At 42.8% G+C, this 70,681-nt stretch overlaps 6 protein-coding genes and 1 non-coding gene across 12 annotated transcripts; 2 read left to right on the top strand and 5 right to left on the bottom strand.

Moving 5' to 3' along the window:
* The first annotated feature begins 30,156 nt into the window (after positions 1-30,156).
* LOC133886969 (transcription factor MYB60-like) lies at positions 30,157-31,878 on the top strand. The gene is made up of 3 exons (XM_062326882.1): positions 30,157-30,506; positions 30,666-30,795; positions 31,095-31,878. Exons 1-3 carry the CDS (start codon positions 30,371-30,373, stop codon positions 31,642-31,644), a joined length of 816 nt encoding a protein of 271 aa, XP_062182866.1. The 5' UTR covers positions 30,157-30,370; the 3' UTR covers positions 31,645-31,878.
* A 501-nt stretch (positions 31,879-32,379) lies between these two features.
* LOC133886970 (actin-related protein 2/3 complex subunit 5A-like) lies at positions 32,380-35,189 on the bottom strand. The gene is made up of 4 exons (XM_062326883.1): positions 34,657-35,189; positions 34,501-34,573; positions 34,311-34,411; positions 32,380-32,859 (listed from the first exon to the last, which is right to left on the bottom strand). Exons 1-4 carry the CDS (start codon positions 34,755-34,757, stop codon positions 32,724-32,726), a joined length of 411 nt encoding a protein of 136 aa, XP_062182867.1. The 5' UTR covers positions 34,758-35,189; the 3' UTR covers positions 32,380-32,723.
* Positions 35,190-35,806: 617 nt separating this feature from the next.
* On the bottom strand, positions 35,807-38,208 carry LOC133887497 (uncharacterized). Of its 6 annotated transcripts, none has more exons than XM_062327473.1 (8): positions 38,035-38,208; positions 37,824-37,920; positions 37,596-37,737; positions 37,413-37,474; positions 36,858-36,992; positions 36,594-36,660; positions 36,397-36,501; positions 35,807-36,191 (listed from the first exon to the last, which is right to left on the bottom strand). In XM_062327473.1, the coding sequence occupies exons 1-6, from the start codon at positions 38,094-38,096 to the stop codon at positions 36,637-36,639; spliced, it is 522 nt and encodes a 173-aa protein (XP_062183457.1). In that variant the 5' UTR covers positions 38,097-38,208; the 3' UTR covers positions 35,807-36,191; positions 36,397-36,501; positions 36,594-36,636. The 6 variants fall into 6 exon arrangements, with proteins under 6 accessions (XP_062183457.1, XP_062183458.1, XP_062183456.1 ...); XM_062327474.1 differs by having other exon boundaries at positions 36,597-36,660; XM_062327472.1 differs by having other exon boundaries at positions 36,397-36,660.
* Positions 38,209-38,265: 57 nt separating this feature from the next.
* Positions 38,266-38,339, bottom strand: TRNAE-UUC (transfer RNA glutamic acid (anticodon UUC)). The gene has a single exon. It is a non-coding gene; the product is annotated as a tRNA-Glu (tRNA).
* A 9,410-nt stretch (positions 38,340-47,749) lies between these two features.
* LOC133886170 (lysM domain receptor-like kinase 4) lies at positions 47,750-50,056 on the bottom strand. Its single transcript, XM_062325909.1, has one exon. It carries the CDS (start codon positions 49,958-49,960, stop codon positions 47,981-47,983), a length of 1,980 nt encoding a protein of 659 aa, XP_062181893.1. The 5' UTR covers positions 49,961-50,056; the 3' UTR covers positions 47,750-47,980.
* A 3,716-nt stretch (positions 50,057-53,772) lies between these two features.
* On the top strand, positions 53,773-57,398 carry LOC133887397 (uncharacterized). Its single transcript, XM_062327334.1, has 3 exons — positions 53,773-54,321; positions 54,407-54,594; positions 56,396-57,398. Exons 1-3 carry the CDS (start codon positions 53,880-53,882, stop codon positions 56,957-56,959), a joined length of 1,194 nt encoding a protein of 397 aa, XP_062183318.1. The 5' UTR covers positions 53,773-53,879; the 3' UTR covers positions 56,960-57,398.
* Positions 57,399-58,764: 1,366 nt separating this feature from the next.
* On the bottom strand, positions 58,765-59,587 carry LOC133886978 (phytosulfokines-like). The gene is made up of 2 exons (XM_062326890.1): positions 59,294-59,587; positions 58,765-59,130 (listed from the first exon to the last, which is right to left on the bottom strand). Exons 1-2 carry the CDS (start codon positions 59,444-59,446, stop codon positions 58,987-58,989), a joined length of 297 nt encoding a protein of 98 aa, XP_062182874.1. The 5' UTR covers positions 59,447-59,587; the 3' UTR covers positions 58,765-58,986.
* Positions 59,588-70,681: the final 11,094 nt, after the last annotated feature.

Here is a 70,681-nt window from a genome sequence, read left to right as displayed (position 1 = left end):
GAAAGAAATCACCAGAGGTGCGCAGGGGAGTAAAGAAAAGGAAAGCAGTGGAACCTCCAACATTCCCCCAAATGCAGCTGTTCGATTGTGTGAGAAGGGGTTGCTTGTGCGCGTGAAACCCATGGCTGGCGGCGCTCACCGGCCAAGACAGTTGAAGCACTTCGAAGAAATCATTGCAACCGCCAGCGCACTCTCCGTCCTCTCCGATGCCGTCCCCTGCTCAGGAGTCAACCTTCCTGCCCGCCAGCACCGGGGTTGAGGTCTGTGTCGACGATGATGGGTTCTACAGCTCTAGGTTTGAGGCCAAAGTCATCGACTTCACAACACAAAACCTCAAGTGTACCCAATCCGATGGGCCTGTTTGTTTACCAGCCAAATCTCGCAACGCCACACCTTAGGTGCACCACATTAGCTCAGACATGCATTTTGTTGAACATTCGCCATACTTTCTTAGCCCTTTACCCCAAATGTCATACATATATTTTTGCTACCATAATTAACCACAAGTGTGATGGCCATTTTGTTCAACACAATTTATGTAGCAGACACACATTACCAAGCATTAGTTATGCTAAAGTTAGTCTCAACCAAACAGGTTACCTCCGCTTCCTCGTGGCGTGCGCGGAAGAGCTCGGCGGTAGGGGGATGAGCTGGGAGGGAGGCTGCATGGGGTCCAAGTTGAGGTGGACTGCATTAGAACTGTTTGGGTGGGGATCTGATCTGGGAAGGAGGTGGCTGTGCCTGGGGCACACGCGGCTGAGGAAAAAAGAAGCCCCTGTGGTTAGGCTTGCGCTGCACCGAGGGAAAGAAGGAAGGAAAGGGTTGAATGGGCCGGCCAAACCTCGCAATGCCACAACTTAGGAATAACACATTGGCTCAGGCATGCGTTTTTTTAACATCACAATTGTGACTCACCATACTTTCTTAGCCCTTTACTCCAAATGTCATACACATATTTTGCTGCCATAATTAACCACAAGTGTGGTGGCCATATTGGTCACAACAATTTATGCAGCAGCCACACTTTACCTAACATTAGTTGTGGCAAAGTTAGTTATAAACCATCCAACTAAAAAACTACATTTTATTTGTGATGGTACACCAGCACCACAACAAGCAGGGTTTGATTTCTCCCCAAATTTTAGGGTTTGATTTTTTTGGGTTTTACTCTGAATCAGGTTGAATCAGTTTGATTATTTTGGATTCTCCATCCAATTTGAACAATCTGCATAAAATTTGTGGCCAAAATTTTTTATGAAAATTTAGTAAAAATATTATCTCAAAGTTTTCAGTAAAAACTTTGCCTCAGAGTTTTAGTCGAAAAAATTGTATCTAAGTTTTCAATCAAAAATTTGTCCCTAAGTTTTTAGTTAAATTTTTTTCTTAAAGCTTTTAGACAAAAGTTTATTTCAAAATTTATAGACAAATTTTCTCAACTAAATCGAAAGTGAAGCTTGATTTTAGTCCATAATCCACGTTTTTTATCTTCCTTACCTAAAAGGAAACATGAGAGGAAAAATCACCAAAGGTGTGCGGGGGAGTAAAAAAAAAGAAAGCAGCGGAACCTCCAACATTCCCCGATCTGCACCTGTTCGATCGTGCACGAGGGGGTTCCTCATGCTCGCGAAACCCATGGCCACCGATCGCTCGGCGGCACTAACCAGCCAGCGCGGCGGAAGCACTCCGAAGAAATTATGGCAACCGCTAGCGCGCTCCCCGTCCTCTCAGGCGCTGTGCCCCTCTCAGGAGTAAACTCTCCTGCTTGCCGGCACCGAGGTCGATGTCCGTGTCAACGACGATGGTTTCTACAGCTCTTGGTTCAAGGACACAGTTGTTGACTTCGCAACACAAGACCTCAGGTGTACCCAATCTGAAAGGCCTGTTTGGTTACTTAGCCAAAGCTCACAATGCCACACCTTAGGATCACCGCATTGTCTTAGCTATGCGTTTTGTTGAAGATCACAATTGTGAGTCACCAAACATTCTTAGCCCCATACCCCAAATGACATAGACATATTTTCTGCCATATTTAACCATAAGTGTGGTGGCTATTTTTGTGCTCCACAATTTATATAGCAGGCACACATTACTGAGCATTAGTTGTGCTAAAGATAGTCATCAACCAAATAGGTTACCTCCGCTTCCTCGCAGTGTGCACGGTAGAGCTCGGCGGCAGGGGATGGGCTGCAAGGGAGGTTGCGTGGGGTCCAAGTGGAGGTGGGCTGAGTTATAACTGTTTGTGTGGGGATCTTATTTGGGAAGGATGCGTCTGTGGCTGGGGCGAACGTGACTGAGGGAAGAAGAAGCCCATGTGTCTGGGCTTGTGCTGCACCGAAGGAAAGAGGGAAGGAAAGGGTCGAATGGGTCAGCCCAGGAGATGGTTGCGCTTGGGCCAAAAGGGAAGACTGTGTCGTGGGCTGGAAAAAGAGAATGGCAGCCCATTGCTTTCTATTTCTTTCTCTTTTTTTTTCTTTTCCCTCTCGATTTCGTCCCGGGGTCATTGGTCCGGAATCCTTAGGTCACGTACTATGTTGTGAATTATCATCCTGAAGAAATATACCCCCTTCATACTACACTTTTGACAGGTGTCGATCCATGTCACGCGACCCCGTTCTTGACCTAGTCGACCCAGATTTCTGGTGACTATGCGCTAGACCCATGGGAGAAAAATTGCATCTGATCCCGAACCATCGGATGCAGGACCCAAACCCAATCAGGAGTCGACCCTCGTGCCAACGATCAACGAGGTTGTGGTCCACATCGAAAACAATGGGTTCTATGGCCCCTTGTTCGAGGCAACGGTCGTCGACTTCACAACACCAGACCTCAGTTGTACCCAATCCGATGGGTTTGTTTGGTTACCAGCCAAACCTTGCAACGCCACACCTTAGGCTCGCCACATTTTGTCAGGCATTCTTTTGTTTCAACATCACAATTGTTACTTACAAAACTTTCTTAGCCCTTTACCCCAAATGTCATAAACATATTTTGTTTACATATTTAACCACAAGTGCAGTGGCCATTTTGTTCACCACAACTTATGTAACAGACACACTTTACCTAGCATTAGTTGTGCCAAAGTAAGTCATTAATTAAACAAGTTCTAAGACTTAACACGTACCATTGGGTACGCCACATCCTCTCCCCCCCCCCCCCCCCCCCCAAAAAAAGAATCAATTCTAAAAATTTAATGAGTGAGGTTGTGCATCTCTAGTCTTAAATGTTATTTCTATATGCTGTGACTAAAATTACATATTATATAGTACTAAAATTTTCAGTTACACAATATGCAATTTTCGATGAGCAAGTGACACCGAATTTTATGGCTATTGAAAATATCAAAGCAGACCCAATGTACAGGGATGCTAGCTTGTTGTCAGGGTAGAGGGGAGGGTGACTAGGGTTTCCCTAGCACCGTCGCCACCAGCGGCTGCGAATCCACGCCCCTGCACCACGCCGGTTGAGCAAGTCTCAATCCAGATCCTAATCTGCCCACACCGCAGACGCGCTGACACTGCCCATGTCGGATGGTGTGAGGAATAAAGCTACGCACCAAAGAGGGCAGCGGCCAATGCCTCACGGACTCAGGTGCAGTTGCGGCCTTCAGGAAGGGAGGCATCCGGGGCTCTGGTCCTCCGATCCTCCACCAATCATGGGTGGTGCGCAAGCGCCGCACCGTGCAGGGGGGCACAAGGGCGGAACCACACGCGCCACTCCAAATCCATCACCCTAACTTCATCTCGAGCCACTGAGGGCTAGGCCTGATGTCATCATCACCCAACACGCCCCCAATTCGCCGCCATTCGGATGCGCCACCAAACATAGTCCTGAGCCACCGCCACTATGGATCCATCGCCCCGACTTTGTCTTAAGTCACCCCAGTCATGGATCTGTGCAGACCCGAGGTGCTGCCGTCTCCAGATTTTGAGCGGCAATAGGGATGGATCTGGGAGTGCGACGTTGACAGGAGCCATGCGTGAGAGGAATAGGCTGCCCCATGCTGCCGTCGCCCAGATCTACTGAACCTGACACTGCCCCAAGGTGCTAATCTAAGGGTCCCGACCGCCACTACAGTTTCTCATGGCCTCCTCGGCATCCCTTGAGCCGTGAGCGGCTCCTCCACCTCCATCATTGTTTCCCCACCGTCGCCACCAATTCCTCCACCTCCACCTTCACCGGCACTACCCACAAACTCTGTCAAGGCACCCTAGGAGTTGGTCGGCTCGAAGGGTCACTGTAGAAATGACCCATCTCTGCGCCACACCTAGCAACCATCGCCAATGTCGCTCACTGCACAACCAAAGTGCAGCGTCACTTTCAAATGGTATATTCCTTGTTTCCAAACAAGAAAACTTTGTGAAAACAAAATAGGGAATAATCTCTCTAGCTAAAACTCACTCAAATTCCAGCATCTGTTACTAGTATACTACCAACACCAAACAAGAAAATAGTATCCTTGGACTAGTTAAGGTTTGTAGAGAAATTGGAGCAAAGTAGCCGCGCATCCTAGATTTATTTGGAGTTTGGATTAAATTAGTACAATTCCATTCCAGATAGGGAAGGGAGCACGCAAATATTGATTGATTGAAGCCAGAAAGAAAGAGGCATGAAGATAGACGAGTGAGTGGGTACCGGCAGCCTCTACGAAGGGGAAGGGGATGATGATGAAGATGTGGAGGAGGAACAGCAACACCCTCCTCACCGTCCTGGCCATGCTCCCAACCCTAGAACGTGAATCATCTCCACACGTCCACACCATCTCCCTTGTCCTCTCCATGATGGCTTGGAGGTCACACGCATCTTCTCAAGAGTGCCGAGGATGGAGGGAGCTGCACTGATGGCGAGGATGGAGGGAGCTGCACTGATGGCGAGGCCGAATGGGTCTTGATGGTGTTGCCGGCGAATCACAAATGGAAGAACCGGAGAACCAGAGTCGCAGCTAGGTTTCTTCACTTCTTTGTTGCGTTGTTGTTGAGCTGGGCCGCTACGGTACCGCTGTGCCTAGGTTGCCTGCGAGAGTAATGCTCGTGCAACCCGTGGGCACCCACGGACAAAACTGTAAACCTACTTATTTCGGGTACCCGACCAACCAAACCCATGGTCAAAAAATTGCTCCCGAACCCGGACCTGTTGAACGCAGGACCTGAACCCATTCTGGAGTTGACCCTCCTCCCTGCTGTCACTGAGGTCAACATCCGCATTGACGACAATGGGTTCTACGGCTCCTTGTTTGAGGTCATGTTTGTCGACTTCGCGAACCTTAGGTGTACCCAATCCGAGGGGCATGTTTGGTTACCAGCCAAACCACGCAAGGCCACACCTTAGGCACGCCACATTTTCTTACATATGCATTTAGTTCAACACTATAATTGTGACTCACCAAATTTCTTAACCTTTTACCCCAAATGTCATAGACATATTTTGCTACCATTTTTAACCACAAGTTTGCTGGCCATTTTGTTGACCACAATTTATGTAGCAGACACACTTTACCTAGCATTAGTTGTGCCAATGTTAGTCATAAACTAATCAGGTTCTAGAAATTTAACCAGTGAGGTTGCGCTTCTCTAGTTTGTTATCTTCTACAATCCCAGTAGTTGCCGTTACCTTTTTTTGAGAAGGAAGAGCGGGTGTGGTTCCATTTTCTGTGGACCCCATAAGTCATTTATTTATGACGCTACAAGCATTTGGTAGAAGCTAAGAAAACTAGCTTTGCCAGCCAGGCAAAGGAAACCGAAGCTGGGAAAGATTGCTTTGCCTTGCTTGGCAAGGTTTCCTTCTCATGCAGGCTGGCATGATTTGCTCCAAACATCCTACCTGTACTTGCTCGCCAGCAAGGTTAGGGTTCTTTTTTCCAGTAGCATGTCCTGTTAACAGCCCCCTATGTTAGCCACACATGGTGCTTCAAGATTCATGCAATACATTTAGTGGTATCAATTGGTCAGGTCGGATCTGTGTCGAGGGAAAACACACCTGTCACAAAACCCGGTAGCCTCATCCCGATCCAAACCCGAAATGTTAAACGGCAGAAACTGGCCACTGAACCTGCACCCATTGGGTTATTAGCCAACTAAGTATCAAATATTAATAAGTGTAGAGACAAAAATTGAGGAAGAAATGTATGGGGTTTAATTAAAGTCAGATAGTAGTACGGATTGCTAGCAGTATGTTCCCCATTTCCAAACAAGAAAACTTTGTGAAATCAAACTAGGGAATAATCTCCCAAGCTAAAGCTCACTCAAATGCCTGCAGCTGTAACTAGTATACTACCAGCACCAAACAAGAAAGTAGTATCCTTGGACTAGTTAATATTTGCAGAGAAATTGGAACAAACACTACTACAGAAAGGGTCATCTGCGCCCCTTCTTCACTGTCGGTTTAAATATAACCGACAATGATAAGATATCTCTGTTGGTTCACAAGATCCAACTGCCGATCAATCATTGAGCCGTTGAGAACCGGCCGTGATACCTATCACTGAGGGTTTTTATTAAAAACCGATAGCGATACAACATTGCCAATTCTTGTAATAGACCAGCAGTGATACTTGTGTTATCACTACCGATTGGTTACAAGAATTGGCAGTGTTGTATGACTGCCAGTTGATGTCATGGACCGGTAGTGATAAAGAAGTATCACTGCCGTTTGGTTTCTAAAACTAACAGTGATGTATCACAGTATATAATGGTTTTGTCTCCAAGCCCGAGCAAAACAGAGGAGCTCTGTTATGCTTGGCGAATCTGCTCAACGCGTGGTGGCTCTTTGTGGCAAGCTTGCGCTGTGAAGCTTCAAAATTTGGTGGAATCCACGTGACCTAGGTGCTCCAAGGTTAGTAAGTTTATCTACATTTCATTTGTACTTAGATTTACTTGCTATATTACACTAGATTTTGAAAATTGGTGCTTTGTTCCATGATGATGAATTTTAAAGGAGCTAGAGCTCCAATTGACTTAGTGAATTTAAGCTAATCGATTTTAGGTATACATTATCTAGGTAAGTAGGTTCATCTATATTTTATTTGTACTTAGATTTATTTGTTAGATTGCTTTAGATTTTGAAAATAGGTGCTTGTTAAATGACGATGCATTTTGAAGGAGCTAGAGCTCCAATTGACATAGTGAATTTAAGATAATTGATTTTAGGTTTTTATATTCTAGGTATGGATTTATTTATCTTTATTTAGTATTATATTCTATTTTGTTGATAATAAATAATTAATTTGATTTTGGTTTCATATTAATGCGATGGATTTATAATAATTGATAAAATTGTAGATAGGTCAAATATGGATGTACGATGCTGACTGTAGCGGTCCAGAGTTTTTTATGGAATGGAAGCTTTTTTTAGCCGTGGAATACAAGTCAATTAATTGTGATGACTATAAATGTTATACATGCAATAATTGCAATAATGAGAAGTAGTTTTCAAGCATAGAGCAGATCCGTGCACACTTGCTTCAGAGGGGTTTCAAGTCTGGCTATACACACGTTGGACCAAACATAGTGAAGATGAGGAGTTTGAACATGAAGGATAACCCACTGTCGAAGAAGACAGAGGCAACGATATGATGGCTGATGAAGACAACAATATACCGGTGTTCGAAGATACTTTGGTCCACGACGATGAAGATGGCATAGATCAAATGTTGCGCGATGGGGAGGGGGACTTCACTAGTGAGAAACAACATCAAAAGTTCTAGCATATGATACAAGACTCTAAGACACCCTTGTTCATAAATTGTAAGGATGAGCACACAAATGTGCATATGGTGCAGACACTACTACAATTGAAGGCTAGCGACGATTGGTCGGATAAGAGCTTCAACGAGTTGTTACATTTCTTGGGTGACTTGCTACCAGAGGGGAATGTGTTGCCTAAAACCACGTACCAGGCCAAGCAGGTTGTATGGCTGTTAGGTTTGGAAATATAGAAAATACATGCATGTCCAAATGACTGCCTACTGTATCGCAAAGATTTTGTAGAATTGGATGTATGTCTGGTGTGCGGAGCATCACGATACAAGTGGTGCAACAATGATGACGAAGTGGGGGTGAACCGTAAGAAGAAAAGACCTCCCGCTAAGGTGGTGTGGTATTTCCCTATAATCCCCTGTTTGAAGCGATTGTTTGCGAACAAAAGGTATGCCCAGTTGATGCAATGGCACATCGAAGAGCGCATGAAAGACATAATACTCAAACACCTTGCTGATGGCATACAATGGAGGAACATCGATAGAAAATACAAGAAGATATTTGTATATGATGTGAGGAATATAAGGTTCTGGTTGAGTACAGATGAGATGAATCCTTTCGGCAACATGAGCAGTAGTCATAGCACTTGTTCCGTGACTCCATATATCTACATCCTTTTACCTTATATGTGTATAAAGAGGAAGTACCTTATGATGCCATTGTTGATCGAAGGGCCAAGCCAACATAGAAACGATATCGATGTGTACTTGAAACCATTGGTTGAAGATCTTCTTATAATGTAGGATGATGGTGTACGGGTATGGGATGAGTACAAACGTGAGAACTTCACTCTACGCGCAATGTTGTTCCCAACAATCCAAGATTTGCCTACTCTTGATAACCTATCAAGAAAATTAGTTAAAGGATACAATGGATGTGTCCAGTGCTTGGAAGATATAATGGGCTGATGGCTGAACAACTCTCAAGAAAAGGTTTACATGCATCACCGTAGGTTTCTTCGCCCAAATCACCCATACCGCATCAAGGCAAGAGCTTTTGATGGGACAAAGGAGACTAGTCAAGCTTCGAGGATTCACACAGGAAAAATGTATTTGAGATGGTAAAGAATATTAGAGTTATCCTTGGAAAGGGGCGAGGTAGTACAAAATTCCCGAGTGAAAAAGCAGCTCCTATGTGGAAAAAGAGATCAATATTTTAGAGCCTACCTTATTGGAAGGACCTGGAGGTTCAACATGCACTTGACGTCATGGACGTCGAGATGAACTTTTTTGACAGCTTGATTGGTACCTTACTAGATATACTAGGAAAGACAAAAGATACACTTCAAGCATGGATGGACCTAAAATATATGAAACTCAGGAAGGACCTACATCATGAAGAACTGGACAACAGGAGAAAGCGGCTTCCTACGGCTTGCTACACTATTGGTGTGCATGTATCTCAAACCGATTGGTGTGCATGTATCTTTCCATGATGGGAGGCTACAGGGGATAGGGATGATAGGTGTGAAATCGTTCTATACAACCAATCATGTTTCCTCAACTCAAACACATTTCACAGTTCTGCAACAATCAGTTGTAGTGGGCCTATATTTCAATATGCATATGAAGATGCTACGCACAAAAAACCCAACAAAGTCAAAGGATTGGATCGCGAGAGAGCACAGAGATCATTTTGGTGGTTGGTTATGTAGACACATGATGGGGAAGAATATAGAAGATGCTCAGTTTAAACTGCTTGCTCATGGACCTTTAACTACAATTCTAACATTCCAAAGATATGACATCAATGGATATACATTTTATACAAGAGCACAGGATGGCAAGAGGACCAACCAAAATAGTGGTGTGCGTATCGATGCCTACGACAGCAATAGAAATAGGGAGACCTACTATGAATTCATAGAGGATATTTGGGATCTCTAGTATGAACCATTGAATGTCTCTCTTTTTCGGTGCCAATGGGTCAGACTCCCAGGAGGAGTGAACATCAACAAGTACGGTATGATTACCGTGGACTTCAAACTCATTGGTTATAGAGAAGAACCTTTTATATTTGCCAATGATGTTACACAAGTCTTCTATATAAAGGACCCGGCTGACAAGTAGCGCCACATGGTTCTTCAAAGAAAAAGAAGGATTGTCGTAGTTGAAAAAGTCGTCGAGGAGGAAGACTACAATAAATTCGACGACCTCCCTCCTTTTGGAGAGAACATCGACCTAACACAAATAGAAGACACTGAGGAAGCTACTTACATATGTCATGATCATAGTGAAGGTTTAATCATTAACTGAAAAAACTTTGATGTATTCATTAAGGATTTGCTTTAATTTTTATTAATTAATGACATGTTATTTCATATTAATTAATAATTAAGGATATATATGCTTTAATGTAAATACTATTTTAATAAGCTATATGAATACTATAAAAAATACAACCCCAAAAATTTAGAACATGCTTTAATATAAATACTATGATTTAATAAACTACATGAATAAGCTTTAAAAAAATGCTTCTAAATTATCACTCCATTTACAGTATACAACCGGTAGTGATATTAGGGTATCACTACCGGTTCTATACTACAACCAGTAGTGATACTTTCAAGTATAAATTCGGTGCCCCCAACCCCTAGCCGCAACACCCAAAATTTCCAATTCCCACCACCACCGCGATGGTCACTACAGTAGCCCGACGCTGACACCCGCGTTGCCCCGGTGCCCTGACACCCGCCGTCATGGTGCCCCGATGCTTTCCTCCCCGGTGCTCTACCACCTTGGTGCCCTGATGCCCGCCGCTTCATTGCCCTGGCGCTTGCACCGATGCCCCGACACCCGCCATCACGGTGATTCCGAGTTTGGCCTATTCTCTTTGTGGGCTTAGCCATATTGTCCCGCCTTCACGTGGGAAGATGTGAAAAAACATGTAGCCTGTAGTCTGAAAAAAACATGTATGCAACATTTGGCATTTGTCAAGATGTGTAAAAAACATGTAATCTTGACGCTTATGAATGAATCATGTAGTCTAAAAAACATCCTAATATGAAAAATGTGTGCATTAACAATACATAACATGACAATGAAAAATGGATAGTTACCATATCCGGGTACCCCAGGGTTTCCCGTAACTCTCAAGGCATATCTTTATCTCTGGGAATGGAATCCTCAGAAGAATGAAAACTACCCGCAGATACCCAAGGCGTCCCATAACCAGGAAGATCTATCTCCAAGAATAGGAAGGAGGGGTCCAGAGGACGTACGACACCCCTATATATATACGGAGCCAAAGGACCCTGTGGAGAAGGGAGAGAGAAACAATACAAGTCCAAACAAGCTAAGGAGGAAATCAGCGACTAGGTTTAGATCAATCTAGGCTAGCTACACCCTTTTTGTAATAGGTTTAGATCAATACAAGACAAACATGACGTAGGGTTATTATCCTCTGGGAGGCCCGAACCTGTCTAAAAACTCTTGTGTGTTCCCCTTTTGATTCGTCTACTCAAAGCATCCCCTAATTCTTCAACAAGTTCATTAGATCGGCAGTTCACTAATCATTGACATAACATATCTGTCTTTTGAAGTTCTATTATGAATGATGCATCAAAATTGTCTTCAAATGTGGTACTTAGTTTATACAAGTCACAATAGGAAAAGAAAATGCTTAGTTTCATATTTGCAACTTAGGTTCACATTTAACACAATGGCATGCATATATCAAGTGAAACTAACTGTGGACACTGTGGTGTTAATCCTTGGTGTTTGTTTACATAAATGTATTTTTTCTATAATGAAGAAGTCCATCACTGGAAATTAATTTGTATGTAGGAATGGAACCTCCAAAATAAAATTGCCCCTCCTCGGACCAGGGTGCAACCTCGGATGGAGATGGGCACGCGAACATGGAACATATGAGAAACGAGAGCCAAAGAAGTGGCAGAAGCCCGAGTGAGCACCTAAACTTGGATCACCCAGATGATCTAGAGGATCAGACCGAGGTTCATACCTTGACTGATGGTACAGATGGTCAGACGTCCCAAGTATAGACAATGTGTGGCCGAGATCCCAACAAGTTGCCTACATGACACTTTGTCATCACAGAGATTGACAGAGTCGAGGAGCCTTTGAAGCCTTTGCATGTATTGGGGCCATACAAGACAACATGCGGGGTTCTCGTCAGAGATCGTGTTCCAATCATCTATAGAAGTTGGATAGGCCACTGAGATGACCAGTGGGTCATTCCCAATGACATCAAGAACCTTATGTGGGCTCATCATTAAGGAACCCCGATGCCCCTTGCCCAGCCAGCTTGTGTCTATGGACCTTGGGTCCCCGAAGGCTTTTCGGATCTCGGAGCTTTAGTGGAGCCCCAGTCTCCCGAAGATCCAGCCTCCTGAAGCCTGGGTAGTCTCCGCGAAGCTCGAGGAGTGAGTCATCGAGATTGGAGAAAAATCAGCTAGAGGGGGCCTGCCAGCCGTCCTCCTCCTGCAAGGAAATGACCGTCATTTAATACCGATGTAAGTGGTAGCCATCCTAACATTGCAGGGCAAGTAGGAATTGGCCTGACACCTTGGCAGTGTGGCGCCGCAATAGGTTGAGCACAACGTCTTCCGAGCCACTTGCACCTCTGTATTTTCCATAGTAGATAATATCTTCTGATTAGGGGTAAATTCATCCTACCTAGACCCATGTCTTGTGATTCGACCAATCTTGGGTCTATGTTGGATAGCGATGGTTTATATCACTATCTCTATAAGGGTATACTTGTATATTTACACCCTGGATGACACTATAAATACAGACCCTTGGCCATCAATCCAAAGGATGAATCTTTTGACGATCAATACATTTGGTATTCCTTCCTCTCCACTTCTTCTCCAAGCTTGAGCCATTTGTGTGAGTGTGATCTCGTCGTACTTGTTCGTGGAAGACATTTTCTTCCACAAACAACGCGCCGTCCATGGGGACTCGAGCACAGAAATACTAAGAGAGATAGGATGCCACCCAAGAAGAAGACCACCAGGGCTGCAGCACCGGCGGCCAACCCCCCCAGCCACGCCGGTGATAGCCTCCTAATTAGGGGGAGCAAGGGCCTTGCGGTGACCACCGGACTAGCCACGACCATAGCTGTGGTTGACGTTGGGGGGGGGGGGGGGCTTGTCACGGAGGCCTGGCAGCAACGGCATGGCGTGGGCTCTATAGCATCCCTAGGGGCTACAGCCGGCCCTACAGATCGAGTAGCAAACTGCCTGTGTGACCACCACCGCTCCCTTAGCAGCCAGCACCATCCCGCCTTGGGCTTTAGGGGCCGACGAGGGCTTTGTTGACACAACCCATCACCACCAGGCACCCCTACGGCTGTCACGCGGGCTCCGGAGCCTGAGGCTCCAGAGCCTCGGGCCTATCATCGTGAGGCCCCGTTACAAGACCACGATTCCCCCCTGCAGAGAGACCTACAGGTCGTGCCTTTCCAGAAGGGATTCTAGACCCCGAAACTACCTAAATTCAAGAGCGACTCAGACCCTAACGAATTCGTCCGTTCTTATGCCCTCGCTATAGAGGCCAGTGGAAGCGGACCAAACGCCATGGCTAAGTGCTTCCCCCTCGCCCTGGAGGGGGTAGCCATCCGATGGTTCTGGGCACTAGAGTCTGGGACTGTTTACAACTGGGCCTAACTCTGAGACCTCTTTTGCAACAATTTTCAGGGCACCTTCATCGAGCCAGTAACTTTCGGAAGCCTGTTCACAATCAGGCAACAACCAGACGAAACCCTTCGGGATTATTTTCGGAGGTTTTCCCAAACCAAGGCCGCAGGGCTCCGAACCCAACCTGTCCTAGGGGCCGTGGCTGAGGGCGCCCTGAAGACCTTCCAGAGTGACACCACACCCTGGGCTGGTACCCTGAAGGGGGGTACTGGTGCACTCTACATGGGGCAGGACATGGGCGCAGCACCGAAGACTGTCGAACCCTCATAACCTTCCGAGAGGAATACCTCGGGAGTGATAAGCCCATGGCTCCTTCGGATAATATCAGTACGCCAATAATCCTCAAATCATACAAGGTCTAATTATAAGAGCACGTGCACGACAATTAGATCACCAGGTGAACTCGTTCCTTGTTGTTCATGCTTCCTTGGATGGATTACTACTAAATTCTTGTGATGTTTTATTGCTTAAGAACGTGGGAGAAGCACCACAACCTTACCCAGATATCACCCCTCAAAGGCCAAGTCTACTCGGACTCGAGGTTAAGCTCTAGTTGTGGTCGTGATCGAGTCCCAGGACAGCACGTCAGTAAAACGGGCATAACTCTCTCATACAAAGGCCATTTTAGGCAATCTTGGATACTCTGGAAAGCTTACAACAAGCTCTTTCCAGTGGATATGATCTCAACCAAATATTTCTTATAGTTTAGTTAAAATAAAATAAATAAGGTGATGTGCCACTGTATCGAACCCTGTTGGGTCTTGTAATCGTGTCAGGGTCGGAGTCCAAGTTGTGCACATATCTTTCCACGGCTACACAACTCTAGGTCAACCTCCTCAAGTTCCTCCGATATATACACAGTAGCTATCATAGTTTAGGCTTGGGTTTAGCTTAGATTATTCTAAATTAGATAGTTTTGTCATTTATCGGTTTGTTGAACCCCAACTCGAGTACTTCATTGGTAATTAGCAATATTTAGATTGCATCTACCTGTTCTTGCTTGTGTTCTCAATTCACTTGCAGGAAAAGCCTTCTTGGTGAGGTCAACCACGTCTTAGCACGGTTGATAACCACGGAGTAGTGATATAGTGGTTGCGAGGGTTCTCGATCTGTTGTGTTCGAAGCCTTTGGATCATCAATGTCGAAGCTCCACCAATCGACTTATCATATTACCTTTCGGAAGATCGGGTAAATGTGCATCAAGTGGTATCAGAGCCTCAGTTGCCAGTTAGGTAATCTCAGTTATCTCCCTTTTTTTGTCGTTTTCCATTACCTAGAGTCCAGAAAATTGCCCAAAAAATATTTAGATCTTAGTTTTTTCTACTGTCCAAACCACTTTGAGCCTTTGCAATTTTGTTTTCAGTATTCGCATTGTTGAGTTTGAGTCCATCTTGGTGTCTTTGTTGCTGGTCGAGTCATCGTGATCTAGTCTCTAGTATTGAGTCTTGCTATTTAGTCATCGTATATCTCGGTCTGGCCTTATTTGCTATAGTCGAGATTGTGTATCTACTCGAGTTCGACCACTAGTTGAGTCGACCATCAAGTCGTGTTCGACCACTAGTCGCTTGAACCATCTACTCGAGTTCCACCACTAGTCGAGTCGACCGTCAAGTCGTGTTCAACCACTAGTCGCTTTAACCATCTACTCGAGTTCGACCACTAGTCGAGTCGACCATCTACTCGGGTTTGACCACTAGTCGCTCCGACCACCCACTCGGGGTCCCGACCAGTTATTCCGACCACCCACTCGGGGTCCGATCGACCACTCCGACCACCCACTCAGGGTCCCGACCAGTCATTCTAACCACCTAGTGGAAATCGCCCACCTTCTCGAATCCGACCATCCTTTCGGGTTCGACCACCTAGTCGGATTCAACTATCCACTCGTTTTCGCCTCCACAACCTAGTTGGAGTCTATCTGTTTCTTGCTGCTCTCATACACCCTACGAACTCATCATATCGAGCATTGTCCGACAAAGTTTGAGTATCACTCGACAGCCCAAACAGAGGTAGCCAAAGTTCATAGAGAGAGAGAGTATCTTTTTATTACCTTTATACCCCTGCTCTCAGGAAAACGTTTGTGGCCCACATACCTCATTGGTCTTAGAAAAGGTAGTAGAAGAGTTCTTGAGTTTGTGTCACATTCAAAAAAAAAGAGAAAAGAAAAGCAAGCAAAAAGCAAAGAGTGGCAAAAAAAGAAGCAAAGAGTGCAAAAAAGAAGAAGCAAAGAGTGCAAAAAAAAGAAGAGAGAGAATTCAAAAAAAGAGAATCAGTTTGCATTGCGATTTTTGTTCCATTGTGCTTGTGTCTGTTATAGTTTTCGGCTTGCTTGAGCTAGTTCGAGGAATGTGTTCGGGCTAGCAACTGTGGCGAGTATTGTGGATTTTTATTCAGCTTAGCTAATCTGATTTCAAATATTGCCATTCCTTGGTACTAAATATTGCATGTCCAAGCTACAACTTCTCTCGATCAGAATGATTTCTCCCCTTGTAATTACCTCACTCGGACCCGATAAGGTATCACGAACCAGCCACCGATTGTGCCAACTGCAGTAATTGGTAAGAACACTTGTAAGAGCATGGTAAGATGCTTGAGAGTGTGTGACTCCACCTCCACCACCTAGTAGTCGATAGGGATAATTTATCTTTCGTTGTTTTCTATCTTCGACTAACCATGGCAGGAGAAGCATCGGATGCGAAAGAGTGTGTTTTGAGGGAAGAACTCACAATGTGGTTGGATGATCATCAACAAACTATTAATGATGACTTCGACAAGAAGCTTGCGGGAACCAATACCACACTGTAATGACTCAATGAAAGTATTGCAATGCTCAATACACGCTTTGATTGATTGGTTAATCTGCCACTAAACAATGGTCGAGTGGATCCTTATGGTGCAGCCTATGAACAAGAGGAGTCCGTCACGGGTAATGAAATTTTGAGACAAGAACGTGACGCCTTTGATGAACGACAAAGGAACCGATTGAACTTCAATCGTTAAGGTATGAGAGGTAATAATTTTCAGCAACACAATCCACGTATTAATGATGATCCATTTGCTAAGGTTAAGTTTACTATACAATTTTTTGAGGATGCTTATGATGCTGAAAGGTATTTAGATTGGGAGATGACAGTAGAATAGAAGTTTAATGCTCATTTAGTTCCTGAAGTGCATAGAGTTAGGCACACCACTAATTAATTTAAAAATTTTGCAATCATCTGGTGGAATAGGGTATGCATCGACGGATTAGCTCCTACTACTTGGAATGCTTTATGCGTAACAGATTTATTCCACCTTCTTTCAAATGTGATTTGTATAAAAAATTGTAGCGCTTAAACCAAGGTGATAGATCCGTAAAAGAATATTACCAGGAGCTACAAATTAGTATGTTGCGTTGTGATATTATTAAGGATGAAGAGGCTGCAATGGCACGCTTTTATGGAGGGTTAAGACGTGAAATTCAGGACATAGTTGATTACAAAGAATACGATAGTGTTCTGAGATTGTTCCAACTTGCGTGTTTGGTAGAAAAAGAATTGCAGGGATGACAATAGAGACCAAGGAGCAATTTTGGAAGCACAACTACTTCAAAATCAACACCGGAGCAAGTCAAAATAGCCCCACGTTCAGCTACACGGTCTACTGCCCCCTTCTCAAGTAGGGCGCGTTCAGCAATACCTTCAACACATCGCACGCTCCCGAGGTAAGCAAATACATAAGTGTGCAGGGTTCATCCAAGAACTCTTCTTCGGTTGTTTCTACAGGCTGATCAACCAGAATTGTATACCACCGATGCAAGGGAATGGGCCACATCATGAAGGATTTCCTAAGTCAGCGAGCGTACATTGCAATTGAAGACGGTGAATATGTAAGTGCTAGTGATGTTAAGGATGAATATGCTTGTGCAGCTAACCATGCAAGTGATAAGGATGGTCGTGAGACGGATATCAACCATGAGGAAGTGTTCGATGCCACTGCCACGGAGGATTATCAGACCATCATTGTGCAGTGAGTGTTAAGCACTCAAATGGAGCAAGTAGAACAATTACAATACCATAATTTATTTCAGATGTTCCTCATAGTCAAGGATTATCGTGTTCGAGTCATTATTGATGGAGGAAGCTACGACAACTTGGTAAGTTCAGATATAATCAAGAAACTTGCCTTGCCGATAAGAAACCATCCTCACCCGTATCATATTCAATGGTTAAACAACAGTGGTAAGTTGAAAGTAATGCAAAGAGCTCGGGTGCATTTTTCTATTGGTTCATACCATGATTGTGTTGATTTCAATGTAGTTCCCATGCAAGCATGCTCTCTTTTGTTAGGACGACCATGCGAGTTTGATACTGATGCAACACATCATGGTAGAAGTAATAAGTACACCCTTATGCTTAAAGGAAAGAAAATAACTTTTCTACCTTTAACCCTTGCTGAAATTGTGAAATGTGAACAAGAGATAGCTGAAAATAAGATAAAAGAGCTTGATAAAGAATCTGAAAATCAGCAAGCCTGTGTTATGTTTACCACTAAATCTGATCTCGCTGAAATTATTAATAATGAGCTACCATGCTATGCTTTGAAATGCGAAAAATCCTTAGTTGCAATGGAGGTTATTTCTAGTTCTTTGTCTCCTGCTATCACTAACCTTTTTGCAGGATAGCAAAATCAGCAAAGCAATGGATGAAGAGAAGAAGAAGTTGCTTGAGAGCCCCACCACCACCACTACATCTTCTCCTACAGGTTGTAATATCCTTTTCTCACCTCCTTCTTATGATGGTTTTGGTGCCGAGGAGTACATTGATTGGGAAATAGTGATAGATAAAATGTTTGCCCAATGCCGAATGTGTGAAAAGAGGAAGAATAGGAATGCCGCTTGTGTTTTAACTAGTTGTGCATCCATTTGGTGGAAGAATTTTTGTGCATCTAAAAAGGTTCCACGAACTAGGAAAGAGATGAAAATTCTTATGAGAGAAAGATTTATTACTCAATCTCATGCATTTATTTGTAAAGAAGAAGTGCATCTTTCAGACGAGGAAACCCTTGTTGCCCCTCCACCTGTGACTAATATTTTGCAGGAAAAAGCAAACAAATAAGAAAAGGAAAATGAGAAGAAAAACAAGGAGAATGAGGAGACATCTGCTGCACCATGTATGTTAATTCCTAATGAGAAAATAAGCTAACACATTTGCTTAAATGCACTTTTCATCATCTTAATGTGTACGCACCTAAGTATGTAGACTTAGGCGACTCAACTGACATGACCCTATTGTTTCCCAAATCCTACCCATATCTTAATGAGTAACCTTAACTCGGTGATCAACCTGGAGGGATCGCATCAAACTTTCCCTTTTCACACTCATCCCCAATGAGCATGACCATCATCTCAAGACCATTATGTGACTCTACAATGAAATGTCAGGACAACAAGAGATGGGAGTATGCCTGTTCTTCCGAAGGTAATATGATAAGTTGATTGGTGGAGTTTAGACATTGCTGATCCAAATGCTCCGATCAGAACAGATCGAGAACCCTTGCTACTATCATACCACTACTCCGTGGTTATCAACTATGCCAAGATGCAGTTGACCTCACCAAGAAGATTTTTCCTGCAAGCGAATCGAGAACACAACCAAGACTAGGTAGATGCAATCTAAATATTGCTAATTACCAATGAATTACTCGAGTTCAAGTTCCACAAACTGAACAAGCGGTGAAATTGTTTAAACAGAATAATCTAAGCAAAACTTAAGCCTAAACTACAATGGCTATTGTATATATAGGGGGGTGTGAGGGATTCACCTATGGTTGTGTAGCCCTGGGAAGAGACGTACACATCCTGGACTTCGACATCGACACGCTTACAATACATGACAAGGCCCACAATAGTGATGCAGCACTTTATTTTAACGATTCTAATTAATTCCTAATGAATCTAAGAGTGTGACAAGATCTATTGGAAATCTATCTTCATCAGCTTTCCAGAAAGTCCAAGAACGCCTCAATTGGACTCTGTATGTGAAAGTTATGCCCGTTTTACTGACGTGTTGTCCTAAGATTCCTAACCGAATTTGGAGTTCAACTTGAGCTCGACTTTGAGTTCAAGTAGATTTGGCCTTCGAGTGATGACATTGACCTTCGAGTGATGACGTCCTGGTAAGCTTGTGATGCTTTTTTCATATTCCTAAGCAATAAAACATCACAAGAATTTAATAGTGATCCATTCAAGAAAGTATGAACAGCGTGGAACGAGGTCACCTGGTGGTTTAATTGTTGTGCACGTGATCTTGTAATTGATTCTTGTATCTCTTGAGGAGTAGTGTTGCACGTATCTGAAGGAGTGATGTCCTCATCATCCTCCCCCCTCATGAATTGGAGTCGTCCTCGACTCGAGCTCATCTTCTTCTCCCAAGTATGCCTTCAAATCTGAAATGTTAAATATGGGATTAACCCCAAAATCTACAGGTATATCCAATTTGTATGCATTGTCATTTATTTTCTAAATTATCTTAAATGGACCATTGGCTATAGGCATCAACTTGGATTTTCTTAATTCAGGAAACCTATCCTTCCTCAAATACAACCAAACTAAATGATTCGGTTCAAATTTTATTTCTTTCCTATCTATACTTTCAGCAATCCTATACTTTTTAGTCATGCTCTTTATATTCATTTTAGTTGTTTCATGCAACTTATGAATAAATTCAGCATATTTCTTAGCATCCAAATTAAATCTTTCAGAAGTAGGCGAAGACTGTAAATCAATAGGGGTACGGGGATTAACTCCATACACTACCTGAAATGGACTTACCTTGATGGTGGAGTGTACTGACCTGTTGTAAGCAAATTTAACATGCGGTAAACACTCTTCCCACATCCTCAAATTTTTCTTTAGAACAGCTCGCAACATGGTGGATAATGTGCAATTGACGACCTCTGTCTGACCACCAATTTGGGGGTGACATGTAGTAGAAAACATCAGCTTTGTCCCCAATTTGTTCCAAAGTGATCTCCAAAAGTAGCTCAAAAACTTTGCGTCACGATCTGAGATGATAGTATTAGGCACTCCATGTAGTCGAATAATTTTCCTGAAAAACAAATCAGCTATGTTTGTAGCATCATCGCTCTTGTGGCAATGTATAAAATGCATCATTTTAGAAAATCAATCCACAACCACCTCACTCTCACCCGATAAGGTATCATGAACTAGCCACCAGTTGTCCCACCTGTTGTGATTTGTAAGAACACTTGCAAGAACGTGGTAATATGTTTGAGAGTGTGTGACTCCACCTCCATCTCCACCACCTAATAGTTCGTAGGGATAATAAGTTTTTGTTGTCTCCTGTTTGCTACTAACCATGGCAGGTGAAGCGTCGGATGCACAAGAGTGTGTTTTGAGGGAAGAACTCGTGATAAGGTTGGATGAGCACTGCTATGCTCTTAATGATGATATTGAAAAGAAGTTTGCAGAAATAAATACTACATTGCAATGCTCAATGCACGCTTTGATCGATTGGTCAATTAGCCACAGAACGAAAGGCATTTGGATCCTCATGGTGCAGCCCATGAACATGAGGAGTTTGTCATGGATGATAAAATTTTGAGGCAAGAATGCAACGCCAATGCTGCTTTTGCTGCCCAAGATGCACACCAAAGGAATCGTCTTAACTTCAACCATCAATGTATGAGAGGTAATAACTTTTAGCAACATAATGCATGAGTTAATAATGATCCATTTACTAAATTAAGTTTACCATAGCATATTTTGTAGGTGTTCACGATGCTGAAATGTATTTAGATTGGGAGATGACGGTAGAACAAAAATTTAATGCTCATTTAATTCCTGGAATACATAGAGTTAGGCATGTCACTAGTGAATTTAAAGATTCTGTCATCATCTGGTAGAATGGCACGCTTTTATGGAGGGTTAAGACGTGAAATTCAGGACATAGTTGATTACAAATAATATGATAGTGTTCCTAGATTGTTCCAACTTGCATGTTTGGTAGAAAAAGAATTGCAGGGAGAACAACAGAGTCCAAGGATGAATTTTGGAAGCACGACTACACCAAGATCAACGTTGGGACAAGTCCAAACAACCCCACCTGCTGCTACATGGACTAATGCCCCCTTCTCGAGTAGGGTGTATTCAGCAGCACCTCTGACACCATCACATGCACCCAAGGTAAGCAAATCTACTAGTGTGCATACTCCAAGCAAGAGTTTTTCTTCGGTTGCTTCTAATATACGGGTCAAACAACAGGGATTGTGTGTTGTCGTTGCAAGGGAATGGGCCATGTCATGAAAGATTGTCGAAGTTAGTGAGCATACATTGCAACAGAAGAAGGTGGATATGTAAGTGATAGTGATATTGAAGATGGATATGCTCTTGTAGCTAACCATGCAGGTGATGAGGACGAACATGAGATGGATATCGACAACGAGGAAGCATTTGGTACCGCGGCCACGGAAAATTATAGGACCCTCATTGTGCAGTGAGTATTAAGCACTCAAATGGAGCAAGCGGAATAGCTACAATATCACAATTTATTTTAGATGTTCCTCATAGTCAAGGATTTCCGTTCGTGTCATTATTGATGGAGGAAGCTACAACAATTTGGTAAATTCAGAATTGATCAAGAAGCATAACTTGCCGACAAGAACACTTCTTCACCTATATCACATTTACTGGTTCAACAATAGCAATAAGGTGTGAAGGTAATGCAAACAGCTAAGGTGCATTTTTCTATTGGCTCATACCATAATTTTGTTGATTTTGATGTAGTGCCCATGCAAGCATGCTCACTTTTGTTAGGACGACCATGGGAGTTTAATACTGATGCAACACGTCATGGTAGAGGTAATAAGTACACCCTTATGCATAAAGGAAAGAAAATAAATTTCTACCTTTAACCCCTGATGAAATTGTGAAATGTGAAAAAGAAATAGCTGAAAATGAGAGAAAAGAGCGTGAGCATGAATCTAAAAATCAGCAAGTAGCAAAATATGTTTTTCCACCCAAAAAGTAGATAGCGACACTAAATTCTAAGTCCGATGGAATTAAATTGAAAGGGTGTGTTATGTTTACCACTAAATCTGATCTTGCTGAAATTTATGATAATGAGCTATCATGCTATGCTTTGAAATGCAAAAATGCCTTAGATTCAAGTGATGATATATCTAGCTCTTTGCCTCCGGCTGTTGCTAACCTTTTGCAGGATAACAAAATCAACAAAGCAATGGATGAATAGAAGAACAAGGAGAAAGCAGAGATACTTGCTGCCCCATGCATGTTTCAAAAAGGTACAAATGCTAATGCACCTATATCAGCCGAGGAAGAGAACAAGGGTAATGAAAAAGTTTCTACAATCACTCAAGGTGAGAATTGTTTTGATCTGCACAAATTTTCCATCAATGATGCTAATGTAGACAAGTGTTAGTGGAATCAATTCTTTATTTGTCTTTGTCGAAAGATGATTTGCTTGTTGTTCCTTCTGACAAAAAAGAGTTGTGTGGCTTCACTTATATCACAACGACAACTTGTGCATGAATGTGTTAATTCTATTTTACAAATGAATGGTTTGTTCTGAAATTTAACATGATCAATGCATTGCGAGTGAACAAGAAGAGCCGAAATTACAATCTTCTCTAAATACTTAAGGTTATGTTGAATTTGATGTCCTTTGTGGTCTGACTAGTTTAAAGGAGAATTTAAAACTTAATTCTGACTTGCTATGCTTGTCACAAAATACGTTTTATGTTATTGGCAAATACAATGATAAATTAGAATATATGGTGCATCGAGTTTATATTTGTTCAAATCTGAAACCTTCTATTATTTTACCACAAAGTGATTATTTAGTGGATAGCAGTAGCACTATTAATGTCATGTTAAGTTTTTCTAGTTCTATCTGCAACCCACCAAATAGTTCATAAGAATGGGAGCATTGTTGGATGCTACCATACACCACAACCATTGCTTCACCTTTCATTGTACAGAAGATGCAACTTGATAGCATGATGCCATGCAATATCACTTCTTTTAAAGAAGTGGAGCAAGAAATGACACATGCATACATTGTACCAGTGTTGCCTACTATGACCAATTATAATCAAGTACAATCGTTTCAAAGAGAATTACAATTATTTGATACAGAACATATGATATTACATAACGAGAGTTCCTTATGCATTTTGCTTTGTGTAGAAGTTTATGGGAAAGATAATGGTATACGCAAACCAAGGACGGTTTGTTGTAAAGAAGGAAAGGATGATAGGGACATCACTTCTTCGGATATGCTCAAGGTCAACTCGTTCCTCGTTGTTTATGATTTCTTGGTAAAGGATGGGATTTTACTAAATTATTGTGATGTTTTGTTGCTTACGAATATGAGAGAGGCATCACAAGCTCACTTGGACATCATCCCTCAAAGGCCAAATCTACTCGGACTCAAAGTCGAGCCCTAGTCATGACAATATGTCAATAAAATAGGCATAACTTTCACATACAGAGTCCAATGGAGGTGTTCTTGGACTTGATGGGAAGATTATGATGAGCTCTTTCCAATAGATCTGGTCTCACTATTAGATACCTTATAGATTAATTAGAGTCAATGAAATAAGGTGATGCGTCACCGTTGTGGGCCTTGTTGGGTCTTGTAAGCGTGTCAGGGTCGAAGGCCAGGTTGTGTATACCTCTAACCACGGTTGCACAACCCTAGGTTGATCTCTTCACATCCCCCCATATATATAGTAGCCATCATAGTTTAGGCTTAGGTTTTGCTTAGATTATTCTATTTTAGACAGTTTCACTATATATTGGTTTGTGGAATCCCAACTTTGAGTTTTTCATTGGTAATTAGTAATATTCAGATTGCATCTACTGTGTTCATGCTTATGTTCTCGATTCACTTGCAGGAAAAGCCTTCTTGGTGAGATCAACTGCATTTTGGCACGGTTGATAACAACGGAGTAGCGGTGTAGTGGTTGCGATAGTTCTCATTCTGTTCTAGTCGGAGCCTTTGGATCATCAACATCAAAACTCCACCATATCGACTTATCACAATTACCTTTTAGAAGATCGGGCAACACCCCAATCATGGAAGACATTGTGAACAATCGAGAGAGATGGTGGCAAATCTAGCTGATAAGCCACATTCCCATATCTTGCAAGGATTTGAAAAGGGCCAACATAACGAGGTGCTAGCTTGAATCTCTTTGTACCCCTTTTTGTCATCCCTAAACTCAACGTCTAGCACCCGTAAGATGGGTACACTGGCAGTAAGGCACAATCCAGGTACCTCTACCTATTGTGTGCACTTAGATAAGCTTGGACAAGGTCACACAGGAATTGACTTTAGGCAACAAGAGTTTCTACGACTAAAGGGAAAATATGAGCATTCAATACTTTTCTCTGACCTTGGCCGACTAATTAATACAGATCGGTCAATAATTTTATCTTATTATCTCTAAGCTTTCTTCCCAGATAACCAGTCGGGGGCTGGATGAATATAGTATGCTAAGAGCTAACGACAACATACTGTGCGTGTGCCAAAGAGACTTCCTTTGCATGAGGATAATGTTCTAAGTTGCGACCTCGTGGGATGTGACAAAGGTTCCCTATCGCATCCTCGAGTGCCTGGGGGCTACGGTGCCTCACACTCACGTCAGACCTAGAGCTGACCCAATTAAGCTCCTCGATTAGTAACGATGTCATCCTGCCCTAGCCAGAGGAGGAAACGAGTAGCACTGAGTATGTTAGGTTGTCAGTATCTTCTCGGTATCGAATTCCCAAGAAGTCCCGCCATTTTCATTTATATTCTTATTTTGTTTTTACTAACAAAAGAATAAGTTTCTATTTTTGAGCACAAGAAACAGAAGAAAGCCTAAGTGGACTCGACGATTCTCCAACTAGTCATCGTGGTTCTGAGTGCTACTTGGAGCTATGATTTTCTGTGATAGGGTCCCATCGCATTTTTTGTTCGGGATCTCTTCCGGTGCATGCAGGGGCTGTTCATACAAAAGACCAAGAGAGTTGGTGCACTACACTGACAAAGGCGCTCAGTTTCCAAACGTCATCCTGATCTTTTGCCAGAAAAGGAAAGAGAATCTCTTCACCACCACATAAAACTTCCACTGCAACGGTTCAACTTTTGAGCCTGGCCAGCGATGAGTCTTATCCCCCATGTCTTTTTGGGGGATGGGATGATATTTATGGGCTAATCAAAAACCCTACTCGAATGGGACACCTTCTCAAGAGCTCACTTGAGAACTCAGAGGCATTCAAAACCCCGAGTAGATGATATGATGACCCAGAGAACCCAGTTTGACGCATCATCCTAATTGGGAACCTGAGTATTACTCGATGATACAGTCAGGCAGAATGCTTATCGTTGTTGGCCAAGCACTTGACCTGCCGAAGCCTCAATTTACATACTGTTAGGGGGCTTGACTATGACTACTGGATAACTACCATATCCGAATACCCTAGGGTTTCCTGCAATTCTCAGGGCATATCTATATCTCTGGGAGAGGGATCCTTGGATAAAAGGAAACTACCCATTGGTACCTAGGGCATCCTATAAATAGGGAAGTTTATCTCCAAAAACAGGAAGGAAGACTCTAGAGGATGTACGACGCCCCCCTATATAAACGAAACCTAGGGATCCAGTGGAGGAAAAGTCATTACATGCCCAAAAGAAGAAACAAGTTGAATTCAAGCCAACAGAAGCCGAGCAAGGAAGTCGCCGACTAGGTTTAGATCCATCTAGCCTAGCCACATATCCCCTTTAACAGGCTCAATCAATACAAGATAAATATGACGTAGGGTTATTATACTCTTGGAGGCCTGAACCTGTATAAAAAAACCCCTGTGTGTTCCCTCGTGATTCGTCTTCTCAAAGAATCCCCAATTTCTTCAACAAGTTCATTAGATCGGCGGTTCACAAATCATCAACATATTTGATTCACTAGCTCGGTCTATCCTCCAATCTGAGGATGGTAAGCAGTGCTTTGAAAGAGCTTGATTCCCATAGCTTTATGGGGACTCTTCTGGAAATGAGAGGTAAATTGAGAGCCTTGATCAAAAAAAAATCTTTTTGGGAGTACCATGGAGGCAAAAAAAATTCAAGAGAGCTATAGCTCTGCATATCACTTGATAGGAAATCTGGTCTTGATAGGAAGGTAATTCCTATTTTGTCGACCGGTCCACAATTACCCAAATAGAGTCAAAACCTTGAGAAGTCTTAGGAAGTCCTTTGATAAAATCCATGCCGATTTCTTCACACTTCCATGAGGGAATAGGCAAGGATTGGAGTGTACCGGCCAGTTTGAGATGTTTGTCCTTCACCCTTTGACAGATATCACACTCGGCTATGTAGTGAGCAATTTCGCACTTCATACGTGTCCACCAGAACTTCTGCCTAAGATCTTGATACATTTTTGTGCTTCCAGGATGGATGGATAGCAATGAGTCACGAGGTCGGTGACAGCTCGAGAGATGGGGAAGATGAGTCAGGCTCGAGAGACAAGGAAGGCGAGCCTGAGGGGTAGAGACGATCGAAGTGGTGACAGTGACTCTAACACCACTTCGACCGCCACTACCTCTCAGGATCGATTTTTGGAGATGGGGGAGCAAAGTGAGGGAGACAGGCTCGGGATTTATAGAAGTATTATCACTACCGGTTTATAGCGGCTCAATTATTGCTCTGTCGGTGAAGTAATGAACCGGCAGTGATAAGGATAATCATTATCGATTTGTATTGGCTCAATTATTTCTCTGTCGGCGAGCTTATAAACCTTATCATTGCTTATTCGTAGCTAGAATCGGCGGTGATACTATTATTACTGGTTCTTAATAGCTCAAGGATAGATCTATCAGTTTAGCTTATGAACCGACAGTGATATTTTATCACTACCGGTTATTCCTGCAGTAGTATCTGTTGCATATGCATGCATGTATGATCGTACATGCCACTTTAAAGCTGCGTGTGCACATGGAGAGAGATGAGACAGGAGAAGGGGCTTTCCAAGGCGACTGAAATCATCTTATGTTTCAATCTTTTTTCTTCTTTTGAACCTTCGATTACAGTTTCCACCTTCATTTGTCTTGTATCAGGCTGGCTTTGAAAGATGTGAGTGCGTGTATGATTCTGATCCTGGTTCCACGGTTCAAAATTTTGGCTTATGTTTGGTAGTAAAAATTATATTTTTAGCTTAATTTTCTACAGCTAGTTCTCTATACAAAGATAGAAAGCTCACAGTACTACATAAACCTTTGCACAAACGGTTCGGAATTTCCGTGCGGGATGCTTTTTTGAACCATCTGTAGTAAAGAGTTTATACAAATCAGATTTGTATAAACATTTTAGATAGCGACCCACTTGTACTATTGATAATAAAGACCACTGTAATTTCGAGCCGTCTATATTAATGCCCCATATATAGAGAGAGAGAAACAAAAACTAGTCTATACTCCCGGGAGTATGTCATCTATAATTGATCTCATTATAACTAAGTATATACTACTTTCTGAAATATATATATTACTTTTGATATGTATATATCATTTGTTGAGATGTATATACTACTTTATAAGTGAAATATATATTTTTGCTAAGATGTATATACTACTTTTTAAGATGTATATACTCTTTTTTCTGAACACTCATTAGAGGGGGGTATGTACTCCTTCTACAGAAAATGCTTTATATATATAGGCCAGTGCCTCCTCTATTGTGTAAGTATGATCGGTTGTCGGTTGAGCTTATGTCTGTTGTCGGTTCAGTCGGTTTAGGTTGCCTAGCATTTAAAAGACATATAAATAGTTCGACCATGGTAATAGAATCATGGCAAACAACTCCTAAACATGATCGTAGGAAAATTAAACATTTCACCTTTTTTACAAGACTTGCTACGCTTAAAGAAACTACTAATGGCTCAGGTCCTTTTCCATGAATCGAACACATCAAATATTAACCAGAATTCACTAAAGTACATGAAGCAATGATATTGTTCCAAGCACGTTATGATTATTCGGTAAATCAAACAAGAAGAGATCCAATAAACATTCCAATATTTTCACATTCTAACATTACTAATTAGGATAGTATAACATTCAAATTTAAAGGATCACAGACTTCGATCCTAGTTACAAAACCATATCCTAGTAACATAACTACTACCCTAGCCTAGGACGCTTCGGCTTCTGGACATCATTGGACAAAGACAAACAACTCTTGTCATCTTCAACGTCGCTGAAGATGTAGATGGGGTTGTCCTTGGTTCCTGCCGCCACGTCCAGCTCCACTTCCTCAGAGGTTGAGTTCTCAAGCTGCTTGTAGTCGAAGTTGTCATCGTCCTCTTCATCAGAGTAGACGAGGACGTCTTCTTCCTGCTCATCCTCCTTGCCATTGTCCGCTTTGTCTTCTTCCTGCTCCTCTTGCTCGCCGTCGTCACCTTCCTCATCTTCATCCTCCTCACCGTCGCTATCGTCCTTGCAGTCACAGCCGAGTGCCATCACCGTGTCACTATCACCAGAGCTCGCTGGCAAAATGGGATTTTTGGGCAATGGACCCGTTCCCAAGAAGTTCCCCCAATCGCACGAGTACGGCGATGAAGACCGGTCACCCAGGAATGAGTGGCCAGACCGGCGAATGGAGGTTGTGGTTTCGGCTCCTCATCCAAAGAGTAAACACTGCCCATCAGGGAAGTCATTGAAAGAGATGGGGGAGATGGAGGAAGCTCGGCCATGGTTGATTCTAAGCGAAGGTACAACAATCGGCCGGGATCAGTGAATTTTAAATGATCGAATGGAAGGCAAAGGGGTGGCAATGGAGGGAGTTCAAAGGCACAAAACACGAAGAGCCACGCGCCCATTGATCTGCTACTCAGAGCCGTCTGTATTATTAATTGTACATATGGCTCCAATAATAAGCCATCTGCAAAATTGGACCCCTGAAGGGTAGGATGGGCATGCTATTATTGCAGATGGCTCAAACTATGAGTTGTCTGCAATAATATTGATAGTACATATGGTTCTAAATAAGAACCATCTATACTATTAATACATATAGTTTCGATTGGGAGCCGTCTGTATTATTGGTTTTAATAGAGACGACTCATAATTAGAGATGTATATATCAATAGTACATACGGTTTTTATTTAGAGTCATCTGTATTAAAGCGTCCCACCATCTTGGGGTTGCTTCTCGTTATTTTCCCAGATGGATCTAGTTTGGAGTTGTCCGTGATAATCTTTTCACATACAGCTTTGAAAAACTGTTTGTACAGTGTCCCACTAATTAAATTATTTATGTAGTAGTAACATGCATCGAAGCCGCACCAACGTGTGCATGCCAGGTGCACACGGTCCTCATCATCAATGCCCAAGAAATCAGGAGGAACAAGCAAGCGCATGCAATTACTCCCTTCATGTGCGCCACTGCAGAAAAGAAGTCCTCAAGCAGTACGTCAACCTTTCCCAGACAAAAGCAAAGCAAAGATCACCGGAGCTAGAGATGATCATAATTCACGTGATCACCAGAGGATCGGAGAGAGAAAAGGACGATGGTTCAAGGTTCATGCAAGAGTCTTCATGCACCTGGCTGACTTTTGCATTGGAAAGCAACAGTGTGGCAAGCAAAGCAACTCGAAGCACAGAGAGGAGTGGCTCACAGGGGCTTATGAGGTCATGCAGTATATAAGCACTCACATGCAGCTAGGGCACGCGCCTGTGAGGGGACAGGTAGGAGATAAAGCAGGTGTGCTGGTGTCCTAGGATAAAAGGAGGCCGTGTCGTATCAGTACTCAGTAGATGGTTCCAGGGAGAAGGCCAGAAAGCTTTCAGAGGCCATGGCTGTGTAGGCAGCAGCCATAGCTATCTTGCTCTTCAACTTGCCTAGCTACTAGCTCTAGGCCTAGTTAGGTAGGCCTGTATCTGAGTTAGGAGACAGGCATGGGGAGGCCTCCTTGCTGCGACAACGGCGTCGGCGTCAAGAAAGGGCCGTGGACGCCGGAGGAGGACATCGTCCTCGTCTCCTACATCCAGCAGCACGGCCCCGGGAACTGGCGGTCCGTGCCCGAGAACACCGGTTAGTAACATGTGCGCCTGATTTGTGCCCTCGATTGATCGATCGATGAGATTGTTGGCATGTAGATGTCCGGTTTCCTTGGTATGGTTTTTGCTGAATTGCCTGATGAGAAGTGTACGTGTGTTTGATTGTTTGGTGTTTGCGTGCATGTCTCACTAGGGTTGATGAGGTGCAGCAAGAGCTGCAGGCTGCGGTGGACGAATTACCTCAGGCCCGGGATTAAGCGCGGGAACTTCACCCCACATGAGGAAGGGATCATCATCCACCTTCAGGCTTTACTTGGCAACAAGTAATCACCACGCACATATAAATCTCCTCTGAATTTGCTGTGCACTATGTATATAAGCATCAAATAAAAGGATTATTTAATCCATCATAGATTATTTGAAACTGCCTTGGACTTGTAAATCCATGCATCTGCTTAAAATTCAATTCTGTTTCGTTTCGATGATGAGTTTGAGCTTGAACTAGGTAAAGCAAACCATATAACTAACTTTGAAATGGCATCGTACCTTCGAACAATCTTTTTTTTTCTTATGCTTGGCATACTTCTAACTTGATGTATATTTACCTTGCCCATGCATGCAGGTGGGCAGCCATAGCCTCCTACCTACCTCAAAGAACAGACAATGACATCAAGAACTACTGGAACACACACCTCAAGAAGAAGGTGAAGAGGCTGCAAACACAACCAGCTGAATACTTCCAAACCACCCCCTCCAATGCGGTAACCAGCTCAAACTACTACAGCCCTGGCAGCACCCACCACAAACTTCAAGCCATGCAAGCCATGAACAACTACCCCACATGTAGCAGTGCACCAAGCAGTGAGGCTACTACCGTCTCGAATCCCTTTCAGACATGGATGACGCCATCACCAGCAACAACAGCTACTTGCAAGATCAACATGCAAGAGTTCCACGGCGAAGGGGCAGCTTCCATTGTTTGCAAGGATCAAACTGTGGGCGGTGACGATAAGTCATCGCCGTTGGAGATGGTGGCACCGGTAATCATGGGTTCGAGCACCGCAACCTTCTCTCTGCTTGAGGACTGGCTGCTCGACGACATGCCGGGGCAGGCCATTGATGGACTCATGGGGATCTCTGCTGGCTGCTGTGCAGATCCCATCATGTTCTAGTTGTATCGTCTTGGCTATCTTAGGTTCCTAATTTTCAATGGGTGTGCGCCTGTACTGTTGATTGATCGAATGATAGATCAGGTCGATCCTGTGTTTCCGGTAATAAGCCGTTTGTTTCCTCGGGAAAAAAAAATCTGGAGATGATCTAGTTAATTTGGAGAAAATATTAGTACTGGAGGACATAATAAAAGGGTTTAAACTTCAGTAACCTAGCTAGTTTGGTTGTTTACTTGATGCAGTGGTCTCTATTTCTGTCATTCAGCTTTTTAAGTCCTTGTAAGGATTTTCGCTATAAAATTTATGTAGTTCGTGTGCTTGGTTGCCTATGATTTTTTGAAAGATTCTTAAATACATGCTCTATCGCTCTCCGATGCAAACATGCATTTCGTTGAGTGAACCTCAAATTTTTAGATGAATCTGACTGAAACTTTGGTTATATAATCTCCATGGTTACTGAATGCATGATGATTTTTTTTATTCATAAATATATTCTAGCTATTGTACAGGTCATGAAAACATTGGAGCATATGAAAATACTCTGTATTTATCACATGTAAGATTGTCTAAAACTTTGTCCTTTTCTTTTTGCAAATATGACAATACATTTGGGAAAAAAAGATGAACTGCCATTCTAAGCACAAAGAACATCAAGAGTCAGTATAAGAAATCAGGCATAGGGGAGGCACATTTAGCAAAAAAAATAGTTCTAGTTGTCAGATAGTACACATTTGGATCAAGAACAAAACCATAAATTGGGAAGCCTAACAGCAATTGAAGCAATTGTTCCAGACTTCTAGTTAGTTCTAATGGTACAGAAATCCCCTTCAAATTTAACTGGAGTCAAAAAAACCAACGGTCTGGTACAAAGAGTTTAAAACAACTTCATTCTACATAACTTCAGCCATTCTAGTAAAGTACAATGATGCTCTATTTAAAACTGCCAGATGGCAAAGAGAAAGAGAGCAACTAAAACATTTAGTTAACAATTTTCCATACAACTAATTTGTCTTGATGTTATTTTTTCACAGCATAGAGCAGGGAGCAAACTTTGTGCTGTCCACCCTCCGCGGCGATGAAGCTCATACAGTGTTTACAGTATCAGCAAGTGACCGCAATATACATCCTAAGCCTGCCTTCTCAGTCAGTTTTTCATGAATTTTGAGGCACTGGTCACATGTTGGCCTGTCCCCCGTAGATAAACCTCTATAAAGGTACCTATATTGCATCAGTGTTTAGAGACAAATAATCTTCAGATTATATGTTCATAAACCGCTTTCCACAAAAATCATAAGCAGACAAGCGCATAAGGAAATATTGATGCTTCAAGCTCCAAAATGATTCACTGCTCACAGAGCGACTACTATAAAAGGTGCCAAAAATCATATGTGGGAAACAATTCAGAGATACAAAGAAAGTGAAGCATGTGAGTAAAATGGTGTATAGCAACTTAATTTGACCATAATCGAAGGCAAATGGCAATGCAACTTACAAGCAAATACTAGAAAAATGGAGATAAGGATGACATGGTAAAGTGGATAAGGGTAGGTATATCCATAGGCATATCTTGTTTATTTGTAAAGCTTGATTGTGCAGCAAGCACTATCAAGCAAGAAATACAAACATCCAAATGTAGTGCTTTGGTAGAACCTAAGTACAATGCTTGCTTAGCTATTGAAGTCATTGTCAATATATACACTGTTGTTTGTAGAACAGATTTCCTAAAATTGTGCATCATCCAGTCCAGCATAACTTTGATCAGCAATTCCTATTGTAATATATTTGTAAAACATAATGAAATTATAATAATTTTTTGAGATAAATCTACTCATCATATGGCCGATCCAAACATGTATAAAGATATCGTAACCAAAGTTAAAACAGATTGACTGAACGCATTCTAAAATATTCTTATTCTTTTACTGGATGGAGTAACAATCTCCTAAAACAAATTGAAATACTCCATTGTATGCTCCAACAGAATCATTATGGGATGTCATTTCCAAATATTTACACGATCAAGCAACTACCAGACCCCAACAGCAAAATAATTTTGAAATTTCCCAAATCCCAACCAGGACACGCTCATGTCCAATTTTTTTGCCAAATCGGGCACCCCGAATCCGAGTCGGATTCCGAGTTGTATTTCGAGTGTCCAAATTTTCTTTACTGAATCAGACATCCAAATCCGAGTCGGATTCCGACACCCGTGTCTAATTCCAAATTTCCAAATTGTATTTCGCATGTCCAAATTTTCTTTACCGAATCAAACATCCAAATCCGAGTCGGATTCCGACACCCGTGTCTAATTCCAAATTGTATTTCGCATGTCCAAATTTTCTTTACCGAATCAAACACCTAAATCCGAGTCGGATTCCGACACCCGTGTCTGTGTCCAGATAACACTGATCGTAAGACATGGCAGGATCAAAAGCACCCAAGGTTCCACTTCCACGCTAGTTAGCTAGCTACAGCTTCGAGTGTTCTCAATCATCAATGGATGATGTCATGAAAAAAACTTCCAAAGAATGTTTGTAGCAACACTATGACGCGATCAAGGAGGAATCTAAACTAGAAAACTGGTAATTGCCAAACCACTGCCCTGCTCTGCCCAATAAAATTGGATCATGGAAGCGAGGGAAAGGGAAGAGAGGAGAGGTGTGTCTTACTTCATGAGGATGTCGTAGTACTCTGGATCCAGGGAGTTGAACATTCCGTCGACGTCCCTGATCGCCATCATCGCGCGGTGCACCACAATCCAGTTCGCCGACTGCGCCCAACCAACGCCGCAGATCAAGAAACCCAGATCGAATACATGCAAGTAACAAGACCAAGCATCGAAAAGAATCAAGACCGAACCTTGCATCGCTCGTCGCGGGTCTTGAGGGGCGAGCCCTCGAGCGCCGTCTTCAGGGCCTCCACCGGCTTCGACCTGCCCGCGCGGCGCAGAAAAGTTGGGTCGACCACCTTCCTGACCGGGTGAATCAAGAAGCAGGGGAGGAGAGGAGGGCTTACTGCTTGAGGAGGGTCTCGATCTTGCGGGACTTCTGCTCGATGCGGGTGATGATGGCCTCCAGGTTCTCGTCGGCGGCGGGGTACTCCGCCGACGAAGCCATCTCACCGGCGACGGGGACGGCGGGGCGGCGCCGGTCTGTGGGGCGGGCTGGCTTCTGTGCTGCGTGCTCTGTTCTTGGTGTTCTGTGGGGCGGGTTGGCTCTGCAACTTCGTACTTAGCGACATGTTAAAAAGTGAGTGTATTCTAGATTTTGCATGTCATTTTAACCATCGTTTTATTCACCGCTAGCTCCGTTTTGAGGTAAGATGTTGTTCTTCCAGCTAGAATACATGAAGTTAAATTTTTAAAACTTCGAACAGACGAATTTAGATTAGTCACACAAAAATGTGCTGGTACGTCCGCTAAGTATCTGCAATATGTTTGTATTAACGTATTACCACACAAAATTAGCCGATGGATTCTGTAAATGGCTGGGGTGACAGTAAATTCTGAAATAAAAACAAAGGATCCGTCTGTTTTCTTAGTTCTAAATCATGCGAATTTTGATCTATTCAATTGGCATCCAATGGTTTAGATCTCTCTTTTCGTTATATAAAACAATACAATCCTAAATCACACCCACCCCACCCTACCCCACCCCACCCTACCCCACCCCAGCCACCTCCCGACTCCGCCTCCGCATCCACCTCGCGCTCCACCTCCTGATTGCCTCGTTGTGGCTGTCCCTGGCGTAGCGCCCCTGCCACCACCCCGAGTAGTTCTAACGGCACCATTATCGCTGGAGCCAAAGCCATTGATCTCTGCCCTTCGCTAACCACTAAAAGCATGACCCCCTCACCACCATCACTACCCACCATCAATCCTCCACCCATGAGCCGACCTCCCCAACCATCCTAAAGTCCGGTGCTCTTCAAATCCTAAACTCTAACCTCGTTGAAGAATACGACCACTCACCGGTGAGAATGAATCTCCTAACAAATCATGTGGCTACAAATTCGACTGATTCTTCCCCAATTTTCATTCGCATGACATGTAGCATTTCCGAGAAAAATAGGTAAGTGTGTTAAATTAACTATTGAATAGAAAGTTTTTCGAAAATTCAACTGGTATTCTCATTTGTGGATTCCAAGCATTATTCTAACAGCAAAATAATGCACAAGAATTTTCTTTCCATAATTACGAAACAATGGATTTGGGAAAGAAAGTTAGAATGTTAACAATGGGAACAAAGATATGTTCCAGCCAATTCAGATTGTACAGAGATCCCTAGCCTGGACTATTACAGCATTGCACAACATGGCCCACAGCTGAATCTATCCTACACCACACATATTACAAACATTACTGCAGGATCACCCTCTTGATGCGTTAGCTCCCAGATTGGCATAGCTGCTTGTCAACTTGCCAACTACAGTTCATCAACGTTTGTGCGGAATATATAATCCTCACTTTCGAGCTCTTCATGAAACATGTAAATTTTCGAAGTAGCAGTTAATGTATCTTGGTAATTATTGGACTCCAGTGATCTTTTACCCTGGAGATTACGAAAAGGAAAATAATTAAGAACATAGCGTTTTGATAGGAGGGCAAAGTTTATTCACTAGGTAGAGCAGATATGTGATTTTGGTAAAGCAGAAAACTTCCTTAATGGAAACATTACATCTAGGAAGCAAATCTTTTGAGTTTCGAAAGAAACTGATGATCTCGAGTGAAATCAAAGCAATGAACCACAATTAAACCTTATTAAGGGTGTAGAAGAAATAGTGGAAGTCATCGCCAAAGGTGCTGTATTCAACAGACCATGTAAACCCGGGAGCTTCAAAAAATCAATGTCGAAAGTGTGGCTGCCATATGCAAAGTTAAACTTTACTGAGAAGAGAAGATTATTAGATAAAAGAAAAGAATAAGGCATAATTTCAGGTCAGTTTCACTTTACAACTTTGCTTATATAATCCTCTGAAAGACAATCTTTAACTATATCATCTTCCAAAAGTGATGGTGTCCTAGTTCAAATAAAGAAAAAAGATAGTTCATTCAGAAAGAAATATTGTATAACGCACAAATATTGTACTGGCAAACCAAGAAATGCAACATCCAAAGACCATATCAAAAGAAAAGAATAAAATATGTATGGAATTAATAAAATGTTCATAATTGAATATCATGAAAGAGAAATTCAGACAGTGATAATCTCCTTAACCTGTCCAAAGGTGATTGATACAAATACGCCTGCTGGCTTCAAAACCCTGTGGATACCTTCAAGCATTTTCATCACATTAGTTACTGTCGCAGGGTTGGGGTTCCATGGATCACCACTGTCCACAAACAGTACATCCTGTCAAAAGGATGTTTCTTTATTAAGTCCAATAGACAACATCGAATAAGAACATCGGATCTTGTGAGATTAAGTCAGTCCCATTCTGGTAGTTGAAATGACTTCCAAGTTTAAGAAGTGATTCAGTGAGGCTTGTCCGTACATTTGATGCTCAATACCCTACTATAATCCTTCAAGTTCTAAGTTCAATGCTCATCTTTTTCGTCATTCATAAAAACTCGACCCACTGGGAGAGACAACCCCAAGGTATTTACTAAGGTCGAGAACCCCCCCCCCCCCCAAAGTGTCGCACAACATCGTGCTCGACCGTGCAGGGAGCACGAGCAACCAGCAGCGCGAGGGGGGATTTTTTTTGTTTCGTCATTCATGTTTGTGTAGACATCACTAATAAGCAAAGATCAAACTCAGGAACACGCATACCATGGTTCCCTTCTCGATCACGAAGGGCAGGTCAAGCATGTCTGCCGCCACCACCTCCACTCCTGCAAGATGCAAAGGACATCCCAGCCCAAAATGGTTCCCGTTGCTAATGACGAAGCAGAAAGCACATTCTTTTTTCATCGGCATGGAATGAAGCCGACCAACTCAAATCGGTACATCTACCGTCGGTGCCCTGAGCCGCCAGGCGGTCGCGCATCCGCTGGACGGCGATGGGGGAGAGGTCGACGCAGGTGATGCCGCCGGCGACGCCCTCCCGCAGGAGCTCCTCCCCGAGCCGCGAGTTGCCGCACCCGACCTCGAGAACCTACACGCAGCAAGTCGCAGAGCTCCTCACTGATGGTACGCAACAAGATTGGGGGAAAGGAGGGGAGGGGGCGGTGGAGGACGCACCGAGACGGAGGGGGAGAGGAGTGGGGCGAGGAGGTGGCGGAAGTGGGAGAAGTCCTTGAACCACTCGTAGTGCTCCTCCTTCCCGAACCGTTGGTCCCTGCGCGCGGCCGCCGGCCATCCATTGCCGTGTCAGATTGCTGCTACCTGCTTGCTCCGTCTAAGGGGAAGCGAGGGGAGAAGCAGAGAAGGAGAGGAGAATCAGGGAACGAACCAGTAGGTGGGGTCCAGGTAGGCGGAGGCGGCGCGGGGGGCGACGTCGTCGGCGGCGGCCATCGCCGCCGGTGCAGGTGGTCGTCGGAAGCGCCGGAACGGACTGCGTTGTTGGGGGCACAGGGGGAGGGGAGGTTGGTCCGTTGAACCTACGACGGGCGGGACGGCCGTCCGATCGAATATTGGACGGGTGAGGTTTACAAAAAACTTTGGCCGTCGCAAAAAAGATACATTCCATTGCCGGGATTTGAACCCGGGTCGCCTGGGTGAAAGCCAGGTATCCTAACCGGGCTGGACGACAATGGAGTCGTGACTACCTGCCTTTTCTACTCTTCTTATATTTGTTTTAATAGCGTTGCGAACCCTGTACCTCACGATCCTTCTCGTGTGTTCAATCCTTTGGATTAATACGGAATTTAAACTGACTTCCGTCATTTGGAGATAATCATGACTAATCCTTGTATGTTTTTACAAGTTCAAGTTAAATAGACAGTGGTAGGGAACCGGTTTTTCGTGTGGGTAAATGCTAGGGTATATCTCTACTCATGAGAGTTTAAATATATAGATGCAACGATTTATATATGCAAGTGCTTTCAAAAGTTTTATTTGTAAGCGTGTGACAATAGATCCACTTGCAGTATATAAGTGTCATTTATCTACGTGGCTATGTGTGTGCACTTTTGCTTCACGTAGCTACATTTTGCGCATTACAATGTACTAGAAGTCTAGAACTAGTAGTTTCTTTTTTTACAAGAACTAGTTCTTAATCTCACTTCAACGTGCATGATTACACTTTGGTAGCTTCACCATGCTATATAGTCTGTCAATAAGCACGAAAATGTTGACTCCTGTAAGTGTAATAAATAATGCCATCCTCTGTAGCCTGTCTATCCCTTCAGGCTTTTTTTACCCAAACAGGAGGGGAGGTTTTTACTGTAATTTTCTATTAAAAAAGAGTTTATGTACAAGCAAAAGAGAATAGAATTAACAAAAGAGTTAATTAGCTTCAAGAACGGTGTAGCTCTATGGATAACTAAAGAGAAAACTGTCATGAACTCTTGTTTCCACCGAGGGAAGGAAAAAATGCCTCCATTGAAGATGATGTTGTTCCTATGTATCCATATCGTCCATACTGCAATGATAATAACCTCCATAAAGCAGTGATATGTGTTATATCTTTGTTCTTTCAACATCTCAACCAAAAGCAGTGAGAAATCCCATGAGATTTGTATAGATAATCAGCATATTTGTGAGAATGAACGGCCAAGAAAAGATGTTTCACTGTCTCTTCAACACCACCTTGACAGAGAACACAATGCACCGAAGGGAGCTAGAAATTCTTCCTCCGAAGAAGATTTCTAGTATTTATTCGATCATTAAGTAGCAACCATAAGAAGATCTTATGTTTACTTTGGCAGCGGCACTTCCAAATCTAGTGACAGGGGGTGACGTAGTGATCTTACCAATGATAAGATTATACATTCTTTGTGAAGAGAATTCTCTCGTGCTCCATATATATTTCTAACACACCTTTTGATCTGAATCATGTGGCCAAGCTGCTAGCATAGAAGCCGAGTTCGTTAGTTGTTGGGAAGCAGGAATGGAAAAGGGGCAACTGAAAAAGCCTGTTATAATCAGGCCATATCAACAAAAAACGGTGAACAGTGTAGTTTGGCTCCCGAGCATATGAAAAGAGTGGTGGAAAGGTTATCTCCAGAAATCCTATGTCTCATGTATCTTTCCAGAACATGATAGTGCCACCCCTTCCAACTTGACAAGAAGCAAAACCTCAGAATAATTCAAAATACTTGCACAAATCTTGCCACCAGAATGATCCTCTTGGGCTCTTGGCCTCATTGCTTGCGGTGCCTAAGAACCAGAGTAATGTGCTTGCCAAATTAAACTTACTCATGGCACATCGTGTTTATTGTAGAACTTATGTAAATGTTTGAGGAGCAAAGCTTTATTCTGTGTTGCAATGGAGATAACGCCTAGGCCTCCTTGTTTCTTGGGATGACAAACTTTCTTCCAAGCAGCGAGGTAGTTTCTTTTCTTATTAATATCCAAATACCTCCATAAACAATATTTTCTGTACTTGTCGATCTGTGTAATGACTGTTGCTAGAAGCTTGATGGCACACATGTAATAAGTTGGTAGTGCCGAAAGCACAAAGTTTGTCAGTAATAGCCATCCACCATAGTTAGCATGTGTGATTATACCTATAAGTTTTCTTTTAATCCTATTTAACAAAGGCATGAATTTATCCACTAGAGGCCTAGTAGTGCCAAGGGGTAAACCCAAATAGGTAAAGTGCATGGCAGCCACTTCACATCCTAATGTAGCAGCTAGGTGCTGAGCTTTTTCATCAGAGAGGTTAATGGGAACCAAAAATGATTTATGAAAGGGCATGCTGACTAGGGTGTCGTCTGTGTATTGCACAATAGGGTAGGCTCATCCATAAGAAGATTCCATCGGCAGTGATAACATCCTCTTGTGGTGGGTATCATTAATTAACGATTGTAGCAGATCCGTTGCCATCAAAAAAAGGAGTGGGATAAAAGGTCCCCCTGCCGAACACCTCTTCAACAATGAATGGTTTTCCCTAGAACACCATTGAGCAGAACTTGTGATGTGCTAGAAAAGAGGATTTCTTTGATCCATATCAGGCATTTAGCAGAAAATCCTTTTCTCTCCAACATGCTAAGGATAACATGATGCTCCACCTTGTCAAAGGCTTTCTCAAAGTCAAGCTTAAGAATCACGATCTCTCTTTTTGGTTTGTGACACATGTACAAATATTTAAATGTCCAAGATAGACAATCTTGGATTGTTTTGTGTTTGATAAAGCTATATTGATTCTCATGAATCAATTTCATGATTACCAACTACAGATAATTCGCCAAAATTTTGTAATGATTTTAAGAGGACCATTCAATAGGGAAATAGGCCTATAGTCATTGACAGTTTGTGGATAGGAGTTTTTTGGCACTGAAGTGATAAATGATGATATGCAAGTTTAAGTGACCATCTTAAAAATCAGCAGACAACTTATAAAAATCCTGACATATAATATGCCAACATTCTTAATAAAATTTCCATTAAATCCATTTGGTTTAGGTGCTTTGTCCCTTCAGGCTTCAGCTGATAGGATCGATTTGTTAGCAACCACTTCCATTAATCCCACAACAGTAGGTTCAAGTGGAAACAAACCGGATCGAGCAACCTCGGGAGGTCTCGAATTAGCAAAGCAATCGGGATTGAGAGATAGAGAAACATAGTTTGGGGAAGGAAGAGAAGTTCTAGACCTAAAGAGGAGGCTAGAGGAGGAAGAAGAGGGACAAGAGGAGTTTGGTTTCCAGTTCAATTGATTGATGCCTTGGTTGCTTGCTAGGAAGGGAAATTTCCACAAGGGCATATTGACACAATGTTTATTAGGATTGTACATTTGCGTTGAGATTTGTGTTAGAGAAGTAGGTGAAAAAAATCATAAGGTACGTGAGGGACTCAATGGATGGATTAGTATTTTGAGGGAAAGATAAACGACCAAGATAGACCATACGTGCGCAACATATTATGGAGTTGTATTTCCGTTACTTGTATGATTCTCCTTTGGTAATGCTCCTCGTGTGATTCCATGGACGGTAACTCGGGCCAGTAGGCAGCTCGGCCCATGACGCAATTCCAGCCCATACCTTGGATGATCCCAAACACAATTGCAAATAGGCAAATAGAGATAGCATGGACACCGTGATTGAACAATGAAAACTGATAAAAGCAAAAATTTCCCCAGCCATCAGTCATAAGCTCCATGGACCTGATTCACAACGATTACAGTGCACATTTCTTCTCTACTTCACATGCACCGGCCTAGTAAAACTTACCAGGAATGAAGCTGCAGAAGGGCATGGGCATTCACCACACGCTGAATTACAGCATAGTTGACTACCAATCAAGTGCCATGCTACTTCTACCGTGGCCACAATTTGGCAAAAGCGAAGAGAAGTCACAGGTACAAGCAGTTGCAGTGAAAGAAAACTGCTAATGAAGACATTAGTCGCAGGCAGGCAGTTGCACTAGACAAGTCACAAGTATTGTCATCAAAAGGAGAAATAACAAGCCTTCCAAGCATTTCAATCTCTAATCAATGGTCAAATAGGGTGTAATTAGTTGCCAATATAGACCGTATATGCAGGTTGAGTGAAAGAAGGCTGAGTAAAATCATATTTGTTGAAGAGAAGAGTGTTTTGTTAGTTGTATCTGTCTGGACAGACTGTGCTGAGTTTTTGTTTGATTAACCGAATCTGAGGTTGCATGAGCGGATACAAGAGTTGATATTATGATTGGTTGCTCATATAAGGATGATTTTGTGACACTGATAAGTGTGTCCACCTGCATAAGAAGATGCGACCTAGGCTATAGACGTATATTTACATCCATAGGACCAGGCTGGAACAGTACATGCGAAGAACTAAACACGCTTATTTCTAAGATTATACGCATCCGCAGGACCAGAATACTCCTATATGGACAACCAATCAACCCCATAGCTACCCAGTCACCAAATCCAGATCACCTACAACAACATAAATGATGTTTGTCAATTACCACGATAACATAATAGCTGACTCAATTTGAGACATCCAAGGTGTAGTTTCAAGATTTTGTATGCGTGCATGGTGAATTTAGAGAAACTTACCATCATGAATGGGCTTGGTTTTGATTTCAGGGGGAGGGCTAAGATGGGCTGATAAGATGGGCATAATAATTTGGGCTCTTTTATCGCTATGTGGGCAGTAGATTTTAATTTTTCTAAGCTTTTCACAACTGAACGTTGTTGTTATTTCTTTGCATGGAGGATCTATTTCTGCATCAGCATTTGGAAACCTCACATGGTTATCATAGTCATCAGGTCCACTCTGATAAGATGAAGAAAGAAACCATTAAACTCGATTCATAAGCAAAAACAGCATTGCGGAAGAAGGAGAGGGGTATATCTTGCCTTGTCAAGTTGCAGGGCAAGTTTTTCTATGTCAGGCGAGTGCCGAAGTAAGTATATTAGTGGAGAGCATCCACCACTCAAAAAAAGGGATAGGTGTGCAACATCAATGGATATCCGTGAATCTCTAGTATAACTTAATTAACTAACTAGTCATTTTAATCTAGTCAAAATAATTAGTTTGTTGATTAAATTGAACTAAAATAGATTCACGGATTGCTCCACGCCCATCCCAACTCAAAATCCACTCACCAAGGTGTAACTTTTAAGCTGCTAAATGTCTCACATCTTGGAAGATCAGGGACATGAGGAACAAAAATATGAGGATTTGAGCGAGGAAGACCCGAAGATCCAATCTCCTGCCAAGTTTTCCCCCAATCACCCCTCTGAATACCTTCAAGGGAAGATGTACGACCACATCCGTGACAATAACGGCCCATTCCAAAACTCTCTGTCACACCCTGATTTTTAGACTTCTCAAATTTTTAAAATTTTCCAAGATTAGATTATAGGTTGAATAATTAGAATAAGAGAAAGTCCTATTTTATAAATTCAAACCCAAATTTGAATTAAGGTTATAATTGTTTGCATGCATTCATGCTGGAAATAGGCATTTAGATTTTATTTTGAGTTGTTGAATTTTTCTGGTTTTGCTTGGATTTTGTTTGACCTCCTTGGGATTTATTTGAATTCATTTGTGTTATATTTTATTTTCCAAAATCTCAAAATGTTTTTATAAGCTCAAAATATTTTATTTGGATTCTAAATATTTTTAAAAGCTTTTTGGAAATTATATAGAATTTTTTAGATTTTAATTGGTATTTTATTTAGATTTTACTTGCTACCTCTTTTTTTGAAATTCCCAAACAAAATAAAAACCCTAATCTGGCCCAGCTTCTCTCACCTCCAACCCATCCTCCCCTCCCTCTCACTCTCTGAATCTGACCCGATCTCCCTCTTTCTTTCGGCCTGGCCAAGACCAAGCTAGCCTCCTCTCCTTCCTCCACCCTTTCTCTCCACCTAGGCCTGGCCACCCTGGCCCGTTCCAGCGCACCTGCTACCCCATCTCTCTCTGGGTCGCGCTCGCCAGCACCCCGGCCCACTCCCGTGCCAGTCGCCCGTGTCCTAGCCTCTATCGTCTCCGTCTCTAAATCGAATCCACCGCTCGCCGCTGGGAGTCCAAGCCAAATACGCCACCGCCCTTGAGTACCGCTCCACCTCGAGTCCTATTTCTCCCCTCCTATATATTCAATTGTTGCCTCCCTGTGCCAATGTTGCCAAGATGCCCTAACTCTAGCCACACCCAAGCCTCCCTCCATTTGTCGTCATTGCCGAAGCTTGAAGCTCGCCAACCTGCCGTTCCCATACCGCGTTACTGTCGCAGACTAGTTCTTGGACTTCACCAACGATCGTTGAGCACGTGTGTGCTCTCATCTATGCTCCCCGTCCACCAGAGCATCGTGGCCGACGAATCCCGAACTCCGTTGCCGCTTTCTCTCGTTGTCGGTTCATCTCGTCGCCTCTTTGAACCTCCTATCACTCTAGGTGGGTTTGCCACCCTCTTGTTGTGTGTCTCCATCGCTCACCGTCGAAAAACAACATCAGCGATGAGCCTCTACCCCCTCTTCACAACCGTCCGATCTAAAACCAAGGGCCTAGATCTCGTACCCCTTCACCCTGTGTAATCGGTCCACCGTGGACCCATAAACCCAATTCACCCCTTTGGTCCACAGATCCATATGCCACGTTAGCCTGCCATATCATCCTAGCACATCAGCGTATTTGCTGACTTGTTGTCCCAGTCAGCTAGCCATGTAATCAAATTCAACCCAGTCATTCTCCTTTTTCCAGTAAAAAATAATTTTAGTAAATGGCTCTTTTGCAGTTAAGTCCCTAAAACTTCAAAGTCTCATATCTTTTTTTTTAGCTCCGACTTGAGTGATGCTTGCGCTCAAATTTTTCTAAAAATATGATCTATCCAACCATGTTCATTTTAGGTATAAATTTGCATATCTTTATAGTAGTTATCTCTCATTAACATCTAGATCCTAATAACATGAGGATATTATTTTGATTAGTAAATTTATGTTTATTGCATTGCCATTTAGGTGCTGGCCAGATCTATATGCCATTGTATCACAAATATGATTTTATGATATTAAAATAAAATATTAATTTGTAGGTCACACATGTTAATGCTTCGGCCAATCTTTTCTATCATTTCATGTGAAGTCCTAGCTCCTACCTCTTTATCTTTCCTGGAAAGAAGTTCAATCAATTCTATTCTCTTTGCCTAGCCCAATCAAAGATCCCAGTCTTTCATTCTATTCCTACTATTTTTGTAATTTAGAGTTTATTTGGTGTTTATTCGATGTTGCTTTTGTTTATCGTTAGTATCCATGATTAGTCGACAACGCTTCGAATCTATTTGAGCGATTTCAAGACCAAGGTTTCGATAACACTGAGCAACATTGGGTAAAAGGCAAATGTGCTTCTTGATCATATTGCTCTTATGTTTTAAACTATTTTGTTTTATAAAATTGCATATAATGTTAATATGATATGTAGTCACATATGTTAGGATTTACCTATATATTCCTTTGTCATTCTTTGAAGCCTAAGTGGTTTATGGTTAGGTGTCTTTTTATGGGCAGAAATGCTTAGCCATGCTGTTAGAATGTTGGAGAGTGTCATATACTACTAATAAACACATGTAACAATGATGGTTAATATGGTGAGGAATTTGATATAGCAACATGGAACCTTAGACCTTGGGCAAAGTGGTTTGTGGTGGTTCTCATGGTTATGTTGTTAGTTTAGTCTTTACTTAAGTAACCTAAGTAAAGACTGATTCGTGAAGTGACAACCCAAAAAATAACATACCAACCACAAGCCCTTATAGGGGGTCTGGCTTATTAATTAGTGGATCTAGTTTGTGTGTGCCAAACGGTAGGAGTGGATATATGTGGGTGACTCTTGAGTTAGAACCATTTGGTTAGTGGTAATGGATGTTTAAGGAAGGGATCTTCGATCCTCCGAACCATCTGGCGTAAGATTGGGCTTCTAGGTTGGAAGGGGATTCCGTAAACTCTAACAGTGAAACCTCAGCATGCATACTCATACTGAGAGAAACTTTGTAGTGATCTCCTGGCTACACAACTTAGGCAGTGTGAGATGTGCCTAATCAGCACTGGCAGAATGGAGACTTTAGTCACCTGCTTGCGGGTGATGAAATCACGTTTCATGAGAAAAGTTGTATAACTTCTGCAGAGTGTAAAATCTGATATATCAGTCGTGCTCACGGTCATGAGAGACTTGGATCCTCACAGGATTAGTTAGTTTTGGATATGGTGGTGGAATGGGTTTGGTCATGGTATGGTAGTCCTGGTGGTACTAGATGGTTATGGGTTGCAAGATGGGTAGATAGTTATTAGGTCATTTAGGTTACATTTATTTAATAACTATTTAATGTTTTTTAATTATATTATTATTTTTTTTACTCGTATTTATGCAAATATGTCATGTGTTAGTTTGTCCTTGAGATAAGTCTGCATATCATTATTCTCCTACATTTGTTGAGCGCATCATATGCTCACACTTCATATTTTTCATATGTCATATGACATGTGTGGTGCTACTTAGTGAGTGAAGATATTGAAGATTATCAAGTCGAGGTTGTGGCGTTCTAGGCGTGTGTCTCCTGATCAGTTGTCTGCAGTGTTGTTGGGCATCAGTGCTTCTATTCTACTGTAAATATCTACATAGAAGATAATATATGTTAATTACTGTAAAAGTTAAATATTTATTCTATAAAAATATTATTTTTGTTATTTTACATGTGACATCCTCAGTTGTGTTGAACATTCTGAACACATATAAGTCACATCTGATTTTATCCGTTAAAACTAGATGCGACACCTACCCTCTTAGGAGCACCCCAACCGTTGCGCCCAACCATGACAATTTAAGCAGCTGAACGCCTTGGGGGAGGAAACGACCTGCGAGTAGGGATTTTAATTTTGTTTTATAATTTTTTTCGTTCCCTGGTGTAAAGATAATTCGTGAAATTTCGATTATTTTTCTTTATCTGCTTACGAGTCCTACGTGTTAGTGAAAGAAAATTTTAAAATTATATATTTTATTCTTCTCTGAAATTCTCAAAATTCACAAAATTGTGACGAAATTTTAATCCATGCCTGCGAGAACACCTGGTATCTTCGGTCACCAATCCTCGCCAACCCGAGAGAATGACAGAGGGAGAAATAGATCGAGCAGACATAGATGGCGAATCGAACGCCACAAGGTGAGAATGCGAGGAAGGGAGCAGCAGGGACATGATTGGGGTTTGGAGGCGTCGGTGGAGAAGATAAAGGCTCCTCAGGAGGACCCCCATGGCGAAAAGCACGGACTGCCCTCAATTGAGTTCCCAATCCTGCCCCCATGGTGGGTGGTTGCTCGGGACCCGCCTGCAGACTATGGCGTTTGTCGATCCTTCTCACTCCCACCAACCAGCGACTGCGTAGGGAAAAATCCCGCGCGAAGGAACCTGGCGAGCATAGACGATAGAACGCACGCGCGGCCGCCTGAGGACACCAACGAGCAGCACCCTCACGGCGCGCCGTCAAGGAAGGAACCAGCGTCGCCGGAGGGCCTCTCGAAGGAGCCCTCATGTCATGACCAACTCCATCCCCTCATAGAGTGATACGCCTCGAATCACTCTCTAGTCAAGCTTCCGTTTTCCAACTCGTTTGGAGAACAGGCATTTGAGTCGGTTGATTAATAGCAAGTTCCAATTTTTTCCAAGAACAATCAGTTCTTAAACTCAATTCAACGTGCACGATTAAACTTTGGTGGTTTCACAATTCCCAGGATGGCAGGTATGACTACTACTAGTCTAGTAGATTAGGCATTTCCCGCTGCCGGAGCTCAGGAGCGACTCCGGTGATCTCTGCTAACTGACCGCTGAGACGCCGGACAGCTGCAGAAGGCGCTGAGCCACCTCCCCCGTGCTCGGCCTGCCTGCCGCGTCGCGCCGGACGCACCTCTCGATCAGCCTTACCATCACGACGACGGCGTCTTGGGGGCAGCTCCCCGCCGGCATCGCCGGGTCCACGAGCTCCTCCAGCCTCTGCAGCACGGCGTCACCGTCATCGTCGTGTTCCTCGGCCAGCTCACGTAAGGAGGCGAATGGGTCGCCAACGCCGTCGCCCACCAGCTCCTCGACGTCCTTCCCGGTGAGGAGCTCCAGGAGCACGACCCCGAGGGAGTACACGTCGGCCTTGGGCGACACCACGCCGTGCTCCAGGTACTCCGGTGCAATGTACCCGCGTGTCCCGGCGATGCGGCTCGTCATCGTGAACAGCACCTCGCCGCCGCTGCCGCCCGTGATGGCCCTGGCGGCGCCGAAGCTCCGGAGCTTGGCGCGGGGGCCCTCGTCGGCGAGGAGGACGCTGCCGCTAGTCACGTCCATGTGCACGCATGGCGGACGCGCGTACTCGTGCAGGTACCTGAGCCCCTCGGCGACGTCTAGGGCGACCTGCACCCGCTGCGCCCAGCTCAGCGGCGCGGCCGCGCCCGTGCCGCAGGCGAGGAGCCGGTCCCGGAGCGCGCCGTGCTCGGCGTACTCGGTGACGAGGTACCACTGGCCGCGGTGGTGGCAGAGGCCGATGAGCCTAATCAGATTGAGGTGGCTGATCTTCCTCATGATCTCCACCTCTGCCGACACGTTCCGGTCGACCACCTCGACGGCGGAAGCGTCGCCGTTGAACACCGCGCGGTATACCGACCCGCCGATGCGGAAATCCGGGCTGAAATCGTCGGTCGCCTTCTTGAGCTCCGCGTACGTGTACACTTTCAGGGAGGACTTGATGTCCGACACGGAAATGCTCGAGAACGCCTCGCTGAACGACACGGAGAACTGGCCGGTGCCCACCGATGGTGTTGACTTGTCGTTTACTTTACCTTCCTTCTTGGCCAGTTCTCCGGTGTCCAGAACGGCGCCGGCTCGCCTCCTCCTCGCCCTCAGAGCAAGGAAAGCTCCGGCAGAGGCAATGACAGTTACGGCCGCCACTGCCACACCAACGCCAATGTAAACCCCGACATGGTTACTGCTCCTCTTGGCCGGCGCAGACGTTACCACCGGCGGCGGCGGCGGAGGCGGCGGCGCTGGTGTCTGGAGCTGCGATATGTCAGGGTGGGACTTGACGGGGATGAGCAGGGTGGTGTAAGGGAATATAGTGTACGGTGTCTGCAGCTCGTTGGCCGCCGCGACGTTCTCGGCGTCGACGCCGAAACGCGCGGCCACGGCGCTGAGGTCGTCGAACTCGCCCACGAGGTAGCTCACCAGGAACCTCACCCCGGCCGCGGCCTGCGCGGCGCTGGGGCAGGCGCACCGCAGCGGCACGGCGAGCGGCTGCCCCGCCAGGAGGCTCGTCGGTGGCGCGCCGCCGAGGCCCTGCGCCTGGACCGCCTGGCAAGTGGACAAGCCCTGGAACGTGTTGTTGGAGATGATGAACAGCGTGTCGTCGGAGCGCGCCACGTACGTCACATTCCGCTGGTAGAACCGTCCCCCCGACGTGGCCGTGCAGGAGCAGGTCGTCGGGACGAGCACCTTGGTGCCCGGCGCAAGCGTTGCCGTCTCCCCGACCGAATTGGCCGCGGCGAGGCCCGCGGCGTCGGCGCCGAGGAGCGCTGCAATGGATGCGAGGTCGGCGTAGGGCGGGCGGGCGTTGAAGGTGAGGTAGGTCGGGCAGGACGGCGCGCTGCTGCCGCTGCAGAAGTAGCCAAGCAAACCAGAGGAGTTGTGCTGGTTGCCGCAATCGGCGATCGCCGAGCCGTAGGGCTGCTGCGCCCGGGCTCGTGGCGCAAACCCGCAGGAGAAGAGGAAGAAGAACAAGAAAGAGGAGGTAGTCAGAGTATGGAACGCGGCCATTGCAGCAGCTTTGGCTTGCAGTTCTTGGTTTCAGCTTAGCTTATATGGGCAGAGGTCAAAGTAAAAAGTCAACCATCTTCTTCGTGGAAAGATTCAGCAGTGTTGAGTACTCACAAGGCTGCTGGTTATGTATGACTTGGCAAATGAGATTTGCAAGGAAAAGTCAATGGCTTAAAGCTGGAAGGTCAACGACAGATTGTTTGGCCAATGACAGAGACAGGAGAGCAAACTGGTCAGCTGGAGTACTAGTTTGCAGTTTGCTTGTGTGGAGCTGGAGATTTTTTTTTTAAGATAAAACTGGTAAGTTGGTTCACCTTAATAACGTGCCTAGAGTCACAGTAATATTTTATTATAATAATATTTGATTAATTGTATTTTACATTAACTCTTTATTTAGGTATTTGGTTTTTATAATAATTTGATTTTTATTCCAAGACTATATTTGATATAGATCCTTCTTTTTTCTATTCTAGTCCATATTTTAATTATTATTTATTTTATTTTATTTGGACTCTTTATTTAGATATTTTGCTTCTCAAACCATATGAAAATAAAATTGCTAATTTTCTATAATTTTTAATTTCGAATTTAGCTATTTATTAATTGTATTTGATATATACTCTTTAGTTTAATCTAGATCGCTAGATGTTCATAATAATGAGTGGTCTAGATTCTTTTTTCTAATTAATATGATAATTTTTTAATTTTGAGAATGAACATGGTTACTCCTTTTAACACTTAAATAATAATATAATAGATATAGTATTTTGGAAGGTGCAGCTAGAGATATTGGAAGGCCAAGAATTCAGTGTTGTGCTTGTCAAAGCTGATCTGCTTGCTTATTTTATAGAGAACATGTCTTCAGGAGCATTTTTTTATTGAATTGAATTGAATCTGTCCAACTCTATGTGAATTTGTCGACCGAGGGAACTCGTTTCCTTTAAGTGAAGACGCACAAATGTCTTGGAGAGGTTGCCTGGAAAGAGTTGCTAACTGCAAAAATGGATTCGCGCGGTTGAGTGAGTATGCAGGTGTATAGAGGATTCCAGGACTTACAAAGTTGATATTTAAAAGGGTATCAAATCTATTTATCAACGGATCAAACGGCATAAGATTTGGAGCTTTCTACCAAGGGTTACGACAATTTCATTGCATGCTGCATAGGCAGTCACACTAACACGTGATGATTGCTAAATATGAGGAGTACATCCAACTGTTTTATGGATTCCTAAATATTTAGAAGATTTTCTTTTTGCGGTTCACACAAATTCAAGACATTCCTAACATAGAGTTTGAATACTAGGAATGTTTGAATTCAATTCGAATTGATCTCGTCACAACCAGACAAACTAGTCCATAACTCTCACGTATGGAGTCCACATGTGAGTACCTATTGTAAATCTTATATGATGGTCCCCGCATGTGTGCCCTTTCAAGTGCATCATAATATCTCCATGACAATCCCATGGCAGATGTATTATAGTTTGTTTCTTCAAGTCTATGTCATGTAATGAGTTTGTTTGCTATTTTAAATGTCTTAGGAGCCTACATAAACTAGAGGTGTAGATCCATGTAACTCAGACTCGACATCATAAATATAGGTTAGCTATAAGCTACTCCTATAATGATGGTCTCATGCCTGCTCTTCCTATGATCAGACGTAACCAACATAGAGAAGAATATAACGTTCCAATCAAGATTGAGATTGTTTTTCATTGAAAATTGAGAGTTCGATAGTTACCTTCGAGCATGTAATTCAACTAATTTATAGAGGCCGTTCTTGCAATGGCAGCGAGTGAACACCTACAGATTCGACAAGTTTCACGTTCTATCTTTCACTGATTAAAGAGGTGTAAGTCTCTGCAATAGCAGTAGGTGTACGCCTACGATTTGTCATATATCTTCAACGATCCATTGTCGAGAAGATCGAACTGTTGTTTGTACCATAAAGTTGACGGATAGAACTGTAAACAATTTAACAAGAACTTGCTACATGATCCCCATCAAAGAGGGTTTGGAGAAGCTTCGACTCTGTTATGGAACTGAAGAGGAAGGAGATGAGGAGTGGAGATTGAGGCTAGCGACGACGATGGCGACGCGGATCAGGCCGGCGACAATGGCGGCACATATCATTGCACTGGAGCTTAGTGCAATCGTTAGAGGGCATGGATGTCATCACCAGTCCCATCATCCTCGCGAGCTAGCAGGAGCGAGCCTGATAGTTATTGGAAAAAAAGTGTCGACTAACCAGAAGATTTTATTTTTTCCGCCTGGAACAACCCAAAATAGCAGAATATTTTTTTCTTGGAAACCGGCCACCTAAGCAGAGTTTTCTAGTCCAACCTATAAAAATTTGGGCCAGAATTTTACACCGGTTTGGGCCTTAAAACCAGCCTTAAAGTGGTATTTCAGTTTCCATAACATCTTATGAATTTTCTCCTTATGGTTCGTTCGCATTCTATTGTACAAGGGAAAATTTCTGGTGCGAACAGATCCCCATGTAATGGCTGCAATTGATCCCACCACCTCACCAATAGAGAGGTTGATTTGCATAAAACCCTCCGTGCAACTATGAAATATCATGAGATAATCTCTCCACTAATAGGATGATGGGATCAACTATAGCTTTTAGATGAGGATTGAACATATGACATTATGTTTGTACGTTTGCACCAATTTGCTAGTTTGCAAAAAAAATTCCCTATTATACAAGGACTTCACAGTATAGCATCCTGAAGTGGTATACTTGGACTATAGATGGCAATGGGCCCATAACCCAAAACTCGGCAGGTAATTCCTCCATTAGGATCTATTAACATGCCAATTTTCATCCCTATGGGTTTGTTAAGGAGCAAAATCACCACCCGTCGGGTTGAGAGGGTGCGGGTCCGTTCTTCTACTCTCTATACCCATTAACCCATAGGGCCCTAAGTTCATGTATATCAGCAGCTCCTAACCTAAATAAATGATCCTTGGCCCAAAAGTTCTTGCTTGGCTCAAGCCCAAACATGACATATAAAATAGAAGAGTAAAAAAAAAATCCCTAGGCCTGTTTGCCCATCCATACGTGCACACAACACATACAAGAGGAAGAGCGAGGCAAGAGAGACAACGAGAACAACTAGAGTTAGGGGCCTAGGGCTCCACGGTGGCAATGTCTAGTGATCCTTCTTCCTCCTCCTTGTTATCCCTTGTTGTAACTCTGCATCTAGCCATCTACTGACCCCTTCACTGTCTGATGGTTCCATCTATTGATTGGTGAACTTGGTCGATATATGATCATATGGTCATGTGATGAATTTAACTTATATGATCCATGTGTGATCATGTGGTCAATTGTGTTATGCAATATTAGGTCTGTGTATTGTTGAACTTATGTGGTGAATTGGTGTTGCATTATTTTATTGTGTCCCTTTTGACTTCTTGTCAATTTTGCATCCATTGTTCAGCATGGGACCGGGTACAGAATGACGCTACCTGCTGAATGCAAGCCCGTTACCATCTCTAATTCTGCTAAGTTGCTAAAGATTTGTCCGTGACACATCCTCTTTCTCAATTTTGTATTGTTTCCGTCTCGACATAGAATTTTGGATCACAATAAGGAATCTAATGCGAATGAGAGTTTATCTTTTAACGCTATCATATGCTTAAGAAACAGAAGTGAATTTGCTAATACACAGAATAATGCAAAATGAGTTGTATACTCAGATTATAATAACACATTTAGTCTATACGCTTTCCTCAGCGGAATACGTAGTGCAGGAAATTTGCGTGCACTCCTGCCTTGGCGAAATAACCTTCCCAACTAGGGTCCCCACCCGACAGCGACAGAGGACACACGACAAGGCACCCACCTTCCCCTCCGCCCCAAGTCTCTCGCTCCCGCACACCACCGCCGCCACCAACCTCGCCGCCGGCAATGGCGTGGCTCGCACGCTCGATCGCCAACTCCCTCCTCTCCCCCGAGGAACAAACCGACAGTACCGACCCGGGCCGGTCCGCTTCCCCCGGCTCGCCCCCGCGCGGCGTCCGCGAGGATCTCTCCGAGCTCACCGGCGCCCTGGCGAACCGCTTCCAGGGCCTCGCCTCCTTCCTCGCGCCCGCCGCCCCGGGCGGCGCTCCACGCGGTCCGGACCCAGCCGAGATCGCCGGCCGCTTCCGTGCTGGCCTCGCGCGGCTCCCTGGTCGCCAGGCCGTCGCTGGTCTCGCCAAGATCGCCTCCTCCCTGCTGCCCCCGGAGCTTGATGAGGCGGAAGCCGCGGGGGTCACGGAGGAGGTGGTCTCCTTCGCGCGGGACGCCGCCCTGCGGCCCGAGCTCTGGCTCGACTTCCCGCTCCTTCCCGACGATGCGGACTCAGACGGTTCGTTGCGCTCCCCAAAAGCCTTATTTTTTAGTCTTGATTAAGATGTACTAATTATCTGTTGCATTATTGATTTGAAGTGCAGATTTTGACATGACTGATGCGCAGCAAGACCACGCCCTGGCCGTCGAGAGCTTGGCGCCGGAGCTGGCTGATCTGAGGATCGAGCTCTGCCCGAGCCACATGAGCGAGGGCTGCTTCTGGAAGATATACTTCGTGCTGCTGCATCCTAAGCTCAAGAAGGACGATGCCGAGATTCTGTCGACTCAGCAGGTGATTTTGCCTTGATATAATCTGAGGTAGCCATATAAGTTCACTAAGTTAACTGAGGATTTTTCCTTGACATAAGTTCACTAAGTTAACTGAGGATTTTTCCTTGGCATAAGTTCACTGAGGATTTTAGCTGCTGTCAATGATTCACTAAGTTCACTTGGAGGAATAACGGCATAAAATTTGTTAGCTGAGCTGAGTAGTGGGATGGGAATCGGATGCAAGATCACATTAGTTGTAAAATGGAGACTGTTTCGTCTGGCATATCTTGATGTTTGCTATGTTGTATTTGGAATCATGGAAAATTGCAGTGACAAGAAACTTAGTGCAAGTAGTTGTTAATTGTGCTCTGGTTTGATATGTTTTTCACCTCAGGTTGTGTGTGCAGGTAAGGCAGTCATGCTCATATGACAATTGCAATGGTAGACATGAAATATGATCAATCTCTATATAAACAGTTTGTGTTTGCACAAAAACGTTGCATCATAATTATGATTTTAATCTGAGTGAGAGTCCGAGACATCCACGCTAGGCACTTGCATCCTCCTTCCTTCAAATGAAATGCTGTACTGTTTTGGGAAAATGGCCGCTAAATCATTGTCATATTTCTGTCGGCAATACACACTCTTTACGTTAGTCAATGTTCTATCTGTAACTTGATCATCAGTTTGAGCTCACTCTGGAATTTTGATGTCAAAATATTTAGCTTGTCGGCTTTCAGCAATCATAAAAATATGGTTGGCTTATTGGCTAATCATAGTCTCACGAGGCACACATACATACACTTTCAAGCTTTGTGCTTCTGCGCTTACCATAGAACCTCTCCTTTTTGTCAGATAAGCTAATGAAACCTTTCTTACCAAGTGTATGTGTTAACTGTTATCAAGTGTGGTGGATTTGTTATAATCTGAATCTACCTTCTCTTTTGTGTCAGCTAAGCTAATGAAACCTTCCCACATTCCCTTCCTCCCACCAATTCCGCTGAATTATGTTATAGTAGTGACTCTAATTTGCATTCTTTTTTCTCACTTCTTTTGCCTCTGCTTGAAATAATGATTTAGTGGTAGTTTTGGAATCTAATTCTTAGACATCAGTTTTCAAGCTAGTTGAGTTAAACAAATCACATTGAAGTAGCCCCCTAGTTTAAAATTGGCCTAGCATAGGCTTCGCAGCTGAAGTTATTCATTGTAATTATTATGTTTCAGTACTTTTCTATGATGATTGAGTGATCTGTTAGATTTTAGTTGTTAATGTATTTCTGTTAATTCAATTCCTTCCCTAGGCCTCCAATTTTTTTTTCTTTTCTGAAAAGAGTATTCTATTCTATTCTTGATTTTATTTATAATTATTAGAGGGTATTAATCAATTGTTCAGTCATTTAACTTTCTTCCCTTGACTATGCTTTGCATGAGTCTGAAGTTTCATGGGAATTAGATATAAAGTGAATCAAGGGAACATGTCAAACAACAAAAGATACAGAATTAGCCATCAAGTGAGTATTGACTTGCCAAAAGTGTTGGAACATAAAGTTTTTGTATGGTGAGACCAATCAGTCCCTATGTTGAAGTTTATTCATGGCACTTGTTAGCCCACACATGCATGCTTGAAAGATGGATATATTGACAGCAAGTCTAATGGGCCCTCAATGCTTTAGTAGTTTCTGTTCGTGATTTTACTTTCTTGCATGTCATGATGGTTACCCTTTAACTTTGTTCTGGCAGCACAAAAGATAAGCTGCTATTTTCCAGCTCATTGCATTGTTTGCTGGCAAACTTCTTATCAACTCCTGATTGACTTGGCACAGATTTTTGAAGCTAGAGAGAAGTTGTCACATGATTTGCAATATCAGACGAAGCTACAGAGCAGCAATGAAGAAACAGTACATGTGCCTTTCAGTAATGAAGATGGTGCTTTAGCTTCTCCTGTAGAGTTGTTGAGTGTATTGAAGGACCAAGATGACTCTGTGATGGCCACATCTTTTAGCAACGTAGACTATGGCATACCTCAACCAACCAATCAGGAAGTTCTATCAACTAATACAGTCAGCGATGCTGAAGCTGTTTGTTCGGATAACACCAGCAGCAGTGTACCTGTACAACTTGTGCCCATACTGAAAGAGACCACAGCGGTCTCACAATCTAGCATGGAAGAAAGCAAACGTGATCTCTCTACAGGAGATGCAGTTGACATCACTGAGCAATCAGAAGTTGTCATTCAGAAAACTGATAATGATGACGACGACAACGATGATGGGGATGAATGGTTGGAAGAGGAGACAGGTGACACAGAAAACGCGGAAATTCCAATAGCAGGTGATGAAGATATATCTTTCAGTGATCTGGAGGAAGATGATGATGACACAGCCTAACATCACCAGCGGGCTTGATCATACTGCTTATTTGTGCATCCGATTCAATCATACGATTTGATACAATGATCTTGGCTGATGTCCAGAATATGTCTCGTGGGGATGTTGTGATCCACTGCCACCGCTGCAGAATTTGCTTGACTTCTCCCGTCCTCTCTGTGCCCAGTGAAATGTATCATGGGTTTCCACTACAAGCCCCCCCTCCTTTCAGGTTCGAAGTTACTTACTGATTTAAGCATGCAATGTTAGTGAAAGTTGTACAGTCTGTAGAGGCTAGTGAATGCAATGATTTGAATCAATATTCTGATTCCTCCTACATGTACCCTTCAGCAATCTATGTTGGCGAATTCCAATTTGTTTTATGTTTTAGTGAGAAAAAAACATCCATGTTATCAATGTACTCCCTCATGTAATAAAAAAAGCATTGTTTAGATATCCACGCGGTCTACGAAACATAACATTGACCATTAGTTTTATGGTAATATATTTATAGAACATAGCAAAATTGTAATAATATGAAGCTGGCTTTTGAAAACAATTCTGACCTCATCATTTTGAAGTGTTTAAACCCAATATTCTAGATTATGTCAATGGCCACGGTTAGTTTGACCTACGCAATAAAAAACGACGTGTGTGTGTTTTCACAGGAGTGAGTGTATCAACAAAATCCCAATTCATGTCACATATATGCATGCCCAAATCATATTACAGAAGCATCCAAATCCAAGATTGACCAAGTAACCGAGAACAACCAGAAATTAGGCAAAATTTGGCCAAGCACCAGATTTTCCGGCAGAATGAAGCATCATTTTTCCTTGTTTAATTCGCAACCAATTGAAAATCTTTTGGCGAAAACCTTTGGCCGGTGCACACTTGATTGATACTTTAACACAGCTAGATGCCTATTTGGAAGCTTGATCCAGTGATCAAGTTGAATTAATATCAGAAATAAAACAATTAGCTAAACCTCAGACTTCAGCTGGGCTCTACCTCATTGTCCACACACGAGGCAATAAGTCAACTTGTACTATGAACCTGACACATGGGACAAGAGTCACAGGATTGTACTGCTGCTATTTCCCTGCATTTTTAAGCCAGCTTCCTGCTATTACCTCATTTTTCTTGGGGAAACTTGTCGGCATTAGGTTGGTGGCAAGCTAGCTCATGACATCAAGGAAAGTGTTTGATTGGTTATTGCTCCATTATTCTTATGATCTTATCATTAGGGTCTGTCTGGGTCAGGGGTATTTCATGTGAAAGTTTGTATTTGATTCAAATTTATTTTGCCCCCAAAAGGCCAAAACTTACCTATGAAATATAATTAACACAACTTATCTTAACACATGCTAAGTTTTATAAGTTAAATTGGAGTTTTGATTGTTTAGTTGACACCACAGAGCAGAGTGATTTAACAGAGTTTCTGGCTAATGAAGTACAGCCCAACTAAAGCTTTTCGGTAAGATGGTTGGGATACAAAGCTTTTTCCGGTAAATGGACATTACCGTGTCCGTTTAGTACCGAAATAGAAATCGGTGGTGCTTGTTCAGCTTATATGTACGCAACAACCCTCCTAAGAGCTTCAGACGCACTAAACCATGGGCACAGGCTTTTGGGGTGAGATGGTCGGTCCATTCCTAAACCCGTATGGGTCAAAGATAAAAAAAAAGGGAGTCAGGCGTTAGATCTCGAAAGTTAGGCAATCATTCAGCAGCTGGGACCAACATTCCCATGTGTTCTAGACTACCTAGAGCTACAAGATCCCTTGCCGTGTTCTTAAGTCAGCAAGAGTAGGTTCTCCTGTCCCAGACAGCAAATTAACAACTTGCATAATCGACTCCATCAATTCCACCAATTAAAGAAAATATTACACACATATATAAATCGAGCAAAACTCTCAAGTGACAACTTCTCCACGGATCGATCATGCTGCCATGGATCGAGTCGACACATCTCAAATTTTTCAGTGATCCGAAGCTATACCATGCATGCCTATGGAATCGATTGGAGCAATCTGAAGCAGCTGCTGGCTAGTTGTGGCTTCCCTGGGTGTAGATGTAGTCGGTGTGCGCCACCAGCGTCCTCCTCATCAGGCACTCCTCTTCTGCTTCCCCTCCGGCGCCGCCGCACCGCTCGTCGGCCGCCGTGAGAAAGCTCGTGGTGTCCTCGTCCACCTGACATAGATATATAAAGTAAAAACTAATTAAGACCGTTATACATCATGCAACTAATGATTAAACATGAATAAATACACGCGTGAGAAATGGCACTGATCGTATATAGTCTGCAGATAACTGCATGCGTGCGCGCAAAACAGCTGCTGGCATGAGCACGCACCTCCCCGTGGTAGTCTTGGAGCTCTGCGTGGCTTCTCGAGCTCGCTGCCGCCTCTTTCGCTGGGTGGGTGACGACGGCGGAGAGGAGGAGGAGGAGGAGGAGAGACAGCAGCAGCAGCAGCAGGGCGGTGTGCCGTCGTGGCGATGGCGCCATGGCTAGCTTGGTTGGTTGCTTCCCTTCTGCTTTCTTGTTGGTTAGAGAGAGAGAGAGAGAGAGAGGTGTTATGTGTTGGGTTGGATTTATGGAAGAGGTGTAACCGTGTAAGGTGTTTGGTTTGGAGTTGAGGGGCTGGAAGGAAGGGAAGAGGGCTTTAATAGGGGCATAAATGTACGTAGCTAGGTTGCTGTGGGCCTATTCAATCACGACGATCTCTTCCGCTGATGCCGATGCTGTCTGGTATGTGACACTATGGCTTGTAATGGAAACCAGAAATACACAAATACAGAACAAGGGAAACATATAGTATTTGAGATCACATGAGTTGTTTACATGTTTCACAAGAAAAGAATCCGAAATCTCTGAGAGAAACCCAAAAGGGAATTTAAGTGAGGTTGGGCGTAAGAAATTTTTAATCAACCACCCAATACTGGAATGTGGGACGCAATGGTGACCCAATCCGTCACCAAAATAGCTATATTAGATTATGATTATGATTTTAGTGATTAATAACAACATAGTCAATGAGACTAATATATTTATTAAATGTATGCTTTAGTAGATCTCATAGATATAATAAAAAATAAATTACTAAAGTCGGAACAAAGAGAGAAATGAATTGAACTTATCTATGAATTTTGATATGATCAAATGGGATGGATTTTTGTATAATCTTGTAGAGCTCTTCACAAGCTTTCTATAGAGTACAGGATTATCAAAATTGAAGTTTGGAGAAAAAATTATACCTAAAATACATAACGTTGTTCTGCTGAAATTTGCCTGACTGTATAGTCCAGTACTCACATAAAAATTAGTCCGATGCTACATAGGATAATCCGGTGAGAACAATGAAAAACAGTCTGGTGTTCACAGAAAGTTTGAAGCAAAGTCTTTTGCCTCATCGGATGATCCAGTGTTTACAAAATGAACGCACCAGACTATTATTTCCAGAGAGCTCCAAAATAAACATATGCACATAGGATAATCCAGTGCATTTGTCCGGTATTTAGTAAGTTATCACAGGATAATCCGGTGTTCGCAGTGAGTCTGAGTGGGTTCCAACGGCTAGTTTCTTCTGCTACACTTACCGGATGATCCGGTGTTCATGAAATGAACACACCAGACTATTATTTCCAGAGAACACCAAAATGAACATATACACATAGGATAATCTAGTGCATTTGTCATGTGTTCAGTGAGTCGTCACAGGATAATCCGGTATTCACAAAGGCTTGAGTGGGGTTCCAATTGCTAGTTTGTGAGAGTGTACTCACCGGATGATCCGGTGTTAGTACTACTGTTCTCACCGGATCATCTGGTGTTAACAGTTTTTTAGAGCCATTGAGTTAACGGCTAGTGCGCGAGTTTGAGGCTATAAATACCCCTCCACTTAGTCATTTGAGCGTGCTGGAGTCCAGAGAAGTTCATATACATATGAGAAGACATCCAAGCTACCAAAGTGCTTAAAGTGATCATCCAAGGTGATTAAGTACAAGATTAGGGAGTGATTAGTGCTTATAGGCCTAGAGAGTGAGTTGCTAGGTGATTGCTACCTAGAGAGTGGATCAAGGAGTGATCCAACAATGTACCTCTTGGTATGCTGGCACCTTGGAGTCTTGTTGACTTGTCGACAAGCTTGTTGACCCTTCGACTTGGTGTGGAGTGGTGCCAAGACGATTGTGCGGGGACACGGAGACCCTTGCCTTTGTGGCTCAAGCTCCAAAGTGATCACGGCGGCGAGGAACCAGAAGAGAGGCTAGCGGTGAGACCTTGTCTTGGTGGCTTGGTTGCTCATCCGGGTGGAGGCATTGTCTTTGTGACTTGGTGGCTCAAAGGCCGTGACCGGGTGTCGACCGGGAGCGTATCATTTGTGGATCTCCAACATAAACTAGGGGTGACATTCATGCCATCGATACCACGGGAAAAAATCCTTGTGGCGAGTTTGCTCTCTCTACCTTATTTACGTTTTCGCATTTACTTAATTGCAATTTACCTTCTTAGATAGGTTGCAAGCGCTTTGATCGGTAGAGTAAACACACTAGATTAACTTAGAGCACATTTAGATAGAAATTGATATAGGTTTATCTTGTGTTATTTTTGGAGCTGAAATAGTTTTAAGTATCCTAATTCACCCCCCTCTTAGGACGTCACTGATCCCTATCACCACCCTCTTTGACCTAGCTGCCGTCACTGTTGCCAGCCAACTGACAAAGCGGTGGCCAACGGGGAGTCAAAGCTGGCTTTCCCGCGTCCTTCCTTTCTCTTTCTCCTTTTTTCCTTAGATCTTTGGCTCCATGGCCGATTTCGAATGGATGAGGAGCACATCCGGTGGGGAGGCCAGAAGATTGGGATTGCTCAGCGAAGACGACGATTGGCGGCCGAATTTGCGCATCGGGTTGGTTTTTCTACGTGACCCCGCTCGTGCCGCCATTGGTGTACGCATTGATGGGGAGCTCCAAGGTCCTGGTGTTGGAATCGGTGGCGATGGTGTCGCTACTGAATGCACGATAGCGAGGGGTCGCTGATGGAGAGCCCAACGTTGTACCTACCTCGCCTTCACCGCCACCTTCTTCTTTGTCGACGACCAAATCCTCTTTGGTGGAGGCCGAATCTTGTGTTAGTGGGGGGATCCTGCACAACGACAACCTATCTCCTAAGGTGATGGCGACTGGGCATTAGCTGCCGTGTGCATCTAGATTGAGGTTGCTTGTCATCACGTGCTTCGCAGTGCCTGTGGCATCCATCCCGTAGATCTACACATGCAACCCCTTCCTGTGCATCATCTTTGCGTGTTGTGCGGGCGGTGGCACTTGGTCATAGGGGACATTGCTCAGTGAGGCACGTGGGTGGCCGAATCCTTCGTGGTGGCGGCTCGATGTTCGTGGCCCACTACCCCGCTCCTTGCAATGGTGATTGACGAGGTCTTTGATGTAGTTGGTCATATCCACTCGGTGGCCTTCTGTTTTAAGTGGTGTTTTGCTGCAGGTAGCTTTTGGCGGTTTAGGCGTAGTTCGGGTGGGGGGAGCCTGGGCATGCTCACTGCTGTTTTCTAGCCTCCCTGGGCCGATTCGTCTCCTTTCATGTTTTGGCCCCCTGATCGGCTTTTCTATCAATGCCGACTCCAGTAACGCCCTCGGGTACCCTTCCCTCCTTGGAGGCAGTGCTTTGGTGCTCTCCTTCATTCTCCGGGAGGTTCTCTAGGTGAAAACCTAGTTAAGGTTTTCTAGATAAGCAATGGCAGTGCCTAAAGCTGGCCAACTAGGCCATGCCTACTGGGTTGGCCTAAGGCCTATCACTGTAGGCACGGCCCAGGCATGGCGTGCGGCGATGGGCTGTGCCTGGACCGAGCGCGCGGCACGCCATGCCAACACGGCACGACCCAGTTGAGATGGGTCAGCATGAGGAAGCAGGAGCACGGCATGACCAGATACGATTTGGATCAGCACGCCAGCAGGCCAGCGAGGCACGACCAGCCTGGCACGCGAGGCACAGCATGGCCTACCCGGCATGCCTGGCCCGACGCCTAGCCGTTGGCGTGTGGGGCCAGCTCGAATGGGCACGGGTGGGCACATGGGGGCACACTTAGATTAACGGGTTGAATGGGCTGCGCCCGGCCCGTTTAACCTGTTAGTTTTTAATTTTCTACCTATTTTCAACCGTTTGGGCTAAAAAAATGGTTTTTTTTCTTTCAAAAATCACTATTTTTTACCTATAAATAGAGCACCACCCTATCTTTCTATTCCACACTAGCAACAACATTAGCTCTCTTGTTTCCTCCTCTTATTCTTGCCTCAAAGTTTTTAAAAATTTGTGATAATTTAGCAAATTTAGTTTGAATTGTTGTCAAAATTCCGAGAAATTTCAACACCATCATCCTGCTATCTTGACGAAATCTTGGTGATTTTTTGCATCGTTATTCTTTCTTGTTTCTTCCGTTCTTTGTTTTATTATTTGATTATTTCTAACTCTGAATATTTCAATTTTTTTAGTGCCATTTGACATTTATCATGGATGCCAATGATCATGATCATGATGATACGTCCATCGATCATGATCTTTTTTCTTCAAGGACTCTCAGGGGACTACAACCCCTTCGATAGTAGTGCTGGAGCTGTAGAAGGACCCGACGGTGAACCTCCCGCTGGTTCACATACAATAACACCTCCATCTCCAGGCTCTATAAGTGCACACATATTAGTAAGCACCGACTCTAAAAGATTAAGAGTCGCTACTTCTGAAGTTTGGTAAGACTTCGAAAGGGTCTACATAGAGGAAGATAGGGTAAGTGTAAGGTATGTTAGGTGTTATATTTATAAACATGAATTATCTGCAAAGTCCTCAAGTGGAACGGGACACTTGAAGAGGTACGCCACAACTTGCAAGCGAAAGAGTGGAGCAGCCATGAAGCAGACGGTGCTACAGTATAACCCCGATGGCTCTATTCGTCATTGGGAGTATGACTCCGCCAATACTCGAAAAGAGCTATGCTGCTTCATTGCAAGAGCGGATCTACCACTCAACATCGGTAAGTCTACTGCATTTGAGATTACATCAAGCAAGCTCATAAGCCTAGGTTCATGCATATTTTTAGACAGACAACTAGTAGGGATATGGTAAAATACGACAACACATGTCATAGCAAGCTTAAAGAAATATTGAAAACATGTATATTTTTAGTTGCTTTGACTTTGGACATATAGACAGGTAGGGCTAAAAAAGATTATCTTAGTGTGGTTGCTCATTTTATTATTGGAAACTATAAAAGAGAATAATAGATTTCTAGTTAATTGACAATATGCATACCGGTGAAAATATTGCTGAAAAAATATCTCAAGTAGTTGAAGACTTTGGGCTCACAAATAAAATATTTTATATCACTTTAGATAATGCCGGTGTAAAGTCTAGAGCAATGGATATTCTTACTCCATTGGTTAGTACATATGATTAATCTTTCTTGTTACATCAATATTGCGTTTGTTATATTATCAATCTTATAGTAAAATCCGGTTTAAAAAGGTTGGCGCAATAGCTAGATGGTTTTCGTACTGCAATAAATTTTGTGAACCCCTCTACCAATGAATTACAGCATATAAGTAGTATTATGTTGCAATAGGTGTGAGTCCACATAAGTTTTTCGTGGATATTTCGGTAAGATAGAACTGTACTATCTTGATGCTTAAAAATATTATACCATATAAGAGCATATTTGGTATGTTTATTCATACACACTATCATCAACATGAGCGGTCAAACTTTACTCACAAAAGTGCAATGATATGTTACTGAAAGGATACTAGAGTTTTTTGAACCTTTTTATGATTCAACTGTGAGTTTATCAGGAGTTTATTATCCAACATCTTGTTTAGTAGTGCATAATATTATTGAAATTGCTACTCATTTAAACAGCTATGAAAATGATAATCTTCCAAGAGATTGTGTAGTTCCTATGATATCTAAATTTTTAAAATATTAGAAAAAATTCCTTTGTTGTATGCATTTGCCTTTATTTTAGATTATAGAGCTAAAATTACAGGTTTCTATAGAGTTCTCACAATTCTAAGTGATGCTGTTGGCCATAATTATTCTACTTATTATACTAATATTCATTCTAAGTTATTTGATGTTTATAGTAAATATGAAACAAAATATGTTGAGTTTCCCTACAACGACCTCCACAAGCACCCACAATAAGTAAGAAAATGACAACATGGAGAAAAATATTTAGTGGAGGTTATTTATAAGAAGTTTAGACTCTTCGTCACGATCATCTACGAGTATCGGAATTCCAGCATCCGGTGGGGAGCTAACAACCTTCATTGTCAATGATGTTATCAGTTATGAATAAGAAGATTTCGACATACTGCAATGGTGGCATGATGTAACACCCTGATTTCCAATTTCTCAAATTTCCTAAAAATTTTCTAGATTTAATTTGAGTTTAAATCAATAGCACAGGGTACAAACCTATTTTCTAAAATTAAATCCAAAGTGACCTAGGTTATATTTATTTATCATGTATTCATGTTGTTATTAGGCATCTAGGTCTTTCTTTGGTTTGTTTGGATTTTATTTGAGCCTTTTTGTTTTGAGATCTTTGCTTTGTTTCGAATTCAAAAGAGTTTAGAAATTACATGAAAAAGAATAAAAGAAAAACCCTTCTCGGGCCGCCTTTCCCCGTTCTTCCCTCCCTTCTGGCCCAACCCGCGCTGGCCGAACCGTTTTCCCGCTCCTCTCCCTGCTTGGTCCACTAGCCGTGCGTCCTAGCCCACCAGCGCAACAGCCCACACGCAGAAGACACCCGACCGCTTCCCGCCTTCACCCCCACGCCGCGCCCATCGTCGTCTTCGAGTCGAAGGTCACCGCCGTGTCCGAGTCAATCACGAGCCCACCACCGCTCAAGTGTCCTAGCCCTCCCCGATCCCTCCTCTGCCGCCTATATATATGCTCGTGACCCCCTCTATGTTTTCCCATTGCCGAAGTTGCCGAAATGCAGCCACTGAGATCTAGAGCATCGAGCCACCATTGCCACCACCTTTGGCCAAGCTCGCTGCCATGCCGCACCAGTGCCTTCCAGCGCCATCCGAAGCCACCATCAGAGCCACCTGCCTCCACCGGAGCTCAAGCCACCGTCACCTTCGTCGTTTGACCGCCGGAGCCGCTGTCCCGATGATAACCCGTGTGCTCCGCAGCCCCCTTTCGTCGTTGACCGCCTTCTCGTGCCTTTTCGCTCGAGGTAAGCCCCAAATCAGACTCGTCGTGTTCCCCTCTACAAGATTTGCCACCGGTAGCCGGAACCCTATTTCGGTGAGATTTTTGGCCGTGCGTCGCCACTACCTCCTCGACGCCGTCGTATTAGCTCTCCCCGCTGCCCCCTTTGTCCTGCGCCATTAGATATGTAGCCGACCGTCCAGATTAGATCTTCCCCATACCTCTTCGGTGAGCGATTAGAATCCACCATGTGACACACATAATCACAATCAACACCCTTTGCCGAGTCACCCTGCCATGTGAACATCATGTCAGCCAGTTAACCCACGTGTCAAACCCAGTCAGCGTCCACATAATAAATTATATTTTTAGTACAAAAATAATTTCAAATAATTCTGGTAATTAGTAGTTTTACAATTAGGCCCCTAAACTTTTCTATATTTACTAAAAAGACCATATCTTTTTACAGTTTAGCCCCTTAACTTTTCTATATTTACAAATAGGTCCCTATATTTTTACAAAAAGACCCTTAATCTTTCTGTTATATTCAAAATAAGTTCTTTTCTTTTTCAGAATGAAACCTAAACTTGTTTTTAGCGATCTTTTTTGTTCTAACTCCTTTTTCAACGATTCTTGCGCCGTTGGATCGTTTTTCAGAGCTCTATCTTTCTAGATAGGTTTTATCTTGTTGTTATTTTATTTTGTGCACTGTTCTTAGTGTGTTTTGCTTATGTGCTTTGCTGATAATTGTGCGATTAGTTAACAATATCTCGGATCAGTTTGAGGAACGTCAAGACCAGGAGCTAGAGTACACTAAAAACAGCAAGGAGAAGACAAGTGTTATTGATCACTCTAAACCTATGTTTTTAAATGTTTTGATTTACAAAATTGCATGCAATGTATGTCAACTTGATTAGTAGTTACCTATGTTAGGGTTTTCCTAGTTCTTCCTTTACATTCTTTGCAGCATAAGTGGTAGTTGGTGTGAGTCTTTTGGATAGAATTTTTTAGCCATGCTGGAAAGTGTCATATAATTGATTAATGGACATATGCAACTATAGTGATAAATATGATGTAGCAATATGGAACTTAGGACTTAGGCAAAAAGATGGCTTTGATAATGTTGGTACTTATGGATACGTTCCAAGCATAATGATAGGTTCTAGATGTTCTTAACATTTCTTATGGTTCTGGATGTCCGTTAACATTTGTATAGGTTCTGAATGCCCTTTAACATTTGATGATTATTACCCGGTTGGATAGTCTTTACCCAAGTATGAACAAATAAAACATGTGTAACCTGATTAAGGACCAGTTCGTGATGCGATAACCCAATAAATACCGTACCAAACACAAGACTGATATAGGTAAGGCTTAGCATATCAATTAGACACATGACTGGCATTTAATGGAGTACCAGGACCTAATTGATGGACCATGCTTTGTAGTGATTCTTATAGTGGCACACCACTAGCGTGTGTTAAATGTCTTGAAAACACAGCAACAAAGATATCATGACTCGTGGCTAAAAGTTGGACAACCTCTGTAGATTGTAAAATTATTATAACAGCCGTGTCCGCGGCTATGAGAGACTTGAATCCTCATATGATTAGTTGGTTATGGGTATAGTTTTGATGATGGTTAGCTGGTTATGGTTTGCAAGGTGGTTATTCTCAGATAATAATTGTTTGGATCATATGGGTATAATCACTTAATAACGGTTTAATGCTTTTCGATTATATTACTATTTTCTTCACTCGCATTTATGTAAATATACCATGTGCCAACCTATTTTTGTTGTAAGCCTACATAGTATTATTTTTCCCACACTTGCTGAGTACTCGTATTCACCATTGCTATCTCCCGCAATTTATATGTTGCTTAGTGGAGGACTTTTAAGACTTTCAAGATGATGACCTGGTGTTCTAGGAGCGTGTTCCCCAGTCGGTGCCTATGAAGTTGCTGTGGTCACCGATGCTTTTGTTCTGTCGTCGTCGTTTAATTGCTATAGTTTGATTATTAGAGTTGTTTAGGTGAAATCTTTGTGTAAGGGTTAAACAGTTCTAAGTTAAAGTATTGCTTTTGTTACTTAACATATGATGTCCTTATATGCGTCAAACTTTCTGGAAACATATAAGCCGTACTTGGTTTTGTCCATTAAAATCGGATGTGACACATGAGCACAAGACGAATTATCCAATGCTTTCATTGTTAGCATGAGATTTATTAACGGTCTCCCTATCTACAGTTTTCTCAAAAAATGCCTTCAGTCTAATTGGAAAGATAATCGAAGAGAGAAGAACAAGTCTAAAAAAATGAGATGGTGAAAATATTCACCATAGTAAAAGACTAGGAAAAAACTGAAGCGCGAATCCAACACACTATAGAGAACACTGAGTTTGAAGATTCATTCAAAAATTTGCATCTAGATGTTGATGAGACATGTAATTTCTAATTTTTTGTGCTAGTTTGTACTATTTTTTCCTATGCTAGAAAGCTTTTTAATGAGGCAACCTATCAATAAAGCTCATTTTTAGAATTAATTATGTATCCATGTTATTTTTTATTTTATTTTTATTATTTTTATGATTTTTCTTTATCTTTTTGAAAGCGATCCGCCACCCATATCTCGTCTTGGCCTATAAATAGCCACTGTCCCAAACTCCCCAGTGATCCCATCGGCCACCTATATCTCTTTTTCTACTTGGTACATTAGCCACTTACCCATTTCAACAAATCAATTTTGTATTTTCATTCGTTGATCAAGACGTTGAGAACTCGCATGCATGGTCATCAGTATGGTAACATTTTGAAAATATATTTAGAGAAATAAACGAGGAATATGTAAGATTTACTAAGTATAATATATACAACCATGAATTATGTGCCAGGTCTACTAGTAGAATGAGACACTTGAGCAAGTATATTACATGTTGAAAGAAAAAAAATAGAGTTTTTAATGAAACCATATAATTTTGGAAGCATAGGTTATACTCTTTTTCTTTCTAGTAGAAAGTTTTTTTTAACAATGCAATCAATCAATAAAGCTCATTTTTATTTATTTTCCATATTTTTTTTAATTTGTAGTTATTTTTTTGATTATTTCTATTTTTGGAGTGCTGTCAAGCCGGCCCGGCATGACGGTGGCTAATGGGCCATGCTGTGGGCTGAGGGTGTGGCATGTGGGCCAACACAGCATTGATCTGTTAACCTTACCAAGCCTATCAGGCCATGTCGTAGCCAGGCCGGCCTGACAGACCCATTTAGACAGGTTTGGCAGCGTGTTTGGTGTCGTGCCCTCCTTAGAGACTTCGTTTGGGAGTTCGTTCCCCGTGTTTTTGGGTGGTGGCTGGCTTGGGTCCAACCTTGATCTGTTATATGGTGTTGTTTATCTAGTTTAGCTAGGTAGCTGGTTAGGTGATGCAGCGCTCTATACCTAGTATAGTTACATAGTGGCTCGATGTGATTGTAGATGATTATGTATATTTTAGCTATATAGAGGCCATGAAGAACTCCTTTACGATTGTATCTTCTTATGTAATAATGAGAGATAATAAAACTTCTATTATAAAAAAGTACCACATGTGAGAAAAGACATTGAGCGGTAAATCCTAAATTGCCACTTAAATTGTTCTGAATGCCTAACAAAGTACACTTAACAACACAAAAAGTTACTTTATAATGCATGTCGAACTTGTGATATGTTAGATCCTATACACTTTGATGCAGCACAAGGCATCGTCTGCAACATTTTGTAATCAACGCGCGCTACAAAGTGCACAAACAAAGCATAAATGCCGAGGAAAAAAACTACTACCTCCATTATAAATTATTTGTTTTTTAACTTTATGCACGGCTATCAAGTAAAGTCATCATATGCCCCTGTACTTCAACAAAGATGTGCCCATTCAGCTCGTTTGTCTCCTCAACTACCTAGTGTAACCAATGAACAGTATGATTAAGTATTAGAAAAAATGTAGCAACCACTAAATAAGGTTGTAGCTTAATTAGGTGGAGTGAATTTTTAATTTAATTTTTTAGTTTTAGGTTGATCTAATGATAAAAAATACAAAATTTGTATCTCTAAACATGGTCTAAAGATATATGTGAAGCGATCTGTGGATCCACACTAATATAACTTGATTGACTAACTAGTTATTTGAGATCAAAATGACTAGTTAGTTAATTACTCCATCCGATCATAAATATTTGTTATTTTTAATTTTTCACGGTATTTGACATGCAATTTTGACTAATATTTTTATTAAATTATTATTATAAAATTCAATAAAAATATAATATTATAAAAGTATTTATTAAGATAAATCTATGAGTGTTATTTTATGTTTTCAAACTGAATATTTTAAGAGTTATTAATGATTAAAGTTTTAAAATTTTGATCATATTTTAATTAAAGTGATAAATATATATTTTATTAAAATAATAAATATTTATAATCGAAGGAACTAAGTTATACCGATTCACGACGGATATCCACATGTGCTCCCAGGTTACTTCGCTTTC

Source organism: Phragmites australis, chromosome 12 (genome assembly GCF_958298935.1).
Source record: "Phragmites australis chromosome 12, lpPhrAust1.1, whole genome shotgun sequence".
NCBI lineage: Eukaryota > Viridiplantae > Streptophyta > Magnoliopsida > Poales > Poaceae > Phragmites > Phragmites australis.
The sequence above is the reverse complement of the archived record's forward strand: the minus strand, read 5'-3'. Positions and strand labels throughout refer to the sequence as shown.

Coding starts and splice junctions, on each gene's coding strand:
- LOC133886969 (XM_062326882.1), top strand. CDS start 30,371: ATGGGGAGGCCTCCTTGCTGCGACAACGGCGTCGGCGTCAAGAAAGGG. Junction 30,507..30,665: donor GTCCGTGCCCGAGAACACCG/GTTAGTAACATG, acceptor ATGTCTCACTAG/GGTTGATGAGGTGCAGCAAG. Junction 30,796..31,094: donor CAGGCTTTACTTGGCAACAA/GTAATCACCACG, acceptor CCATGCATGCAG/GTGGGCAGCCATAGCCTCCT.
- LOC133886970 (XM_062326883.1), bottom strand. CDS start 34,757: ATGGCTTCGTCGGCGGAGTACCCCGCCGCCGACGAGAACCTGGAGGCC. Junction 34,574..34,656: donor ATCGAGACCCTCCTCAAGCA/GTAAGCCCTCCT, acceptor CCGCGCGGGCAG/GTCGAAGCCGGTGGAGGCCC. Junction 32,860..34,310: donor TACTACGACATCCTCATGAA/GTAAGACACACC, acceptor GATGCAATATAG/GTACCTTTATAGAGGTTTAT.
- LOC133887497 (XM_062327472.1), bottom strand. CDS start 38,096: ATGGCCGCCGCCGACGACGTCGCCCCCCGCGCCGCCTCCGCCTACCTG. Junction 37,921..38,034: donor TACCTGGACCCCACCTACTG/GTTCGTTCCCTG, acceptor GGCCGCGCGCAG/GGACCAACGGTTCGGGAAGG. Junction 36,661..36,857: donor TATCAATCACCTTTGGACAG/GTTAAGGAGATT, acceptor TATTTGAACTAG/GACACCATCACTTTTGGAAG.
- LOC133886170 (XM_062325909.1), bottom strand. CDS start 49,960: ATGGCCGCGTTCCATACTCTGACTACCTCCTCTTTCTTGTTCTTCTTC.
- LOC133887397 (XM_062327334.1), top strand. CDS start 53,880: ATGGCGTGGCTCGCACGCTCGATCGCCAACTCCCTCCTCTCCCCCGAG. Junction 54,322..54,406: donor CGACGATGCGGACTCAGACG/GTTCGTTGCGCT, acceptor TTTGAAGTGCAG/ATTTTGACATGACTGATGCG. Junction 54,595..56,395: donor AGATTCTGTCGACTCAGCAG/GTGATTTTGCCT, acceptor GACTTGGCACAG/ATTTTTGAAGCTAGAGAGAA.
- LOC133886978 (XM_062326890.1), bottom strand. CDS start 59,446: ATGGCGCCATCGCCACGACGGCACACCGCCCTGCTGCTGCTGCTGCTG. Junction 59,131..59,293: donor TCCAAGACTACCACGGGGAG/GTGCGTGCTCAT, acceptor TATCTATGTCAG/GTGGACGAGGACACCACGAG.